The 72,089-nt window shown below is 40.2% G+C and overlaps 1 protein-coding gene across 2 annotated transcripts; it reads left to right on the top strand.

Moving 5' to 3' along the window:
• The first annotated feature begins 26,452 nt into the window (after positions 1-26,452).
• LOC110165847 (golgin subfamily A member 7) lies at positions 26,453-71,379 on the top strand. Of its 2 annotated transcripts, XR_008633216.1 has the most exons (7): positions 26,453-26,527; positions 28,591-28,716; positions 41,945-42,097; positions 42,883-42,984; positions 47,838-47,891; positions 63,783-64,455; positions 64,499-71,379. XR_008633216.1 is itself a non-coding variant. In XM_020931036.2 (6 exons), the coding sequence occupies exons 1-5, from the start codon at positions 26,519-26,521 to the stop codon at positions 47,877-47,879; spliced, it is 432 nt and encodes a 143-aa protein (XP_020786695.2). In that variant the 5' UTR covers positions 26,453-26,518; the 3' UTR covers positions 47,880-47,891; positions 63,783-71,379. The 2 variants fall into 2 exon arrangements, 1 of the variants encoding a protein (XP_020786695.2); XM_020931036.2 differs by having other exon boundaries at positions 63,783-71,379.
• Positions 71,380-72,089: the final 710 nt, after the last annotated feature.

Genomic DNA, 72,089 nt, shown 5'->3' with positions numbered 1-72,089 from the left:
TGATCTCAAATTGGTGCCGATCACGTAACTGCGGACTCGATCCGGTCTCGGACATTATGTGCCAATCAGGCATCGTATAAATAATACAGGTATATAACACACAGGACACAACAGTTTTTCTGAGGTGCAAGATTTGCTCAGGGACGTCCAGTCAGCAGAACTGTCTGTCCCAGCACCTGTTGTACTAGAGGTGCACTTACACTGGGATTTTTGGGCCGTGTCGTGCTCGGGCGCTGTTTCCTGTGTTTCTGTGGCCCTTGTTCACACCTGCGCGGCCGATGGCGTCGTCGCACACGGTGCTGTTTGTTGCAAACTAAACAGAGCTGTTGCGCAGCAGAGCTGGCACTATTGCCAATGAGGGTCCGTCCAGCGGTGGGACTGATGTTGCGGTGAGCGCTCGGCTGTGGGTTTGTGGAGGTGGTGGTGGTGCGGGGAAGGGGGGGCGGTGTGGGGGAGAGAGGCTGTGGAGCTTCTATCATCTTTATCATTTTTATTTGGTAAGATTTTGTATTATTTGGATTTCATAGACGAGCCTAAATGTTTCAAATGTAATGCACATGCAAACATATAATATCAAATATACAAAGTGTAGATTGTGCAGAGTCGAGTCTCAGGTTTGATCTGGTTCTGGTCTGGATCCTGTTTTGTCCAATTCATAAAGTTTTCTAAGTTACACATTCCAAGACCAAACTGTGGAAAGTCAAGATTTTCAACAATGATGATGAATGGTTAGAAAAGTTAATAAACTTAAAGTTTTGTACATTTGATTTTCCACACTTTGAATTGAGGCACAGTAACGGTAACATGTGGCTTCTTTTACAACAGTTTCTGTGATATGAACAGTGTGAATTTAATTATGTCACTTTTTTAATTGTTATAAACATATATTGTTTAAAAAACAAAAAAAAAAGTGGTAATGTTTGCGCATTGATTTAAATCAGTGTATTATAGCAGGGGTGTCAAACATACGGCCCGGGGGCTGGATCCAGCCCTCCAAGACCTTTAATCTGGCCCTCGGCTGATTTTCTACTAAAATATTTTAATTATATTTTCTATTAAAATCTTGTTAATTTTCTGTGGTGTTTATCACAGCAGCGTCTCCAGTGTCTCTGTACGTGGCCCCTCCCACCAGAGCAGCACAAATGAAGACTTGTCTCTTTCCAAACGCTCTTAAAGGACGATCGTTTTGACTGTTGACCGTGACACCCTCATCAGAAAAATGTCCAACATGAAAGCGGCTCCATGAAAAGTGGAGCCGAGTGCAGGATTTTCCAAGAAAAATTGACTTATTCCTATTTGTATACAAGTTCATGTTAAAACTTTGTGCTGAAATTGTATTTTTCTTAAAGTTTCAGGTTGTTCATAATATTATAATATTTTGTAAAAGAAAGAGTTCATCAATTAAAAAAGATTTCTGTAATAGATTTGTGTTTCTCTGCACAAATATTTGAACTTATTGTTATTTTTGGGGTTTATATGTCATGAGTTTTCTGATCCGGCCCCTTTGGGATCAAAGTTGGTTGGATACGGCCCCCGGATCAAAATGAGTTTGACACCTCTGTATTATAGGCTCTATTCACACTTACGAAACCAGGAAGACATTTGGAAACAAGCGATGACAACTTCTGATGGGCTCTGTTCGCGGTAGTAAGTCTGACAAAATCTAAGAAAAATGAGAAAATGTCCCAGTTTTCTTCATCTCCATGTCATTGTGGCATTCCGTTATGTTTGGCTAATCAACAGTTCCAACCGTACCTCAGGGTCTGTTTACACGAGGATGGTTGTGGGTAAAAACGACTAAATATTTTATCGGAAGTAAGTTTCGTTTAGATGGTGATGGCATTTTTGGGGCTTAAAAATGCAAAAATCTGAAACCACCCTCCAGAGTGGAAAAGTTGAATCGCTCCGCCGTAGCGTTTCCGTCTACACCGCCCAAGACGCAAAACTCTGGTCAGATCTGCTTACGTCGTGTACGTGTTTACGTCACATACATCACCACCTGGCATGCATACTCAGTCAAATTCCACACACTTTTCACCGTATGCGCGCAGATTTCCTCCCAAAAACACTTGTCTGAACGCGGAATAAAAAGTGAAGACGCGACGCCACTTTTGCTTTTTCCGTTCAGACCGTCATCGTATAAACGTAGCCTCAGTTTTCATCGTTTATCCACTGACGCACAACTCCGAACGCACTGGGTACCTGCGATTCGAAGAGATGAGGCGCCAAATTCCAGATGATTCCAGACATCACTTAGGTACGCAGTCTTCATTTTACTGCTGATCACATTTACTTCAGTGGGTTTGATCGCAGTTGATCAGCGAGTCCAGTGTCGGGAACTACACCGGAAGTTGCAATCACGTGTTTCTGAACGTCTTCTTGGTTTGGGATGTAGCGTGAATAGAACCTATTGCTGAAAAAAACCAAAAAGAATGTATTTGGTTTCATAACAGTTAGCTTTGTAAATTATTATTCATATTATAGTGCAGTGTTTTATTTACATTCTGCATCATTTCATGCGGTAAACACTCCAACTCTCAACTTGAACCATTTTAAACAGATCTCAGTCTTGGTCATTTTTCTCTGTCATCAGTTTGTTGTTAAAAATGAATTTTCACATTGGCTTCTGTTGTATAAATAAATATAAAAAGAGCCAGTGTTGTGAACAGCTCTTTGAAATAAATGGATCCAAAAAGATTCGGGTCCTGTAAAAGAGCAGAAAGTCCCATCGCTGGTTAGGAGCAGGAGGTAGGAAACAGTGACGAAATGTGATTTGTCATAGGAGCATTAAACAGCCCATAAAAATGTAGAGTCGTGCATGTTCAACTGTTAAATCCTCACCGGGAGATTTCTGCTGTGGATGTAAAAACGCACTTACGGTGAAAACTCATAGGACTCTCTTTGTACGATATTTTCTGGTCATTTTTAGACTTTTTAAGAGGGGGTATTTTGCAAAATCAGCTTTTTTGGAGCTGTTTTCTCATCAAAAACATGGCACAAGAGGTTTTAGATCTCATCCACACATGTTTGACTAATTAACTGTTTGAATATTGTCTGAAACATCAGTACAGGACGGTACAAGACTCCATGCTCCCACACGGCCATTTTTCATAAATTTATAAAAAACAAACATACAAAACAAAACATTACAACTTCACAAACCTGTTGTGATGTGTAGTTTAATACATGCATCATGAATTTCGGACTTCCGGTCATCGCACAATTCATACTGGGAAGGATTTTCCGAAAAAGTGAGCATCAAACTGCCATTTTTGTTTTCCCAGTGGGATGTGTCTATTAGGATTCCAGTCTTTTCTAGTCTTTAGAACCATATTGCTTTTGTTTCTGGTTCTGATGTTGTCATATTTTAGTTTTGGGATTCGGACATCGTAAGTGTGTGGTTGTTGGATATCCCAACAGTGGAAAATGGCTCGAGAAATGGGCTTTGGAAAATTGCAAATTCTATAAATGAAAAAGGGAATCAGATGTGTGTGACTGCAAACCTCTGTTCAAACTGTTTCTCTTCCCAACGGAATTGAAAAATAGTGGAAGGTGAAGGCGATGGGCAGGATTGATCCACAGGAAGGACGGAAAAGGAAACCTTTGACTGCCTAAGTTTGCAGTGAATATTTTGTATGTGGAGCGCTCAACCTTAAAAAGTCAACGCCAAAGCGAAAGGCACCAGCTGTTCACCAAGAAACACCTTCCACTGCAAAGAGACCAAGACTTAATGTTGTTGTAAAATCACAAGAACAAAAAATTGCAGCTCAGTCTGTTTGTCTTCTGCACCTCTCACTTCACAAACAGGATCCGGCTTTGATGTTGCTCCACATACAAAATGTTCACTGAAAACTCGGGATGATTTAGGTAGTCAAAGGTTTCCCTTTTGGTTCTTCCCATGGATCAATCCTGTTCATCGCCTTCACCTTTCACTATTTTTCAATTCCGTTGGGAAGGGAAACAGTTTGAACAGAGGTTTGCAGTCACACACATCTGATTCACTTTTGCATTTATGGAGTTCGCAAACACCCAAAGCCCATTTCTCAAGCCATTTTCCACTGTTAGGATCCAACAAACACAAAATTATGATGTCAGAATCCCAAAACTAAAATATGACAACATCAGAACCAGAAACAAAAGTGATATGGTTCAAAAGACTAGAAAAGATCGACTTTGTCAATAGACACATCCCACTGGGAAAACAAACATGGCGGTTTCTGAAAATTCTTTCAAGTATGCATTGCGCAATGACCAGAAGTCCGAAAATCGTGATGCATGTTTTGTCTTAGCATGCACGCTGATTGGGTTGTGAGTAACAGATAATACTCCCTACAACTGTACAACAACCAGTCAACAGAGCTGCTCCCACGACGTTACTCTCAGTAAATTCTCACGTTTAAACACCAGACTCTTTTATATTGCTACATATTCATTGTTAATTGGATAAATTATGTATCACAAAACAAAAGTTGACAACAAGAGAGACTTACAGATGCTTTGCACACTCACATTAATTAGACTATTCACCATGTCACTTTGGTCGTCACCTTTTCCTTCAAAAGTTCTTCTTGTAAAATTTCCGTCGAATGTAAAGTGTTTTATATTTATCCTCCACTCATCTTCTTCACATGTTTACGCGAGTGTAGTGGTTTTAGAGAACGTATTTTGAAATGGCATCGGAAGTTTATTTTGACACCACGTGCTTATTTCCGGTGTTTCCCCTGGAGACGCTCTGTTGATGCTGCAAAATTTGAATTCTAACCTAATTTGAGTGGCGCGTAACGTAATGACGGTCGTTAGATGCACGTATGACACTGCTGGTCCAAACTGCAGAGATAACCAGCCATATCTGCGGTGCTTGCATTAACTAGACTATTCACCATTTAACTCTGGTCGTCTGCTCCATGCGCCTTTTCCTTCAGAAGTTGTTCTTGTTAAGTTTCTGTCTGATGCCTTAAAGTGTTTTATATTTATTCTTCACAGCTGTAAATTTTCCGTAGTCCATCAGGAGTCATTCCTCGAGCTCCTGATGCGACGCACGGTGTTTACACGACTGTAGTGGTTTTAGAGAACGTATTTTGAAAGGGCATCGGGAGTTTATTTTGATATCACATCCTTATTTCCTGTCTTTCCCCTGACAAAAAGTCTGGAGACGCTCCGTTGATGCTTAAGAAGTAGAACTCCAACCTAATTTGAACTGCTGGATGAGACGAACGTTTAAAATTGAAATGCTATGTGTATTCTGCATGTATTCTGTGTGTATTTTGTGCTGCGGTGTTTACTGCTTTGTTGTAAATTGGGGGTTATGTAACAGATAACTCTATGTCATGTCAATCATCATGTCATCGTTGCATTGTTTTCCTTATGACCTCTTGTATAAAGCTGAGACAGAGCATTTGTATCACTATATTTTTTTTATTTTGACTTGTACTTACACATTTATGGGTCAATGACATAGACTGTGTTCAGACTGCAGCCTGAAGTGACCCAAATCCGATTTTTTGGCCCCTATGTGACCTGTATCTGATCTTTTCAATGACAGTCGGTGTCATGGCTGCTGCTCCCCTCCCTCTTTCCCTGTGTGTGTGTGTGTGTGTGTGCGTGTGCGTGTGCGTGTGCGTGTGCGCGCCGTGTGCGCGTGCGTCAACAGACGTCGCTGCCGCTGTCCCACAAAACACCACGGCCAAAAACCTCGTCCTTCTCTCAATCTCCTCCTTTAAAACAAGTAAGTTGTTCATGTTCTGGCTCCGATACGAGAGGAACTTTAAAATCTCCAGGTGCTCGATGCTGCGTCCATGTTTGGACAACTTCCGTAAACACAGAGACGCTCACTGCGGTTGACGTCATCGTGTCTCCAGTGCACATGCGAGACACTTTTGGGCCGTTAAATGTTCACACTAGAGATCACATACAAGTCATTTAATTGGAAATGTGAACGACCTCGCAAAAACATCGGATTTCACACAAAAAAATCTGAATTGAGCGTTAAGCCCTGCAGTCTGAAGAAGGATTTTAAAAAATAAAAAATATTAGTTTTTACATGGTTGATTCCATGTGTTCTTTGCAAACTGATGAATGATGCACCTTCCTCTCTTTCAGTTGAATTCAAAATTAAAGTTCCAAAGTAGTAATTTCTTCATGGTCGCACCACATGGTATTTGAGAAAATGTTTGTTTGTATATTACAGGAGAAATATATATTCAAGATTTCATGTGGGACTACAAAACACTTCAGAAAATATGCCAACAAAGAAAGAAAATAAATTTAAAAATCAGCAGTTGAGGGCGGACGGTTGCACCACATGATGTTTTAACACTTTAAGTACAAAAAACATGTATAATAACTAATGATTTCTGAAAAAAAATGATTTGGTTCCATGGAGGTCAGAGGTATTACAGATTAGTACTGTCAAGCGATTAAAAAAAAATGAGAGATTAATTAATTACAGATTCTAATTAATCTTTTTTAATCTCACCTAAAAATTGTTGAGAAAAGCTTCAACTTGAGGTGTTTTCATTTTAATTCATTACATTATTTTCATACTATCATTAATGTTTTTATACAAGTATCATTATTATTACTGTTACTAATCTGCATAAATAAACTCAACTTTACGACATATAAACAGAACCACTCTAGAGACACATCAGCCCGTTTGACATTATCATGTGTTTAATGCAGCTTTGTGCAACTCTCACAGAAACAAAACTCAAAACCACATGACTCATTTGCATAAACTAAGAGAAAAAAATAAATAAAAATGCTCTTGTGCGCTGATGTGGTTCAGCTTCTACTAAAAGACACGACTCAGTGGAATATGAGTGTTCTTTCTGTGACAGAGGGATGATGGTGAGTCTGTTCTGTGTGTGTCGCGATGTTTTCAGAGATCAGACATGTGCAGGTTTATTGCAGATGCGGCGAGAACGGGAATGAAAATTACAATTCTTTTGCGGGAGCGAGCGGAGCAGGACTGCACAGTGCGACTGTGTCCTAACAACACATAAAAACAGATTTTATAATAAGGCAACTCGCACACAGAAACAGTAAAGTTAGAGATTAAAAATGAGATTAACGCAATTTTAAAAACATAATGCACTAAATATGACTGTAATTAATTGCAATTAACGTGATAATTTGACACTCCTATTACAGATTGTGCTGAATTATGACATTTAAACTTTTTTAACTGAAGAAATTGCAATTGGACAGAAAATGTAGGCGTCATGTCATTGACCCTTCTATAATTCCTTTGACACTAGTCTCTTCTTATTTCTGCTAGTAATTTAGTATTTATTATTCCCATTCATATTTGTTCTCTTTGTTTTATTTATTGTGATGCCTGAGCTACTGTGTCCAAATAATTTCCTTTGTGGATCAATAGCGTTTATCTAAGTCTAATCCACAGTGGATTGGTCAGAGTGGAATGATTATATCTGAAAGACTCAATGAGCCTAATGGGATTATATGATTTTGTGTTGTTATGGTACCAGTAACAAACACGAGCACGTCAAAACAATACTGGGATTTTAATTCGAACCAGGAGACCGCATTCACCGTCCTCTTTAGGCACGCTTTTCAGTGGGCCAAGCTGTTGACAATCCCTTCTTATTGATTGTAAGCGTAAAAATTAGGCGATGACAAGAGAAGCAACTTTGAAATCTGTGGAATTTAATAAGAAAGACAAGCTTTTTTCGTTTCTTTGTTTTTATTTCAGTTTATTTCAAAGGCGTGCTGTGTAACTTTTATCGCGTGAAACGTATCTATCTCCACGGATGCATTAAAGTGACACCGCCAGGCCAAGTTACATACATGTCAGATCTGCGGAGAGGCGACCCTGCTCCTGTTTTTTTAGGCAATAAAACCACATGGAGTTGAATAAACGCAAGATAGATAAGTTGAATGCTGCAGTAGAACATTTCAGGCAAAAAATAAATAAATAAAAAAAAATCAGATGAGAGACCCTCCACCAAAAAAGTTACACAATGCACCTTTTAAAGCTCAACTGTGTATCCTTTCAGACAATAAACGGACTAAAATAAAAGCATTTAGCAGGTGACAAAACTGACACTAGAAATGTTTCAGACTGGGGCTTTAATATAACTTGGTAAATGGGTTAGTCTTTAAAACTACACTAAACGTTTGGAGAAGGACACACTTTTTAGTTCTTATTTCTTCTTTTATTGTGAATAGTTTATCTTGTAGATTCTCACTGAAGGCATCAGAACTATGAATGGACAAATATGGAATGTATTAAACAAAAATAAACTCAAAGTCAGTACTTGTAACCCTTTGTTTTGATCACTGGTTTACACTATTGGGCAGTACTTATCCAAGTACCATAAACACTTGTTAGTGCTGCAAAAAAGAACAATACGAATAATCAACATTTGTATTGTCTTTACAAACTATATTTTTTGAAAAGATTAAGGCCACCACACTCCAGGATTTTTTGGTCTTTAACAATTTTTTAAACGTGTAACAAAAAGCGAACACAACAGACACAAGGAGAATCTTGAGATTTAAAATCTCTGATCACAAAGACTGCAGCGGGATCTGTCTGCATAAAACAGGACTAAAAGCTGTGAGCACTTCTCCTGTCAGCTGTTACCTGTACACGTGGGTCTGGTCAAGTGGTAACGGAGGGAAACGGGGCAGATTTTTGACATTCAAATGTCTCTTATTCAGAAACTAGAGGGACTATTGAAATAAGTAAAGTATCAGAATGTAGGAAAGAGTTACACTCCAACAGGGTCAAGTTAAACCTGTGATATTCTTTCAAGTTGTTGACAAAAAAAAATTTAAAAACTCATGTGGTAACGGAGGGGGGAATGAAATATGCAGCACTTTTTGGGCAATAAATCCAAACAGTGATAACTCTTGGTTCTCACTTCCATATCCTTAACAAACTGGTTTGAATATTTGCTTCATATAGTTTTCTACCATATGGTACAAGATTAGGTTGAAAAACCTCTTACTTTTTGACTCATGAGATTTTTTATTAAAGGTCATGGTAACGGAGGGAAAAGTAACGGAGGGAAAATTGTACAAACAAGTAGAAGGTGCAGGATTTTACATCATTTGTCAACTTTTTTTCTCTGAATACTTTAATATTACTTCAAAATGAAAGGAAACTATTTCTATAAAACATGTCAGTCCTTCCAAGCAAATTTTTATCATTTTTAAATACTTTTTTTTTTTTTTTTTTTATCTTGTCCTTCATCAACAGTTCAAAGATGGAATAACACAAGATATGATGAAATACATCCATTTATTTGACATGATTTGCAGGTCTTTGAAATTTGGGAAATAATTTTTTGTTCCATGTTTCATACATGGTCTGTTTTTAAAACATATGGAACTTTAGAACCAAAAATGGTACAGAAAAAAGGTCAACAGTTTCATAAACTAGAGTACATATGTATCTGTTCAATACATTTTTATATCAGATGCATTAACTTGAGTTTTTGGCCTTGCTGTTTACTTCTGCTTGACCAGGCCCACAGAAAAAACATTTGTTTTGAGACTCTTAGGTTAATTTTACACTGAAAGGAATCACCAAATCACAGTATCACTGTATCGGAAAAAATTTGCATCCAGACATGTTGTTTCTGTGTTCACAATCAAAGCCTTCCATATCCACACAGTAATGCAAAACTACCTGAAATACTAGTCACATGACTAGGCTGGCATCACATCATCACATGGACAGTAAAAACAAGGGGGAGCAGGATGTCTGAAGTTGCAGCAGCCGATTTCGAGCCGAGGAACATGGCAAGTGTGAAAACAGTCTTTTCGTGGACTGACGACGAGGTTCAGTTGTTACTGAGTGTAACACTGGATTTTAAGACGTTTGTCTCTGGATTATTTAAAGTGAAGAAGGTGCAATAAGTTCAATAAGGATGCAACTGGAGCTCCTGTGTCAGTGTATCAGTGTTTTTCAGGCGTCCACACAGTGCCGGATCAGATCAGTACTCAGATGAATTCGTGAGAGATGGCGGCAGATTGTTCTGTCTCTGGAGCTGTTTTCCATCGGATTAGTGTGTCAAATATGTACTAGTGTGGATGGGGCCTTAAGTGTTCAAAAGATCAAAGCACGGCACTTTTAATTTAGATATAAATCAAAACTGTGTTATTATTGTTTAATTAATGCGCAAAATGTTGGTTATAAAGTCCACAGGAAGTAGAGTCCTGATTGTTAATCTGCAGCTTCACCTCGATCTGTGCTCTGTGTGGATGTAAACAAACACACGTGAGGAACTACTCTCACCTTTTGACTTTTAAAGAACTCCTCAAGGCTTTCTATTTCTATAGATAATATGAATGAAAATAGTGCAGTTTAAATTTACAACTTTACGAGAAGTGAGTAAAAATTATATATCGCTATACTGAGTTTGTATGTTGCTCTGTGTGTCCGTCTGCCCCTGATGCTCGGTTTTATTGGCTATTGCCGGATTCGATATGAAAGAGCCGCTCAGAGCCATACTGACACCACACACAAGGAGAGCAGCGGCTTCAAAATTGCGTCAAATTCAAGTACAGCAGCTTCAAAATCTTCAAAGTTACAGCCAAAATCGGGCAAAGTCTCCTTTAGTGCGTGGCAGCCTTTAGTTGATCTTAAGATTTTATTAGTTATGTGGAGAGTCAAACAAAGAAATTTACCAGAAGCAGTAAAGAATATTTTTACCTTTGTGTCAGTGACCATTGAAGACAAAACTTTATTCTCAAGGACAACATTAAAACAGAAATGTGTCTCTGTATATGGAGTCAAGCTATAGCACTGTCTGCAGAATATACAAGGACAAAAGAAGGATGTGAATAAGGAACATATTTAAGTCAGTGAAATACAAACCACAAGAGGAGAGTGTAAACATGCATGTGACTCCTGTTCCTTTTGTTCAGTAATGACATAATGGTTGGAACATGTGTTTCTCTTAATTGTCAGCTTTTTTGTTGTTCTATTTAAATGGATGGCAACAAAATGAAATGACAAGAGCAGTAAATGAACAAATAATCATTTCTTGGCCCTGACATGGCACAGCTGCAAAGTGAAAAGGAGACTTCTTGATGCAGCTCATTGAAGGCCAAAGGTTTGTCAACAAAGCAAAGGGTTGATAGTCCAGTGAGGTTCATTTGGTCTTCTGATAACATTGTTGGGAAGGTGACTTTTAAAATGTATTCCCCTACAGATTACAGATTACATACCTCAAAAGTGTAGTTTGTAACATAATCCATTAAATTACCTAAAGTGAGTAAAGTAATCTGAATACTTTGGATTACTTTATTGTCATGCTTTTTAATTAAAATTACATGAATGTAGCAACCCCATCCTGAAAATTCTTGTTTGTTCTCTTCAAATTGGCTGTTGAGCCCAAGTCTCCATGAGTAGGTATTTGTTTGCTGTAGAGAAGCAGAGACTAGGAAATCTTAACATAAGATGTTTTATCTGCTAAAAGACAATAAAAAGCCCAGTCTTTCCTTCACCAAACTAGAAAAGCAGTCAGAGAGCGCAGACCTCCGCCATGGACTACCCCATTTTTTATATAAATTGCAATAAAATCAGTCTTCTGGATCAGATCCAGATCAGCCTTTGGAATATGAAAGAGGATCCCATTGTCCATCCCTGAGTCAAATTTCATGGGGTTTGGTCAATAATTAACCGAGATATTGAGAAACAAAATTTTTGGCCCCATTTACCACAATGTTAACTAAAATTTCAAAGTGATCCAGAATCCAGGATTTCTTCCGGATCACCCCCAAAATGAAATCAGTTCTTCCTTTTCACATTTCCAACAAATCCTGAAAATTTCATCAAAATCGGTCCATAACTTTTTGAGTTATGTTGCTAACAGACAAACAAACAAACAAACAGACAAACGCCGGCAAAAACATAACCTCCTTGGCGGAGGTAATAATAAATATTATTGATAGAGAAATACTTACTTTAAGACAGCAATGATCTCATATAGTATGTCCACCTACTGTTAGTGTCATTGTTTAGACCTGGTTTAGTCTCGGTTTAGACGTGGGTTTAGTCCTAGTTTAGTCCTGGTTTTAGTCCTAGTTTAGTCTTGGTTTTAGTCCCGTTTTAGTCCTGGTGTCTTGATGTTAGTTCTGGTTTAGAGGTGCACAGGAGGAAGTGCGGTCTACGCAACGTACGCAAGAAAACACGGTCCACACGCGGCGCACGGGAGGACGGCGGTGTCCGCACAGTACGGAAATAGATGTGGTCCACGCATTCTCAGGTTTATGACGATGATGAAGGTGTGTGTTTGTGTGTGTGTGTGTGTGTGTGTGTGCGTCCCCTCATGTCTCAGGTCACTATAGAACAATAGTGTAGATTTCATGAGCCTGTACAATTAGTTTTCATCAGTGCTAGTAGCTCCAGTTTGACATTTAACAAGTAGATTTTATATTTGTTATTTTTTTATATCTTCCGTCGGGGGAAGTGGGTACCCCCGGCGTACCCCCACACACCACACCCATCACACTCCCGTCCCTCTCTTCTTTATATACAAAGTGATGTCTGAATTTCAAAGACACAAATGTGTTTTTGCCCGTGCACTGTTCTACTGGCTTTTCGACTCGTCCGTTGTGTGACGTGACTGACGCCACATCTTACACAGCTCTTATTGCACGCGTTCTGTTTAGTTCCCAGCAATGAGTGGAGTTACCGCAATTTAAAAAAAAATAAATAAATAAAAAAAGGGGATTTAGCCCAAAATGTGAAAACAGGAAAATACCGCCGTGTAATCCATTTATTTCAACAAAGAACTGTAACCGAATACAGTTACTCATAATTTCTACTCTGATTAACACCGGTACATGTAATCTGTTACTCCGATAATTTATGTTATTAGGTTCTTTTTTCAGACTGAGAGTTTGTTTTTATACCAGACAGTTTCAACAGTTTTGATGTGATGTTGCTGTATAGTCTCATGGGCACGTTCCTGTATTTTAATTGCCTCTTTAATCTATAAACCGGGACGAGGGGGCTAGTTTACTCTCACACACCTGGGATATTGTCCTGAGGAAATCGGACTGCAGGTGGCGCTGTCGTCCTGCCTCCACCGGAAATAAGACGGCACCAAAACCTGTTTAAATCAACTGAGCGACACGTCACAGCAACATCATGTGACTCTGAGGACGTGTCTAAACTGTCAAGTATGAAAACAAAAACTTGGTCTGAAAAAAGAACGTAATAACACAAAGGGTGGATACTTTGAGGATTAGAGTTGAGTTATTTAACTTTTTTCATTTCTACATAATTCCATATTTTTGAGGTCTTCTGTATGTATATAAAATGTGGAAAGTAGTAAACATGAGGTGTGTCCAAACTTTGAACTGGTACTGTATATCCACTTTAAACATGCACTACTAGTATATAACTTCTAAAGGGGTGGGTCTACTACTTGTTTGTCTCCATGGAGATGTTAGTTCTTTGCATGGAATATTCCGTAAAAGGGCATTAAACCCATCTGCCTTGCATTGATTCAATCACAGGTGTTTTATATCTTAATAAACACATGGATTGTTACTATGTGCAGTCTTGATTCTCCACAGATCTGACCATAACTCATCTCCATTGTGATTACCAAGTTTTTTGGGTTATTTGGTTTATTTGTGGCCATACCGGCTTGTCAAAGCCCATCAGATCTCAGAAGCTCAGCAGTGCCAGGCCTGGTTAGTACTTGGATGGGAGACCACTGGAAATTCCAGGTGCCACAGTGGGGCAACAGTCACAATAACTGTCATTGTGTCAGACAAGATACTTCACCCACATTGCCTAGTATGACAGTGGTGTGTGCGTGAGTGATGGTGGTGGTCATAGGGGCTGATGGTGCAGATTGGCAGCCTCGCCCCAGGGCAGCTGTGGCTACAGTAGTAGTTTACCACCAGTGTTGGGAAGGTGACTTTTAAAATGTATTCCCCTTTCAGATTACACACCGCAAAATGTAGTTTGTAACATAATCCATTAAATTACTTAAAATGAGTAACATAATCTGAATACTTTGCTTCTCTACAGCAAATCAAGTAATCCAAAGACGAGGAAATCATAACATCAAATGTTTTGTCTGCTAAAAGAAAATAAAAAGCCCAGACTTTACTGAACCAAATTAAAAATATTATTGATAGAAGAGGAGGAGACACGTCCACACAGCATGATTTAGTCCTGGTTTAGACCTAGTTTTAGTCCTGGTTTAGACCTAGTTTTAGTCCTGGTTTAGATCTAGTTTTAGTCCTGGTTTAGATCTAGTTTTAGTCCTGGTTTAGATCTAGTTTTAGTCCTGGTTTAGATCTAGTTTTAGTCCTGGTTTAGATCTAGTTTTAGTCCTGGTTTAGATCTAGTTTTAGTCCTGGTTTAGATCTAGTTTTAGTCCTGGTTTAGACCTAGTTTTAGACCTGGTTTAGACCTAGTTTTAGACCTGGTTTGGACCTGGTTTAGACATGGTTTAGTGTCTGGCAATGAGTTGAATTACCGGAAGAAAAAAAAAAAGATATAGCCCAAAATGTGAAAACAGGAAAACACCTCTGTGTAATCCATTTATTTCAACAAAGTAACTGTAATCCAATTACCACTCACTGAAACAGTAACTGTAACTGAATACAGTTACTCATAATTTGTACTCTGATTACGTAACTGGTACATGTAATCTGTTACTCCCCAACACTGCTTCCCACCACTGAGTGTTGAGTGAATGAATAATGAACTGTAAAGTGCTTTGGGTATCTTGAAAAGCGCTATAATATAAATGCAATGGTTCATTAATTAATTCAATATTTGTCCATGGAGACAGGCAGGTGGCGGACCCTCCATCAGAAAGGTTACAATATTACTCAATGTTGTAATGTAGTTTCCTCATCACAAACAGACCTGGAGTTGTTTTTAGTTTCATTCACACATGTTTAACTCACAGATCCTGCAGATTTAGGCTAAAATCTTCTCACAAACAGAAAACACTGCTCCACTTTGTGATGTCATGTGGTGATACAGGGAGTGCTTCAGTAGGATCAATTTCAGCCCTGGAATTGCTGATCTTTACTGAAAACTGTAAAAGGAGTTTTTAACTTGAAAACTACTGCTACATGACATCACAGGGTGGAACAGAACATTTGGAGCTTTGGAGCTTTGTAGACAGACTAATAATAAAGTTTTACTCAAATGTGTGAAACAAAACAACTCCAGGCCTGTTTTTGAGGAGGAAACAACATGGCTTAAAGCTTTCTTTTCTTACCATTGCAGGTTTGTGCTGTCTGTTACATTACTTGTATTTGTTGATTCTTACCATTGCCTGTATCCTTAACTTTACCATTGTTAATACTAATAATGGTTATGTTATAGTACCAAGCTATAACAGTGACTCTTTGGCTGCGTTCACACTGCAGCCTGAAGTGACCCAAATCCGATTTTTTGGCTTCTATGTGACCTGTATCCGATCTTTTAATGACAGTCTGAACAGCACAGATCAGAATTTTTCAAATGTGACCCAGGCCACTTGGATATGTGCTCCTGAAACTGATACATATCCGATCTTTTGACATGCGACTTCAGTCTGAACGGCTCACAAGAGTTCATTTTGTGTAATATAAGACCTTTTGAGTATTCTGTTAAATCTGTGGTCTAGTTTACACTTTAAATGACAGTCTGTAGCTTTTCTCTTATAATGATGAGTAACCAAATTCTTGCATGTGCACTTCTTCTTCTTGTCTCAGTTCCCAGCATGCTTTGGTCTTCCCACACCAACAAATTAACACTACACCCACACGGTGACATTTTCTTATGACTAAAACGCAGCACAGCGCATTGCCTCTGCTTTATCCAACCGTTCTATCTCCGAACAGCCCCAGTCCAAATGCAGTCATCAAGTTCAGACCATTTAAATTCCTGTAATTCCTGAGCGCTGCCAAAAGAGGTCACTAAATGTCACAGCTTCTTAATTTCAGACAGCGTGAGTGCTTTAAAGCTTTTTGTCCATCCAGGCTCCTGTCAAAAGGCACGGCACTTGGCTCATTTGGGTTTACAAAGAGAAGAACGGGCTTAATCAAGTCCAGGAGCAACATTAAGGGATTGAGGAGATTAGACTACAGCTTTATGGCGTTGCATTGTGGGTATGGTAGTCTGTTAGTCAGCTGTTGTTGGGAAATGAGTTGTAATTTCCTGAGAAAAGCGATACACAAGTCTTTTTAGAATTACGAAAGGGTAGTTAAATCATAATCTTGATCATAATATTAAAGCTTGGCCTGGGCCTGCTTCACCTTGCCCCTGGTGTCCACTCATTTTGGGCCAATCCATCCATTTTCTTTCGCTTTATCCAGGGCCGGGTCGCTAAAGGCAGCTGTCTAAGCAGGGCCTCCCAGACTTCCCTTTCCACACACACTTCTTCCAGCTCCTCCAGGGGACCCTGAGGTGTTCCCAGGACAGCTGAGAGACATAGTCCCTCCAGCGTTTCCTGGCTCTTCCCCGGGGCCTCCTCACAGTGGGACATGCCCGGAATACCTCCCGAGGGAGACGCCCAGGAGGCATCCAGAACAGATGCCCGAGCCACTTCAACTGGCTCCTCTCGACGTGGAGGAGCAGTGGCTCTACTCCGAGCTCCTCCTGTGTGACTGAGCTCCTCACCCTATCTCTAAGGGAGCGCCCAGAAATCAGAGCTTCTTGCAGCTGATCACTGCAGCGCTCGCGCTGTCATTTTGAGCCTTCGAATGCATCTGCAAGCGGTCTCATGTGATGTGTGTAAAGAGGGCAGGAGCTGGAGCGCAAGAGCACATAAGTCAAAAAATCGAAGAAAGGTCATGGTAACAAGGAGTTCAAGTCTCTCAGGTGAGGATCTCAGTGCAGGTCGATCGCAGTTGGAAGCGATCAATCCATGTTCCTACTCTCACCTATGATCATAAGCTCTGGGTATTGAAAGGACGAGATCGCGGATACAAGCAGCCGAAATGAGTTTCCTCCGCAGGGTGGCTGGGCGCTCCCTTAGAGAGAGGGTGAGGAGCTCAGTCACACAGGAGGAGCTCGGAGTAGAGGAGTAGAGCCCTGCTCCTTCTTCCTCGCCTCGCTTGGGTTGGCTCAGGTATTCCGTCTGGTGGTTGATGTATCGACTCTATTCACACTTATGTCACAATCCAGGAACGACGTTTGGAAACATGGGATTACAACTTCCGGTGACTGTGATTAAACCCACTGAAGTAAATGTGATCAGTGGTACATGCAGACGTATGTGCTATTTGGAATTTAGTCTCATCTCTTCTAATCACATGTACCCAGTGCAGGCGGAGTTGTGTGTCAGTGGGGAAATGATGGAAACTGAGGTCCAGTTCTTGAGCCGTGGTGACCTGGAGAAAGCTGTCCATGCCTTTATTAGTTCCTGCATAGACTACTGTAATGCACTGTATGTGGGGATTAATCAAGCTGGTCTTCACCGTGTGCAGCTTGTGCAAAACGCTGCTGCTCACCTCCTTACTAACAGTCAGAAACATGACCACATCACCCCTGTCCTGTACTCCTTGCACTGGCTCCCTGTCCAGTTCAGAATTCATTTTAAAATGTTTTTTTTTTTTGTTACCAAATGTTGTTTTTTTTAATATAACAAAATCAAACACAACAACAAACCAACACAACAGGTCCAGGACAAATTTTAAATAAATGAAAGATTAGTGTTCATCTAAATCTACCACATCAAACCTAAACAAACCCAAAACAACAATATCACTTAGCCGCTCAATGGTCTAATATAAACCTCATAACAAGGAGGTTTTAAGATCAGATATTGTTTGGTTCCAAAATTGAATAGTTTTTTCTTTTGCATTATGGATACGCGCTGTGGACAATTCTAAGTAACCAATGTCCATAAATGAAAGTACCACTGGCGATGTGATAAAGAGTGAGGGGGTTTCCATCTAACAGCAACCATTCTTTTAGCAGCTGTAAGGCCCACCAGAAAAAAACTTTTCTTGCTCTTTACTCAAGCCGAGCAGAGACATGTCATTCAGAATCAAAACCAAAGGTGAACAGGGAATATTAGTAGATAGTAGAAGAGACAGACTATTACGTATTACCTTCCAAAAGTAAGGCATTCCCATACCTTGTGGAAATAGGAACCTAATGAATCTGTATGGCAAAGAGTACAGTTTGGGTCAGTTCTGCACTTCATGTTGAAAAAGTCTGCGGGGTGTCATACACGTCCTGTGAATAAAGTTCAGGTGTATCTGTTGATGGTCTGGATTCTTAGATGAGCAGAGCACCGAGTCCCATATTGCTTCCCACTTAAAATTCAGAGGTAGATTAGGAATATCATTCCTCTATCCAAGATCCAGTTGCAACGGAACGTAAATATTTTCCAGAATATGACTATACAGTTTAGAAATCATACCCTTTTGAAACGCCAGTACCATCTACACATTTCAGCAGTGGATGAACCTGCAGTGCTGTCTGCCATGGAACTCCATATGTTTTCATGGCTGTTCTTAGTTGGAGGTAAAAAAAGAAAGAAGAGTGTTGCAAATTAAATTGAATGCACAGATCTTCAAATGAAAGAAGCCCTGGATCACCAAACATGTGACCAAGAGAATGTATACCCCTATCATACCAATGTTTACCTTGAGATTGTTTTACAGAGCATTTATTAATGAGAATACCTTCATTGTTAAAAATGGGGGAATACATATCATTTTAAAATGTTGATGTTTGTTTTTAATGCAGTCAATGGTCTTGCACCTTCCTACTTGTGTGAGATTTTGAGCCCTCACCAACCCAGCAGAGCTCTACAATCTGCTGGGCAACACCTGCTGGAGGTCCCCTGGTCCTGGTGCAAACAGTGGACTGATCGTTCTTCTGCAGTGGCCGGTCCAAAACTCTGGAACTCTTTGCCCATTGAGTTATGGTCCATTCTTTAAACTTAAAACCTACTTATTTAGAATGGCTTTTAACACTTATGGCCCTGTGACACTTTCTTTATTTTAATGGTGGAATGTGCTTTGTGGATCTGTTTGTATGATGCTTATTGTTTTTTTTATCTTCTTTTAATGTTGTACAGCACTTTGGTCAGCTTTGGTCGTTGGAAGTTGCTATAGAAATAAAGTTTGATGGATTGATTGATTGAGGTGTGGTTGTAACGTTTTTCAATATAAAACCAAAAATAAAAACGAAAAAACAACAGTTTTCTTCATTATTAGTGTCCAAAACCAAAATGAAAAAACGGATAACTATTTGTTTTTTCAATTTTAGATTTTGTGTTTAAATCAATAATGGAAAAAAACAGATAACGTCCGTTTCCTGTTTCCATGACTTAAACCGCGATGCCGGACTTTTGGTCTCAGTCCTGGTCTTAGTCCTGGTCCTGTTCCCAGTCTCAGTCCTGGTCTCAGTTCTGGTCTGGTCCCAGTCTGGTCGGACCTGTTTTAGTCCTGGTTCAGTCCGTATGCGGCGCAAAAGTCCGGCATCGCAGTGTAAGTCATGGAAACAGCTGTTATGTTTTTTCCATTCTTCATTTAAACACAAATTCAAAAACTGAAAAAATTATTTTCATTTTGGTTTTGGACACTAATAATGAAGAAAACAGTTGTTTCTTCTTTTTCTTATTTTGGTTTTATATTGAAAAACGCATGAACGAATGATACACGGTTTAACGGTACATGTATTCGTGTTGAACCATTTTGGTACAGGATGTTCGGTTCGGGGCTGTGCACGAGTTCGCACAATTTATGTGTGTTTAGATTCGGCCACTACATGTGCAGTTACACGGAAGACTCGGCACTTTAATATTCACAAGGGAACTCGTCTGTGATTGGGGCGGCATGATTGAGGCTTAGCTGAACATAACAGAACACTACAATGACATGGAGATGAAAAAAACTGGGACATTTTCTCATTTTTCCTAGATTTTTTCAGACTTACTACTGTGAACAGAGCCTGCCAGAAGTTGTTATCTCATCTTTCCAAACATCTGGGGCCTCATTTATAAAAAACTGACAGGCACGGGCATTATTCTGTTCTTCATACAGTCAGAGAGCAGCTCTCATGTGCAAGAGTTCCCCATTACACAAAAATGTAGGGAAGATTTTGGTTGGGGTCAGGTTCGGACAGTAGGCTTCGTGTTGTCCGCAGACTCAGGCCACTCTGCTGCTCGGTGCATAAAAACTAAAGTAAAAGTGTTAAAGTTGCTTTCATTAAATCAAAAGTCTGGCTCCTACTGCGTCCGAGTTTTCTCTCAGGTCATTATTTCTTCCTCTGTGTTGGTCACAGACTGTGTTCTATAGGAGTTTATGGTCGTGGTGTGGACTGTGGGAGACTCTGCTCTGCACCGGGAACGTGGCCGCGCTTGTGCGTAAGTTTCAAATGTATTATATTGTGGAGAATAATGAGTGGAATAAACAGTCAAAACAGTGTTTTGGCAAACCAAACACTTAAATGCACAAATCTGAAGGTAATTCTTCTGTATACGTGGATTTTCTGATCAAACACTTCCTCAAACTCTGTTCACTTCTGCTTCTCTCCACGAGTGTCGTTTTTTCCCCGTGTCTCCAGACTTTGCGTAGAGCTTACAGGAGGTCCTGAGTTGGCGTAGAGTTAAGCAAAGAGCCACGCCTTACTCGAGGTTCATAAATACTGCGGTTGGCGTAGAGAGCGCGTACGCAAGGATTTTTGCGTAAGCAAGTTTTATAAATGAGACTCCTGGTTAGTGATGTAAGCATGAATAAAGCCTATAGGCAAGTTTCATTGACAAAAGCGCGCGTTGCATGCTGGGAATTATTTTGAAACACTAATTCAACATGATGGAAGGAGCGAGAAAGCACGTAAAGGGTATTGATCCCGGTTATTTATCCACTCTAACGGCAGAGGAGCCAAGACCATTTGACCAGAAATTGGTCATAAGCATCGATGGACGACAAATCACCCTTTTCAACCCCGACAAAGCCTGGACCAAACCAAATTTCTGGTCAGAATCACCAACTACCTGGACAAATATTCACTTGGGCGATATCCACAATGACTTGGTGGAAACTCCTGGGTCATTCACAGCAGAAAAGATGAAAACCTCCAAGAGTCTGGATGTGTTGTTGAACTTGTTGGAGTCCACGGTTTGTTAGGATCTTCTACGTTTGCTCTGCGGATGTTTGAAAGCCGTTTAATTCACCTTTAGCGGTTCTTTTCATTCAGAATACGAAAAAGACATTTTCCTTCTTCCGTGCTTCTATTTGTGCATCCGATAATGCAGCAGGAATTTACCATTATCGAGGAGAAATACGCGAGGTTACACACTGTGTTTGACCGCTATCATGTTTCTTGCCTCCGACCAAAATATCTCCCAGCATGCAATGCAGGCTTTTAATAACAATGACGTCATCTGAAACTCGCCTACTGGACTCCTGCGTCACCAATCCGCGACTTCCACCTGTTTCGTGTACCTGCCAGTCCGAGCAGCTGGATCACTGAACAGCTCACTTTGTGTTGTAACTGAGACACTAGAGGTCTCTAGTGTCCTACATTTGTTGTAATTGTCATTTGTAATTGGAGTTTGATTTAACCTACTTTTGAGTTCATTGTATACTTTTATTTTTGCTTGTTAATTAAAAGGGTCACCAATTATTTACTATTTAATGTCTGTGTTACTTCCTTTCATCCCTAGGAACAGGTTGTAACAATATTGGAAATGCTGTATTCGCCTAAAAGAAGGTATTCAAAATTCAAAAATTTCATAAGTTTCAGGTTTGTTTTTGATGCTCTGAGTCTCCCGTTCCTGTTGCTCTCCACACTAAGTCACTCCCCCTTCAGAGCGAAGTTGTAGTGTATTGTTTTGTTTAGTGCTTTTGTATATTTATAGAGAACAGTCGTGTCGGGCATGGGTGACTTAGGCTTGTGGGCGGAGCTTTGGACAGGATCGTACAGCTAACCATAAAGCGGGTTCGAATAGAGTCTGAGAAAGATCACTAGATTATGCTAGGGTGACCAAACGTCCATTTTTCCCTGGACATGTCCGTATTTTGCGTCTTGTCCTGGGCGTCCAGTTTTTTTTTTAAAGTGATGGAAATGTCCGGGTTTTCAGTACTGTTCATTGGAGGCATTAAATCGATCGTCTCTTGTAGTTCTCTGTGACTCAGAAGGAGCGAGACACAAACAGTCGGTCAGTCTGCAACATACCGAAGCATAAATGTGCATTTAACAATGACTTGAACAAGAAATTCTCCGTTTTCCGTCCCGGTCGGGACAAGTGTGAGTCCATGTGCACAGGTTGTGAGGTGAGAGTACAGTGTCCCTCGTTTATCGCGGGGGTTCCGTTCTAAAAATAACCTGCGATAGATGAAATCCACGAAGTATCAACTTTATATTTTACAATTATTATATCTGTTTTAAGTCTGTAAAACCTCTCAGCACAAACTTTATACACTTTTCTCACACAGGACAGTTACAACCCTTTTTGCGTCCTTCTTCAAACTTATTGCTGCTGTCGTCCTTTTGTTATTTTCCTCCTTTATGTAACGAACCCAAGATTCATTTATTCCGTAATAGAGCCCTACAGCACAGAGTCCTGCACGGCTCCATTTTTGGAGATCTGCAGTACAACAGCACACCCGGCCGTTAACCCGTGATTATATCAAGCTTTTGCGCTGCCTACGCCATGGACTGAACCAAGACTGAACCAGAACTGAACCAGAACTGAACCAGAACTGAACCAGGACTGAACCAGGACTGAACCAGGACTGAACCAGGACTGAACCAGGACTGAACCAGGGCCGGAGGTGACCGCAGGAGAAGGGACTGATGGAGAGCTCCACACCTCACGGAGGTAAACGCGGCAATTGCCCGATCGCGCTTTGCAGACAAACTGCTCGGCGTTCTCTCTCTTAAGTCCAAGATTAGTCCTGGTTTAGACCTGGTTTAGTCCTGACCCACCCATGTGTTAAAAAAAAAAAAAAAAAACACGCAAAATTGACACAAAATAAATAAATAAATAAAAAATCTGTGAGGCCGCGAAAGGTGAACCGTGATATAGCGAGGGACGACTGTAGCTCAATGTCGGGGCCCCACCTCCCACCCCCGGTAAGGTGTCCGGGTTTTCACAAACAGAAATATGGTCACCCTAGATTATGCAAACATGCATGCAAAACCTCTCCAATCTTTTGATGAGAGAACAACTTTATAACATTGTGGAAAGCTCCAAACAGTCGAATTTGCAGAATACACCGCCTTTAATCGGTGGAGTAACAAGGTTGCCATTGTATTACGTTCAAAACAACAAACTCATTTAACTATTGATGTTTTCCTCACATTTTGTCCATCTTACGAGGGTTGCCAGAGAGATTTGGCAAGTTTTTGCACCAGATGCGCTTTCTGTTGCACCCAGCCACCCAGACTGTGACTTGGCGCAACAATGTGTGTAAAGTGTCTTGCCCAAGAACACATCAATGATACAAACTGGCTCAAGCAGAAATTCACTCACCATCCATTGTCATAAATCAGTACCACAATGGATGTTATTTTTAGTCTGAATTAGATTAGATGCTTTCTGTTTTTTTATGTAGGTGTATTTCTTTCTTGTTCTTGCATTTTTCAGCTGCAATTCTGCAATTTAGAGCCGGTTTACACGAGAACGCTTGCGGGTAAAATGAGAAAATATTTTATCGGAAGCGCCTTGTGTTTAGACAGTGACGCGTTTTGGGGGCTTAAAAACGACACACTTTCGCGTCATCGTATGCACGCAGATTTCCTCCTGAAAACACTTGTCTGACCGCGGGGGAAAAAAAGTGAAGACACAACACCACTTTTGCTTCTTGTGTTCAGACCATCATCATATAAACATAGCTTTAGTTCTGATTATTCAAAAAGTCTTTACTCTGAATCACTGTTAACAATGTCACAGCAGAAAAAAGCCTCAGTCATGAAAAGTCAAGTTAATGGACCTGTTGTCTGTATGTATTTTAGATCAATATTCCATTTTTGCTATAAACTAAATGTAAAACGATCTAGGCTACGTGTTCAGCTACCAAGAAAAAGACATAATTCATACTTTGCAGTAACATCATGCTGTTTTTTTTTTTTTTTTTTTTTTTGTTTCTATGGTAGAATGTTCCGTCACCAAACACTGCCTGATTCATTTTTAGATCTGAAAACTCACAAACAAAAAATACTAAAATTGATTTAAATAACACATTTTCAGGAGCCTATGATCAATACAAATATGTATAGCTGACCTGTTGTAGTTCCAGCTAAATCAGCTCTTTCTGGTCAGATTGTATCAAAATAAAGCTCAGATTTAAGTCTAAATTGACTAACAGAGATTCAGACAGAGCAGTGCCTCCAGTTCTCCTCACACCTCCAGAGAGTGTTGATAATATCAGCTCCAAAGTATCAATATTAGGGTGACCAGACATCTCTATGTACCCGGGATAGTCCCAGGGCCTGTCCACACGACAACGTTTTTTGGTTGAAATAGTGAAGTTTGTATTCGTTTTGACCTTTCATCCACATGGAACCGGTGTCTCAGGTGGGTGAAAATTGTGTTTTTGAGAACGGGTTCCAGAGTGGAGGAGTCTGCGAACACCAGCGCTGTGTTGTTGTTTCAAAAAACAAAGATGGAAAATGATGACGTCATGACCCTGTCATTGCCAGGGTCTTCTGAAGTAGTGAAGGAGCTGCTCCTGTCGCCCAGCAACCGAGACAATGCTAATGCTGACAACGTGCACCATGCACACGGATCAATAACAAAGATTATGCACGAGTAATTAAACTGCTGGATTTTAATTCTCATCTAAATCTTATGGCTAAAAACAAAAACTTATGTTTAACTTTTGCAAAACAAAACGGCTATATTTCTGGGATACATCTAAAATCGGCTAAATGACCTTGAAGTTTAAAAAGCAGTGATGAGATCTGCATTATTAAATATCATTATCATTGTTAACAGCGCCACATACAGGTGTGGCACATGTATTACATCATTTACACTCAGTGCTCAGTTGTCGTCTGGACATGAATATTTATTGATCCAACACGTGTGTGGACGCAAATTTTTTCAGCTCATAAAAAAATCCAGGAGCGTTGTCGTGTGGCTGTAGCCTCAGTTTGGAGCCCTGTGTCCCCTGTCCCAGCAGATTTATACAAAACCACTGATTTGACCCAGTTTTATACAAGAAATGTCCCAGGTGTCACTATTTTTGACCAATTTGATTTAAACCCGAACTAATCTAAGACTAAACCAGGTCTACATCAGGTCTAGAACAGGACTATCATGATTTTTGATTAATCTGATCCCCGCCAACAGTAAAGAGGGGCATAAATTATCATTTGTTTCGTCAAAATACAGAAAACCATGTTTGCAAATAACTATAAAGCAAAACAATGCAGCATCAGAAGTCCCTCAGATTATGACTGTTGCGAGAATACACAATGTTACACGCTTTTTTCACTACTTTATTTACACCAGCCATCCCAATCCCAAACCCAGTTATATTACTACTGTAATGTGTGAGCTACTGTGTCCAAATAATGCCCCTTGTGGATCAATAAAGTTCGTCTAAGTTAATCCAGGCGTGTCCCAGTTTTGAATTCTGAAAATCTGGTCCCCCTATTCCATATGTCTTTTTTAAAGCAAAGGTAAAACAGTAGGTCATTTCTTTTTAATGTAAATTGTTAATATCGTCAACATTTTACAATATCAAATAAAATACTATTCAACTTGACTTTTACAGCTAAACAATGGATTTTTTTTTTATACTGTAACTAACATGAGTCATAGCATAGTGAGTTGCAGTGCTCAGAAAGAATCCCTCCTTCAGTCCCAGCATGTGTTGTGAATATATCTCCAAAACAGTGCTCATTAGTGGAGTTCCCCGTGACCACCTCACAGCAGGACGGCACCACTGCCAAGGCACGCTTCTTATCCGCAGCAACGAGCATTACATCTTTTTACATATATTTTAACTGCCCCCATGGCTTCCTCTGCATTTTAGCCGCCAGTCACAAATTAAAAACAAAACTAATACAGCTTATACAATTATATTTTCAGTATTTCATCTCATTACGTTAGTTTGCAATGCCTGCGTTGTGTGTGTTGGTTTTTTGGAGAGAACATTTTAACTACTATGATTCACTGTTTGTGGAAATCCAACCCTTATTTGATTTATAGTTGTCCGTAGGCTGCGTTTTCAACCAAACATCTGAACGCCATAAAATACACATTGTGTTTGCAAACATTTTACCACAAGAACAAAGCGCCAATGGTTTTCATCAATTTTAAAGACAAGAACTTTCTCATGTTTTACTTTGGCATGTATTGTAATTGCGGCTTATATTATGAAGAATGCAGTAAATATTCGTTACATAATTCTTTCGCTGACGATGGCGTAAAAACAGATGGTTTGATTTAATAAAAGAACAAAACACTTTTTTCTTTTTTCTTTTTTTTAAAATTTGAACTCAATAGCGGAACCTTTGTCACGCAGATCCAGCGTTCCCTACGGACAGATTATCGCGTTGCACATGCTAACAGCTGCTGCTAACACGTAAACAGACAGCGGTTTCGCCATGGCAGAGGTACGTTTTTAAGCTTAAATTATTGTTTTTTTTGCAAGATGATCATGAATATAGATGCCGGAATCGAACTATCACCATGTCACAATCATCGGAGGCTATGTTAGTTTTAAAAATGTATAAAAATAAAAGTACAATAGCCCGGTTTAGCATCGAAGCTAAATCATAAACAGGTTATAACATCTGTGGCTTTACGAAACATTCCGACAGATCTTTGACATACTTGATAAACAAAGTGATCGAATTATTATAAGCCACCCTGAATGTATAGAACTGCATTTTAGATTAATTCATAGCTAATTATAGGTTGGCGTTTTTATTCCTACATTTAAGATAAAGCTACGTTGCCCTATGTGTGAGTGTTTTAGTTCTCTTGGCTAATGTTAAATATAATCTATGAATTATTAATAAGATCAGATAAGAATGTACTTAAGGAAGATTGTTGTTGTATGCTGTTTATTTATAGTCCTGTTATTAAGAACATGTAAAGAGTAGGGCTGGGTATCATTCAGAAGTTCCTGATACAATACATACCTCGATACATACCACAATACATAGGCCATGTTACGGTACATACCTCGATACATAGGCCATGATACGATACATACCTCAATACATAGACCACAATACAATACATACCTTGATACATAGGCCTCGATATGGTACATACCTTGATACGTAGGCCACGATAAAATACATACCTTGATACATAGGCCACGATACGGTACATACCTCGATACGTAGGCCACGATACAATACATACTTTGATACATAGGCCATGATACAGTACATACCTCGATACATAGGCCATGATACGGTACATACCACAATAAATAGGCCACGATACAATACATACCACAATACATAGGCCAAGATACGATACATACTTTGATACATAGGCCACGATACAATACATACCTTGATACATAGGCCACGATACGATACATACGACAATACATAGGCCACTATATAATACATGCCTTAATACATAGGCCACGATACGATACGTACCTCGACACATAGGCCACGATACGATACATACCTCGAAACATAGGCCACGATACAATATATATCTCGATACAGTGAGCTTATGATTCAATACGATATATTTCAAATTGATTCGATACAGTTCAATACAAAATAATGTCTAAATCATGGCTGTGATTCTAAAAGTCTTTGTAAATCACTTCTTGTGCAAAGATCATATGAGACACAAACATTTTAATCCTCAAAAGAGTGAAAATGTCAAATGAGTTGCCTAAACGAATTTCCTTCCTTTAAAGCAACAAAACTGTAGCTTTGTAACAAAATAATTTAGTAAAATATACCAAAAAAATACTCTTGGTGATATATCGATACAGCAGCTCACGATATCGATACTGTATCATCACATTAAACGATACAATATATTGATGTTTTAAAATTTTTGCACATCTCTAATAATCTAGTAGATAAATAAAAAAATTAATGAATAAAAAAAAAAAATATATATATATATATATATATAATATATATATATATATATATATATATATATAAAAATAATAATAATAATAAATACATAATATATACATTCTTGTAAAACTGGTAAAATGTTATTGTCAGAGCATGTTTTGGCTAATTTGTAATTTGTACTGTAATTTCAATAATGGTTATAATTGTACTTGTTTATTTATTTATTTAGATTTAAACAACTTTATAAATCCACAAGGGAAATGATTTGGACACAGTAGCTCACACATACTAATATAATATAATAATAAAGAGTAAAAATTATAAATAGTAATAATAAATTCTAAATTCTAAAGTTGCAAAAAAGAGCAAGAGACAGTGGACAAATAAGACATAATTAAGTAAATGTAAATGTATGTCAAAATAAAATAGAAAAATAAGGAATAAAATATAAAATCTGAGCTTGAGGTCATAGGTAGACAGTGCAACAATGATCTGATGGCTGACAGGACACAGGGTTATCCATCACATAAGGGTCAGTTGTTTATTTATTTCAAACCTCTGCAAAAATATCTTACTACTACTACTACTAACCTTATTGTGTATTGTTCCAGACTCACAGCCTGCAGGACATGAGGCAGCAGGCCGCCATTGCCTCCAAAGTGTTCATCCAGAGAGACTACTCCAGCGGGACCATGTGCCAGTTCCAGACCAAGCTGCCCTCCGAGCTCGAGGCCCGGGTGAGTGCTCCGTCTCTGGGTCACTGTCTGCAGAAGAGTATAGCACAAGGAGAAGGGTGGTGTGATAAATACAAGTGATAAATACGAACTGAAGTCATGCTTCTTTGCATTCGCAATTCTCTGGGATCATGTAGGGTAATTCCTCATTCATTGTTGTGTAAATGATCATGACATACTGCAAAAAAATAATAATAATAAAAATGAAAACCGAACAAACCGACCCCCGAGAGACTGAAATAAACCCCAGTCAAACTATATACAGACCCAATTTTATGCAGAAAATTAACTGTGCATCCCAAAATATTATCACACAGGCTCAAATATTCAGAGAGTTTGTGAACTAGTAACCTTGAAATTTGGTTTATAGTTTGAAATCTTGTTTTATTGTTGGCTATAGTACCCATATTGAATTTATTTACATGTACCGTATTTTCCGGGCTATTAGGTGCTCTGGATTATAAAATGCACTATCATTAAATGGTCTATTTTTGAACTTTTTTCACAAATAAACTGCACTGGACTTTAAAGGAAACCCAACAGTTGGATGGGTGAGTGGGACTTTGTTTGGCGCGTTCACTGTGACTCTGGGCTTTGTTCAGTTGTGGCGTGTAGGGAGGGTGCTGTCTGGGACCACTGGATTGTCGGCGTGTTCGTAGTGACTCAGTTGTGTCTAGAAGTGGCACATTGCACTCGCTTTTTGTGTTCGTTCCTCCGTTCCATTCCTCGTCAGCGTGAAGTGATGAGTGTGGCTGCGGGTGTATGTCGCCACGCGGTCGCTGTCTGCTCCGTGTGTGTTTGTGTGTTCTGTGGGTGGTGCGGCTTTGTAGTTTACTGAAGTCGTGCTGGGACACCCGAGTAGATTAGTGTATAGGGCGCTCTGGATTGCGGGGCGTGCGGTCATTTTTTGATGGGGATAGAGGCTTAAAGGGATAGTTCGGATTTTTTTACATGAATCTGTATGGCATCCCTGTGAGCAGTGTCGTGCATCCACACTGACTTACCCCTGACAGCGTCCGGTGAGCTGAGATACTGGCAGTTTTCGGTGCTGATGAACGTAGTCCGGCAAGTTGGCTGGGGACAGTAAAATAAAGTGTTTTTCTTCTCAAAACAATATGTGTTCAAAAGAGTGATACATTTGCATCACAAAACCATCGTTGAATAAAAAGTCAGACCTCATAATCACTTGGCACTATTTTCTCTCTCTTCGTATCACTGCGCGCTGCCGCCAGGTGACAGCCGCTCCTGGTTCACTATGTTTACTGCTCGGAATGTCAGCGACAACATGTCTGATTACAACACCGACAATAAACACATTGCCTTTACCACAAAGCCAAGGGGAGATCTTGGTGAACCCGAATATACTGATGCCAAAATTCGTCAGATGGAGTTAGAACAGGCAGAGAGAGAAGAGAGACAGAGAAGTGGTACAAGTTGAAGCTGGAGCCGTGAGAGACCGAGTGAGCGACAATCACCATCACGTCATTTATAAACTTGTATACAGCGAACATAGAGCCTCCACTGTGACTGAAGCATGGACGACTAATAGAAACATGAATCATCCACACGTCCACGTAGCTGCTGCCAACAGTGTACGCCACATTTACAATAGTAATAACAGTCGACTTATAAAGTTATGTTTTGTAGAAGCTTCACTGGTGATATGACACTGAGTGATTTACTGCACACAGAGTTACAGCTGATTCTTGAGTCTGTCCTCTTGTAAACATAGCAGCACTTCTTCGTTCTTACCTGGTTTGGTTTCCACGTTGAAGCCAAAGACAAGAAGCCAAAGTTTCCTCAGCGCAAAGTCCATGACAGCCAGATTTTTGTTGTTACAGCCTGAATAATCACAAGTCCGCACCATTTTTTAGATATATTCTTATGTATGTTATACAAGCTTATGTACTTATCGCTCTAGCTCTCATGTTAGCTCTCTCGCGTCGCGGCGGTCTGAGCATGTAAACACTGCCGAACAACAGCAGAAAGTGATGGATTCGTGCGTGACTGTCACCTGGCGACAGCGCACAGTGATACGAACGGAGAGAAAATAGTGCTAAGTGATTATGAGGTCTGATTTTTATTCGACTGTGGTTTTGTGATGCAAATGTATCACTCTTTTAAACACAGATTGTTTTGAGAAGAAAAACACTTGATTTTACTGTCCCCAACCAACTTGCCGGACTACTTTCGTCAGCACCGAAAACGGACAGTATCTCGGCTCACCAGTCGCTTTCCGGGGTAAGTCAGTGTTGACGCACGACACTGCTCACAGGGATGACATACAGATTTATGTAAAAAAATCCAAACTATCCCTTTAAGAGCGCGCCCAATAGCCCGGAAAATACAGTAAATTAAACGTACACAGAGCAATTTAGAATACATATACATTCACTCCCTGTATTTGTGTTGTTAAACTTGCAAGGTGGTTGAAGTGTCTTGCCCAAGGACGCACCATATGCACTGATCAGAGCTGGAATGAAACTACTTAAAACGCATATAGAACACCATAGATTTAATAAGTACTGTACAGCCTGGGCACACTGTTCATAAAATTTGACATGTATTTAAGGGTTGTTGAACTGACCTTACCTTACACCAGTTGAAATACATCTGTGGTGAAGGGGGCTCTGTCTGTGGCTCTAAAGTGACTCTGGCCACATTAAAGTCTGTCTGGAGTCTGCAGCAGTAAAAAAAACACTCCTCTGGTTTCACATGTCTGTCACTTCTCCTCTGGTTAGATCTGTTTTACAGCCAAAATCTGCCTTTCAAGCTCTTTACTAAACAAAGACCATGATTCTGTGTGTAATGTACAGTGTGTGACTGTTATCATTGCATTGCCCTAGACTTGCTGTCCAAGCCTCATCGACTTGCACAGGTCGTACAGATGGCGAAGAGTAAAAATCACACTAATAATAATAATGCTTTAGAGATTACATTAAAATAGCTGTTTTTGAAGATGAGCAAAAATGACAGTTGTCTGTGTAGTCCCATAGTCCCGTGGTTGTCCATTACAATAAAAAAGCTTGCCGTGAACTTTTATTGATATTTTGCAGCCGATGTCATCAACATTTTTTGGGGTGTGATGCTAACTAGAGGCACACTCTGTCTGAGGCATTTTTAGACTTTAATCTGGTCTTAATTTCAACACAGTCTGACCAGAAAGAAGCCATTTAGTTTGAACTAGGGATGGGCATTCGATTATACTTTCTTAATCGATCGTCGGGAGAATTAACGAGTGATTTTTGATTAATCACTAAAGTTTTTATATTAAAACTCTCATCATTATTATTGCTATTATTAATCTGCATAAATAAACTCAACTTTGTAACATATAAACCATAACCACTCTAGAGCCACGTCAGCCCGTTTGACATTATAATGTCTTTAATGCAGCTTTGACACATTTGTTTACGTTTTACAGAAACAAAACTTAAAACCACATGGCTCATTGGCGTAAACTATAAGCACAAAGCTCTCTCCTTGTGTTCAGCTTCTGTTGGACTAATGGATTCGACTCAGTAGAATATGAGTGTTCTTTCTGTGACAGAAGGATGTTGATGATGATGATGGTGAGTGTGTTCTGTGTGTGTGTTGTGTTGGAGATGGTTCATGTTTTCAGAGATCAGACCTGTGTAGGTTTAGTGCAGCTCTTTATTTAACATAATTTCACTTTATTTATGTTGGTCACTTTATTTATTTTGGCTCCTGTTGTGATGAAAAGACTGAAAAGTCTTTGTCTTTTGGACACATGTGCACTCAACTTTATGTTGCAGTAATCAGGATACTGCATTTACATGCACCATGATGAAACCGGGGATCATAAGTGGGACAGCGATGTGCATGTAAACACAATCACTGAGTGGTACAGTGATCTCCAAGGAGGAGCCAGAGCCCAAACGTGGGACTGTGAGGCCACAACTCCAGTGTTTGTGTCAGACGCAGCCTCTTCTCCTTACGCTGCACACACCAACCTACAGTCTGTTTGTCGATTAAAAAAGAATGTGATCAACGAAATTCTTAACGATCATATCGTTAGTCGACTAATCATGCCCATTCATAGTTTGTACTACAACAGGAGATCTGATTTTTACTGTGAAACAAGTCTCTCTCAAATAACATTATAGTCATAAGTTAGCTAGCATTAGCCAACAATTTTTCCGTTAGTTACTCTCACCTTTTTGTTGAAAATCCTGTTGAAAATCCAACATCCAACAAAAATCCAACATAAACAGGATAATGAACACTTGTACTGATCAGTCTCCTGGAAATGTCCTGTTTAAATCCATTGTTTTATTTTTTTTAAATTGAGTTTCAGATGATCTAAAAACTTTTTGACAATGTTTGCTAATGTCTGTTTGTTTTGTGTCTCCATGGTAACTGCCGAACATTCCTCCATATACATGCATGTAGAACAACCCCAGTAGGATGTCTTTAAACTATCAATGACAAATCTTTGTGTATTTCTGATTGATTGCACAAATATTGCATACAATATTCATTTTGAAATTGCTCACCTCTACTTTAATAATTAGCATGCATATAGGTTGGGTCTGCCAAACTTACTTACTCAAAGTTTAATTGATATCAAGATTAGGGACGGGCATGATTAGTCGATTGATCGATAACTGATCATGAAGAATTTCGTTGATTACGTTCGACAAACCGAATGTTGGTTGCTTTTCTTTTAATGAAGTGATGCAAATGTCCGGGTTTTCTTTACCTTTTCACTGGGCCATTAAACTGAGCGTCTCTCGTATCTCTCTGTAACTCAGAAGGAGCGAGCACACACAAACAGTCGGTCAGTCTGTAACATGCCGAAGCGCAAATTCGCTTTTAACGATGACTTGTACAAGAAATTCCCCGCTTTCCATCCTGGTTGAGACAAGTGTGAGGCCATGTGCACAGTGTACAAAGCAGCGCATATGTTTCGGTGTCCAGTGGGAGTGTCAGGGACCTCAAAGCACCAGGACACCGAAAAACATTAAAAAGCTTTGCCAGGTGAGAGTAGCTCAATGTCTATGACGAGGCCTCACCTCCCACCCCCCTACGGTGTCCTGGTTTTGAAAAATGCAGATATGGTCACACTAACCTGTATTCCACTGAGTCGTGTCCTTTAGTCCGACAGAAGTTGAACTGCATCAGTGCACAAGAGCTGTTTTTTTCTTTGCTTAGTTTATGCAAATTAGCCATGCGGTTTTAAATTTAGTTTTTGTGAGAGTTGTGCAAAACTGAATTAAACACATTATTATGTCAAACGGGCTGATGTGGCTCTAGAGTCGTTATGGTTTATATGTCATAAGGTTGAGTTTATTTATGCAGATTAGTGCAGATAGTAAAAATAATGATGATCATTTTAATCTAAAAACGTTACTGATTAATCGATAATCGATCGTTAATTCTCTCGACAATCGAATTAAATAAATTTAATCGAATACCCATCTCTAATCAAGATTTAGTCATTGCTAATTGTCAACTACAAGCCTGGGTCTTTTTAATCAAGAGAACTACAGATAGACAGACAGATTCATAGAGAAATACTTTACTGGCTTCGTTTTTCAGCCAATCCTCTGTCAGAAAAAGCGTGCGGTTTGAAACAGTTTTCAAACTTGGGAGGAAAAAAGGAAAAAATAGTTGTACTGTTTATGTTCAGAAAATGAATATTGAAAAGCATTTGTTTTTAATAAGACAAAACTGCACGAAAAATCTTGATGGATCAATGAGGACAATAAAGGTGATTTGTAACATAATATTGCCTCGGTCTAAATTACGAGCACAATGTGTGTCTTGCCGAAGGACACAGCAGCGGCAGCAGTATGTCATGCTAGTAGCAGGAATCTAACGCCAACCCTTCGCCAAACCATCTACCCACTGCACTTCAGTTCCACTCTGGCTAACAGTCCAGGCAATTCGTTTCGGTACAAGCCCTCTTCCCTCAGGTCCTGTTTTATTGTCTAACCATCTTGTTTTACACCGGTTTTCATGTCAGAACATCTCAGCCCCTCAAACCATTTCTCCAGAGTGCAGATTTATACTTTTTGGTCTTGTTTTCGGCTTTAAATTCTCCCAGTTGTTCCAAGAAACGGCAGAGAAAGCACTGTCTGTTCTGAAAAGGCGTCAGTCTGCCAATGTCTCACAGTGACCCCTCTCTGATACTTATCACTCCATATAAAAGAAATTACACCAGAGCCCTGCCAAGTCAGCACATTATTTTTTATTATTATGACTTTTAATAACAAATAGATTGAAATAAAAAGTTATGTTTGCTTTGACCTGGTAGACCGAAATTGCAAATCTGAGGTGGGTAGACCAGCCAAAATTGTACTCAAGTAAGAACTTATTTTGTGCCAGTATTAAAGCGCCTGTACCTGATTTTAAAGGTGCATTGTGTAACTTTTCTGGTGGAGGATGTGTCAGTTCATGCTTTTCTCCACGCAGATGTTATTGCTTTATCTGGAATGTTTCACAGTATGGCATTAAACCTTTATATGGGTGAAATCCATGGGTATTTTTAAGCAGTAAAACCACCTGTAATTGAATAAATGTAAGGTTGAGCTGTTTAATGTCATACTGTGGAACATTCAAGGCAGAGCAATGATAAGTCCATAGAAATAAGCACCCCACCCAAAAAGTTGCACCTTTGAAGAGGGGGAATTATTGTATTTTTTGGACTGTAAAGCACACCGGATTATAAAGTGCAATGTCAATAATGTTGATTTCTCTCGTCTATTTTCATACATAAGGCGCACCAGATTATAAGGCGCATTAAGCGAAACAAACGGACGACACTTGAGACTGATCCTTAGTCCAGGCGTTCACGATCCATTGGCAGATCGTGGTGTAATTTGCCTGGCGTTGCCTCCCTGTCCTGGTCAATGTGTATTATGAATGTGAATGTGGGTGGATCTTTTCAGTTTAGTTTTTTTTATTTCGTACGAGGACAAATTAAATATACCATATTTTCCGGGTTATTAGGCACTCTGGAGTATAAGGGGCGCTGTTAAAGAATGGTCTATTTTCAAACTTTTTTCACAAATTAACCGCACCGGATTTTAAATGAAACCCAACAGTGTGATGGGTGAGTGGTTTTGTTTGTTTGGTGCGTTCACGGTGACTCTGGGCTTTGTTCAGTTGTGGTGTGTAGGGAGGGTGCTGTCTGGGACCGTTGGATTGTCGGCGTGTTCACAGTGACTCAGTTGTTCAGTTGTGTCTAGAAGTGGCACATTGCACTTGCTTTTTCGGTTCGTTCCTCCGTTCCGTTCCTTGTCGGCGTGGAGTGATGAGTGTGTCTGTGGGTGTGTTTCGCTGTGTGGTCGCTGTCTGCTCCGTGTGTGTTTGTGTGTTCTGTGGGTGGTGCGGCTTTGTAGTTTACAGAAGTTGTGCTGGGACACCCGAGTGGATTCGTGTATAGGGTGCTCTGGATTGCGGGGAGCGCGGTCGTTTTTTGATTTTTGATGGGTTGGAGGCTTAAGAGCATGCCTAATAGCCCAGAAAATATGGTACATTGAGTAGTAATGTGTTTAATGCAGCTTTACGCACATTTGTTTGCTTTTTACAGAAACAAAACTTAAAACCACATGGCTCATTTGCATAAAGTATAAGCTCTGAAAAAACAGCTGGCTTCTTGTGCGCTGAGGCGGTTCAGCTTCTTTTGGACTAAAGGACACAACTCAGTGGAATATGAGTGTTCTCTCTGTGACAGGATGCGCTGCTGATCATGAGCTGGAGATGGTTCATGTGAAACGTTTCAGAGATTAAAAGTCTGCAGGTCATACGCATTGACCATATAGCGGTGCGGCTTTGTAATTTACCAAAGTTGTACTAAAACATTTTGACAGATTTTTGAGCGCTGTGGACCACATAAAATCGGTTCGAGGTCAGTAAACACAACCAGAATTAATACATAAGGCGCACCGGATTATAAAGAGCACTGTCGATTTTTGAGAAGATTAAAGGATTTTAAGTGCGCCTTATAGCCCGAAAAATACGGTATGCCTTTCCAAGTTATAATGTTCCCTCAAAAACATACCTGAAAAGGTTTTATTTGCCATCCATGCATGTTTCATTAATTTAGCGATCTCTTGAACCTTCCTTGCAGTTGACTGTAAAATTCTATACGAGGCTCCACCCACAAGCCACAACAGTCAGTAAAAGCGAGATACTAAACAATACACTACCATTTCTCAAACCTGATGCGATGTGCAGTAGTTTCATGCCTGCTGATTGTGTTGTGATAGCGCTGTGAAGGGGGAGTGACTTAACACGGAGAGCAAAAGAGAGGGGAACTTATACAAACATGTTAATACATTGTTTTTGGCGAATGCAGTGTTCCCAAAACAAGAAAAGGAAACATGGTGATCTAAATATGTTATGTGTTAGCAGTTAATACCCCATAGAAGTAAAACACCCCCTCTTTAAGAAACATGGGAAAGCAACTGCCTGACGTGATCCCAGACACTCGGTTCTCTGCCATGGCGTGTTTTCAAGTTTGACAAAAAAGCAAATAGAAGCAGAGATTGGAGAAGTATAAGTAAACAACTGCATGAGACTATCCCAAACAGTAAGGGCGCGGGGCTAAAAGTTCAAACTAAAACATGTTCCTGACTCATGGTTTGAAATCAAGTACACGCCCTTTAATCAAATCAAGAAAGTACTCAAGTAAGAGTAAAACAGTATGTCCGGAAACTACTAAGAGTAACTGTCTGTCTGAACATAACATGATTTCAAATTTGAAGATGTTAAATAAAGCACTAAAACTGTTATTTTCAAAGGACGGACAACAACAATTTGACAGTCATATCTGAAGGAGCAATGCAAGAAACACAAATGTTGAAAGAATTTACATAAGCACTGAACACGTTAAAACTGCATAATGCGTGTCTTTAAGTACTGAGAGATAGTATTTTGACCCCCATAGTATACTGACCCCGGGGTAAACATACTGCTATAGTAAAGTGACCCCCCCATAAAATTTGGACTCCCCTTATTTTTTTCTTTAGTAGTTACTTATCTGATCATTATTTCTCATTTAATTGACTTTTATTATATATTACTACATGTTCATTTTCTTTTAAGGTATTTTAAGGAATGTTTTGATGTAGAACGACTTGGTATTTTGTGTAAATGTAACGTATTGTTAAAATTGCATATACATAACAATCTTGTCACTTTTTATATTGTATTTTACATTGTTATGATTTTTAGGTCGTTTTCACACCGCTAGTTCGATTATTTGGTCCGCACCAGGCAATAAAATTGTTATTATGTAGCAAATACACTCCAGTGTGGTCCGCGTTCACACCGGCAAACGAACCAAAACTGGTTCGAATCACGTGTCTCTGTTTCCTCGGTAAAACAGCGATACTCCAGTTATCAACACCGATGTTCCTGTTAATACCGTGGGCCGTCCTCATCTCAAATTATCACCATGAACTTATAAAACAGCAACATGTAGAACTTTGTACAAACTCACCGCATCAGCCCAGAGTTTGGGTAACAGCAGCAGCCAACAGTGCTCAAAGTAGCGCGCAGCTCCTCAGGACGGGGCTGGGGTCTGGTCCTTGGTCTTCTGTTACAAGCGCGTTGGTCAGATGGTCCGGAGGCTCTGTCCTCCATGTGCTGGTTCCAAACGGTGGCGAGCAAGACCAGTGCTTGATGGACTGAGTCCGAGCGGGTACGTTCCGTCGTCTGCGCGCTGTTTCCGTGCGGGAAAAGCAAGAATGCGCTGTGGACTACAGGTCCGGGCGCTGCTCCTGTCCTCCGCGCTCAAGAACCGCGGCTGGTTCCGAGGTGGTGCAGCATCCGGACAGAAGCGTGAGTCCAGTTTGGTTTGTTATATGTTGTTCTGAGCGTCCGTCCTCCGCACATTTGGTTCTTCCCGGGGAAAGCGCTTCCTCAGGTCGAGGCTCCCCGCTCCAGCTCCTCTGAGCCCGGACTGAACTGGAGCTGCCCCGCTGGTTCAGGACTCTGGTTTGGATCTAGTCCGACTGTATTTCTCACACTAGGCTAAAAACAGGGACTTTTTTAAGTTGTATCAATTGAATGGGCGATTGCCTATTGCCATGAAATTATTTGGTTAATTAAAGCCTAAAATAACAAATGTTGGTTGCTGCGTGATCACGGGGAACACCGGGACTTCTCTGTGCGTGTAGGTCCCTAACAGGGGTGCGCACCCCCAATTTTGACTCACTCTGGAGCCACACGTTCGCACGTACTTGCTCTGATCTTCGTGTGTTACATTCTCTGTATTGGCCATTGTTGGTAAAATAATTCGAAAATGAATCGCGGCTGCATCTGGACAACAATCTGTTACTGCGCTGGACGCTGGAGTCGTACAGCGTCCATATGTCTATGGTTTGCGGGTCCACCAAAGTTGGTCATTTGGTGCGGATTCAAGCGAACTCTTTTTTGCGTCTCGGTTCGCTTGATTTGGTTCGGGTCCGAGTCCGATTGACGCTTTCACACCAAACCAACTTTTGGTTCGAATGGACCGTTTGGTGCGCACCAAATACTGTCGGTGTGAAAACACCCTTAGTTTGCTATGTTCAGATGATCCTTAATCATAATATCAATTTAGGCAATGGTTTGTAAGGATAATGACCTTGAATTTAGTCATGTTGTGTTATAATAAACATACTGGGGTGTCAGATTGCTATAGTCATAGGATTTTGACCTCCTTTATATATGTAATTGATCATTGTCAATATTCAACTAACATGACTTCTCACGTTACATCATAATAACAATAATAAAGATATTGTGAGGTACTATTGTCATAGATATCCCCTATTTAACTACTCAATTGATCAGCCCTGTCTATTTTACTAAGATTCCAAATAATTATACATCACTCTGATTACCTAACTAATGAATAACTACTTATCTCATTTTCAGTAAAATGTGTTTAAACAACTAAGTCATTTTTAACATTCAAAAGTTATAATCAACATAAAAAATGCATCTGAGTTCTTCAGAAAACACTTTTAAATATGTCAATATGTTTTAATTTGCAGATATTGTATTAATATTCAGAGTTTTTCTATAGAATTCAGGTTCTTTATTAATAAAATTTAGATTTTCAGAGGGGGGTCAATTTTCTATTGGGGGGGTCAACATACCACAATAGGATTCTGACCCCGGGGTCAAAATACTCTTTGGTATGTTAACCCCGGGTCACCTCACCATGGGGTCAAAATCCTATACCACACCAGGCCTGGTTAGTACTTGGATGGGAGACCATTGGGAACATCAGGTGGCCACAGGGGGAGCCAGTCAAAACTGTTGTTGTGTCCTTAGACAAGGCACTTCACCCACATTGCCTAGTATAAAAGTGGTTTGTGCGTGACTGATGGTGGTGGTTAGAGAGACCGATGGTGCAGATTGGCAGCTTCACTTCAGTCAGTCTGCCCCAGGGCAGCTGTGGCTACAATAGTAGTTTACCGTCACCATGTTTGGAATGAATGAATAATGAACTGTAAAGTGTCTTTGTGACAAATGTCTGTGAAAACCACTATATAAATAAAAACGTATTTATTTACTTGTGTATAATACTTGTATTGAACAGTGATTTGCCACTAGTCGGTCTCAAGCCGGGACAGAGGGGGAGGGGCTTATCCAGGTTTTATTACAGATCCATGGTATTAACGCATGGCAGTTTGCCACTGGAATTCACTGACCGTGTTCTGAATTACAATAAACAATATTCAGTGATACATTTGTGTGGGCATTTTGGTCATTGCCCGGAAAACAAAGTCAAATTCCTGGCTCAGTGCAGTTTCTCAATCCAGCTCACGTCCACCAAACATCTGCCCTGATTTCACATAGCTCAGGGTGAGACGGCCAAAAATCTGTTCTCACAATTGGTACAATCAGAGTTCAAAGGCAGTTCAAAGATGACAAATTTCCTCGTCTTTAGGAATGTTTTCAGGAAGAGGAGATGCTCACAAGATGTCCGTCATATGGTGTAGTAAAAGTATTGTTGTACTATGAAAGGGCCTGTTACCATCCAATTCTCATTTACTCTAGATCAGGGAAATATATTTTACTCCAGTATATAAAATACAAATGTAATACTACTACTGTTTTTTTTTTAAATATGTTGCAACCCTAGATGGGACAGACAGGTACAATCATTTCTAAGCTGGTACTTGTTGGTGCATTAATTAAAAATGGTAATTTTACAGAGGGTGTAATAACTTTTTGGACTTTTCTACGATGTTATAGCATGGTTCTCTCATCAAAAACATGCCTGAAGAGGATTTAGATGCCATCCATGCATGTTTGAGTAGGCAAGAAAACAGGATAGCGGTCAAACACAGTGCGTAACCTCGCGTATTTATCCCCGATAATGGTAAATTCCTGCTGCATTATCGGATGCACAAATAGAAGCACGGAAGAAGGAAAATGTCTTTTTCGTATTCTGAGTGAAAAGAACCGCTAACGGTGAATCAAATGGCTTTCAAACATTCGCAGAGCAAACGTAGAAGATCCAAACAAACCATGGACTCCAACAAGTTCAACAACACATCGAGACTCTTGGAGGTTTTCATCTTTTCTGCTGTGAATGGCCCAGGAGTTTCCACCAAGTCATTGTGGATATCGCCGAAGTGAATATTTGTCCAGGTAGTTGGCGAATCTGACCAGAAATTTCTTTTGGTCCACCTTTTGTCGGGGTTGAAAAGGGTGATTTGTCGTCCATCGATGTTTATGACCAATTTCTGGTCAAATCATCTTGGGTCCTCTGCCGTTAGAGTGGAGAAATAACCGGGATCAATACCCTTTATGTGCTTTCTCGCTCCGTCCGTCATGTTGAATTAGTGTTTCTTGCCGCCGACCAAAATAATTCCCAGGATGCCACGTGCGCTTTTGTCAACAATGAAACTCGCCTATACACTGCAGTAGTTTCATTAGCAGGATGCACACTGACTGAGTTGTGATAGCCCTCTGAAGGGGGAGTGACTTAAAGTGACAATAAAACAATAACAATAAGTGACAGTAAAAGGTAACATGGCGATCTAAATATGTCATATGTTAGCAGTTAACACCCCATAGAAGTAAAATACCCCCTCTTTAATCAACCACTGCTCTAGGGCTAGGTTTTCTCACACATTATGTTCAATTGTACACTATGTAAAAGGTCTCAGAGTAGTTTAAAAGCCTCTATCATGCATAAGAAAGTAGTCTAAATAAAGGTTGTGTCTTTAATATCTAATAGGTGTTCTGTGTTGTGCAGATCGATAAGCAGCAGTTTGAGGAGACGGTGAGGACACTGAATAATCTTTACGCTGAAGCAGAGAAGCTCGGGAGCCAGTCGTTTATCGAGGGCTGTTTGGCCTGTCTCACCGCATACACCGTGTTTCTGTGCATGGAGACGCACTACGAAAAGGTGAGTGCATCATAGAGAAAGTAATGCTTTTTAAGGTGCAGTGTGTAAGGCTCCGTCTAATACTTTTCTCCATGGAGATGTTATTGTATTGTCTAGAACAGGCATGTCAAACTCAGGCCCAGGGGCCAAATTTGGCCCACAATATAATTATATTTGGCCCGCGAGATCATTTTAAATATGTATTAGAATTTCCCCGCCGGCTACAGATAGGCTGTAGAGAAATTATTTATTTAAAGTTTTGTTATTATTTTATATTATGCTTTTTCTGGATTCAATATTTAAGCAAAACTATTAATAAACATTTATTTTAGTAAGAAAAGGTTTAATATTACATAACTTGAAAGAAGAGAAAACATGCAGATGTTGTTGAAAATTTTCAATAAATCTTTAGTTTGGCCCACGACTTAGTCCCAGTTTTTAATTTCGGCCTCTGTGAATTTGAGTTTGACTCCCCTGGTCTAGAATGTTTCACAATGTGCTATTAAACCTTTCTATCTTCATGGAAACCAAACCAGACCAAGTTACAAGCTAGATGGAGAGGTGACCCCGCTCACAGTCATCAGTCATAATGCCTGTTTTTCTAGGTATTTTTGAGCTATAAAACCACCTGTAATTTAATAAATGCAAAGTAGAACAGTTTAATGTCACACTGTGGAACATTCCAGGCAGAGCAATGACATCTCCATAGAAAAAAGCATGTGACAGACCCTCAAACAAAAAGTTTCGTAGTGCACCTTTAGTATCATGTGATTCGAATAACTAATGCCTGTTTTTATGTGATTCAGGTTTTAAAGAAGATCGCCAAGTACATCCAGGAGCAGAATGACAAAATCTATGCCCCACGCGGTCTCCTGCTCACCGACCCCATCGAAAGAGGCCTCCGAGTTGTATCCTTATTAAAAATTTGGTAGGTTTGATACATATTTAGATACCGTATTTTTCTGACTGTAAGTCACTTCAGAGTATAAGTCGCACCAGCCAAAAAATGCGTAATGAAGAAAAAAAAACATATATAAGTTGTGCAGGACTATAAGTGGCACTATTTAGGTTATAATAATAACAACAGAACAGAGAACAACAGACTGTTAACGTCACATATGAACAGTTCTTCAGAATAACTATAACATAAACAACAGAACAGAACAAGTTTACCAAACTCTCCATCTCACTCCAAATCACTAAATCCATTGAATTCTTCATCCTTGATGTCACTTCTGAGCAACTCTGTGACCTCCGGAGATAAACAGAGCGCCGCCTCCACTTCTGTGTAGCTGTCGTCAGACTCAGCATCAGTTCCAGTTAGAATTATTCCAACGTTTCGGAATCCTGTCAGGATGGTTTCAGTGTCATTAAAGTTCAGGCTTTGTCCATCCGTCCAGTGACTTCAGGAAAGTTTCATGGTGCATCCTCCTGGTGTCACAAGTTTCTCTCTCACTCCAAATTTTCTTTCTGTTGCTCGATTATATTTCGACTGAACATTTCAGTACTTGCAGCTTGTAATCTGCAAAATCAGATTTTCTTTTTGGGGGCATTTGTGTTCAGTCTTCTCAATTGTCTTTATCAATTTGTTTAAATTTTTAAATTGTTCAGTGGTACAGAAGTAATGGTGCAATCGAGTGACATGATACAGACAGGACAGAGGCTCTTTCTGCAGGAGACATGTGCAGTAGAGTGAAGTGACAGTGGTACAGGAGGAACAGGAGCAGCAGATACTGACACACAAGACTAGAACCTCTCACCGCTTCAGTGTGAACATTTTAATATATAAGTTGCACCGGAGTATAAGTCACAGAAAACACCCAAACCATGAAAAAAGTGTGATTTATAATTCGGAAAATACGATATATATAGTCAAATATTATGTCATTAAAGGTACTGTACCTGATTTCTACTGTCTTAAAAACATGACAAACAGAACTACATAATTTTAAGCTGTTTGCACTGGTCCAAAGTTGTTCCTCATTTACCTTGCATGCATTCAGAGCATCCTAATTATTCACCACATTGAGTTAATAAGCAACTAGCATGCTAACGTGCACCTGATTATTGGACAATTAGATGCAGACATCACACAGCAGACTTATTTTAAATCGTTTAAGCATTGCGTAACTTTTCGGGTGGAGGTTCTGTCAAATACTTTTCTCCGTGCAGGTGTTATTTTTGTCTGGAATGTTTCACAGTATGGCATTAAACCTTTTTTCTATCTTCATGGAGACCAAACCAGGCCAAGTTACAGTTCAGGTCTGTGGAGAGGCGACACCGTTCACAGTTAGAATGCCTGTTTTTGAAGTATTTTTGAGCTGTAAAACCACCTGTAATTGAATAAATGTAAAGTTGAGCTGTTTAATGTTACACTGTGGAACATTCCAGGCAGAGCAATAACGTATCCATAGAAACAAGCAGGTGACAGACCACAAACCAAAAAGATACATCCTTTAAAAGCAGCTTATACAATATATATGGGCCCGGTTAAGCAGAAGTAAACAGCAAGGCCAAAAATTCAAGTTAATGCATCTGATATAAAAATGAACAGATACATATGTACTCTAGTTTATGAAACTTTTTTTCTGTACCGTTTTTGGTTCTAAAGTTCCATACGTTTTAAACAGACCATGTATGAAACATGGAACAAAAATTATTTCCCAAATTTCAAAAACCTGCAAATCATGTAAATAAATGGATGTATTTCATCATATCTTGTGTTATTCCATCTTTGAACTGTTGATGAAGGTACAGGATTTTTATTTTAATGTATTTAAAATGATAAAAATTAGCTTGGAAGGACTGACATATTTTATAGAAATAGTTTCCTTTCATTTTGAAGTATTATTAAAGTATTTGGAAGAAAAAAGTTGACAAATGATGTAAAATCCTGCACCTTCTACTTGTTTGCACCATTTTCCCTCCGTTACTTTTCCCTCCGTTACCATGACCTTTCTTAATAAAAAATCTCATGAGTCAAAAAGTAAGAGGTTTTTCAACCTAATCTTGTACCATATGGTAGAAAACTATATGAAGCAAATATTCAAACCAGTTTGTTAAGGATATGGAAGTGAGAACCAAGAGTTATCACTGTTTGGATTTATTGCCCAAAAAGTGCTGCATATTTCATTCCCTCCGTTACCGACATGAGTTTTTAATTTTTTTGTCAACAACTTGAAAGAATATCACAGGTTTAACTTGACCCTGTTGGAGTGTAACTCTTTCCTACATTCTGATACTTTACTTATTTCAATAGTCCCTCTAGTTTCTCAATAAGAGACATTTGAATGTCAAAAATCTGCCCCGTTTCCCTCCGTTACCACTTGACCGGACCCATATGTATTGGGGGCACATTTTGGAACAGACCTTTTAATTGTTTCTTAAATAATTTCAGACTTTGCCAGTTTGATTTTGAATAGATTTGAAATAATCCCGCAACCCCAGAATTTACAGGAAATCCACTTCTTATTGACGTACGCTGCCTTGTTAAAAAACCCAGATAAAAGTGCCTATGTAATCCATAGCATGTGCATAAAATCGGCAGGACCGCCCCTTCCTGGCTCGCCCCCGTACAGCTCTACTTTTGCGGGCTGACTCAACATCTCAGCTAATCCAACCACACTTCCAGCAGGACATTAGAAACAACCAAATATGACTGAAATTGCTAACAGACCCGCGTTTTTGGTCTCCGCTCACTGGGCTTTGATTTTGACTTTATAGCGATCTGTGAAAGCTCTCCCTCGCCGAAGAATAGTTGAGCTCGGTAGTCAGGACCACAGCGGCTGGCATGTATGGAGAAATGAATAGGCTTAGGAATAAAGCTTCATGTTAAATTTTAATGAGTTTTTCTTTTGGCCAGTAAAAATGTGATGATGAAATTCAGGGCTGTTATAAGGTCAAGATGGAGTTTATTGGGAAATGTTTAGGGAAATGTGTCCTGTGTTTGACCCATATTTGAATGAGGGGGAGGGTTTAACATGGGGGAGTAGTATGGGGAGACAGCGCTATAGAACCAGTGATGACATTAATGATAACATGAATCATAACATTAGGGCTGGGTGTCATTAAGAAGTTGCCGATATGATACATTCTTTGATACATAGGCCATGATACAATATGTTTTTCAATACTTTCTGTTTCCAGGGTGGGCAATTATTTTTTCCATGGGGCCACATGAGAAACAGAAAATATTGCTGAGGCCAAAATGCTTAACTCAACTCTGCATACCATATTTTTTTGGACTATAAGTCGCTCCGGAGTATAAGTCACACCAGCCAAAAAATGAGCAATGAAGAAGAAAAAAAACATATATAAGTCGCACCGGATTATAAGTCACACTTCCATCCATCCATTTTCTTCTGCTTATCCGGGGCCGGATCACGGGGGCAGCAGTTTAAGCAAGGACTCCCAGACTTCCTTCACCCCAGACACTTCTTCCAGCTCCTCCAGGGGGACCCCAAGTCGTTCACAGGCCAGCCAAGAGACATAGTCCCTCCAGCATGTCCTGGGTCTTCCCCGAAGCCTCCTTCCGGTGGGACATGCCCATGAACAGTTCTTCAGATAATTGTAACATAAACAACAGAACATAAGTTTACCAAACTCTCCATCTCATTCCAAATCACTAAATCCATTCAATTCTTCAGCCTCGGTGTCATATCTGAGCATCTCCGAGCAGCTTCGGTTGTCACGGGAGTCCAGGCTTTGTAATCCAGTGACTTCCAGGACGGTGCACCCGCCTGGTCGCCGTGAAGATATGCTCTTCATTCCCACTTTCTGCCAGTCCCTCACAAGTTTCTCGCTCACTCCAGACTTTCTTTCTGCTCCTCGATTACCGTTTTCTGCTGCATATTTTACTACTGGAGGACAGTGGCTTTTTCTGCCAGAGACTTACGCAGAAAACTGATACACAAGCGTAGAGCCTCTCGCGGCTGTCTGTCTGAAAATTTTAATATATAAGTCGTATAGCATAAGAGTATAAGTCGCAGGAAACACCCAAACCATGAAAAAAAGTGCGACTTATGGTCAGAAAAATACAGTAATATGAATTGTATTTGTTTATAAAAAGCAGTAACTGTCATTGTTTTGACGAGATGTTCAGACTGGGAAGAGTTTATGTTTTGACTAAGCAATGAAAAAGTGAAGTTGTCTTACAAAAAATGTCATTTAAAAACACCTCTAAAACAAAAGTAATGCAGCTTTAGTCCATGCATGAGGTAAAATTATAAAATATTTTAATTTTGTATTACCAAATGAGCTTAAACGGGCCGGTCAGAGTCAACCAAAGGGCCGTATGTGACCCGGTAACTGGACAATGCCCAAGTCTGTTCTATTCAGTACACTATGATACAACATATTTAAAAAAATCGATTCAGTTCAGTAAAAAGCTAAGACTAAATCATGCACTAAGTTTGTGCAAAAACATCCATTTTACTCATCAAAACAGTGAAAATGTCAAATGTGTTGAAAATGTTCCATTTATTTATATATTTGGGAGTGAGAAACACAATTTTGATTCTTCATATGTTTCGTATTAAGAATTGACTATAAACTTTTTTGAACTTTGATAATTGCGTAAATTAGTTTCCTTTCTCCAAACAAACAACACAACTGTAGCTCTTTCACAAAATAATGTAGTAACATAGACCCCAAAAATACTCTTAATAAATATTGATACAGTAGCCCACGATATCGATACTGTCTCATCTAATTAAACGAATGGTTTGTTTGTTGTGAATTGGCCTTAACCCAAGTGTTTCAGATTGAAGTCACCATTTTTGAAGACAGGAGCCTGACCAGATAAAAGCTGCCAAAGGTGAGTGCTGCGCTGTTACAAAGAAAGTTTGGAAATTCAACTTTTGGCAAGATGTCCTGCTCGTCGACATGTTTCTGCCCTCGAACGCAAAGACGTCCAACTCAGTAGATTTTGCAGCTGCTGAACATTACATTAGAGTTAAGAGAACAAAAAGATCAAGTTTATTGCTTGGAAATGTTAAAAGTTAAAAGTTTATGCATACACATGGAACACATTTCAGAGTTATTCTAAATAATCGTTTTTCTCAATTATGCCATTTTTGTAATTATTGTGTGTAATAATTACAATTAATCAATTAATGTGAGCAGTGCAGTTGTAGATTTGGATCCAGGGTGCACAGTTGTGTTTGGCACAGACCTCCCTCTGTCCCCGTGACCTCTGACCCTCTCTCTGTCCCCGTGACCTCTGTCCCTCTGTCCCCGTGACCTCTGTGTCACCCCTCTCTCTCTGTCCCTGTCCCCGACCTCTCTCTCTCTCTCTGTCCCTGTGACCTCTGTCCCTGACCTCTCTCTCTCTCTCTGTCCCTGTGACCTCTCTCTCTCTCTCTCTCTCTCTCTCTCTCTCTCTCTCTGTCCCTCCTCTCTCTCTCTCTGTCCCTGTGACCTCTCTCTCTCTCTCTCTCTGTCCCTCTGTGACCTCTCTCTCTCTCTCTCTCTCTCTGTCCCTGTGACCTCTCTCTCTCTCTCTGTCCCTGTGACCTCTCTCTCTCTCTCTCTCTCTCTCTCTCTCTCTCTCTCTGTCCCTGTGACCTCTCTCTCTCTCTCTCTGTCCCTGTGACCTCTCTCTCTCTCTCTGTCCCTGTGACCTCTCTCTCTCTCTCTGTCCCTGTGACCTCTCTCTCTCTCTCTCTCTCTCTCGTCCCTCTGTCCTCTGTGACCTCTCTCTCTACCTCTCTCTCTCTCTCTCTCTCTCTCGTCCCTGTGACCTCTCTCTCTCTCTCTGTCCCTGTGACCTCTCTCTCTCTCTCTCTGTCCCTGTGACCTCTCTCTCTCTCTCTCTGTCCCTGTGAACCTCTCTCTCTCTCTCTCTCTCTACCTCTGTCCCTGTGACCTCTCTCTCTCTCTCTCTCTCTCTCTCTGTCCCTGTGACCTCTCTCTCTCTCTCTCCTCCTCTGTCCCTGTGACCTCTCTCTCTCTCTCTCTGTCCCTGTGACCTCTCTCTCTCTCTCTCTGTCCCTGTGTGACCTCTCTCTCTCTCTCTCTCTCTCTCTCTCTCTGTCCCTGTGACCTCTCTCTCTCTCTCTCCTGTGTGACCTCTCTCTCTCTCTCTGTCCCTGTGACCTCTCTCTCTCGTCCCTGTGACCTCTCTCTCTCTCTCTGTCCTCCTCTCTCTCTCTCGTCCCTGTGACCTCTCTCTCTCTCTCTCTCTCTCTCTCTCTCTGTCCCTGTGACCTCTCTCTCTCTCTCTCTCTGTCCCTGTGACCTCTCTCTCTCTCTCTCTGTCCCTGTGACCTCTCTCTCTCTCTCTCTGTCCCTGTGACCTCTCTCTCTCTCTCTGTGACCTCTCTCTCTCTGTCCCTGTGACCTCTCTCTCTCTCTCTCTCTGTCCCTGTGACCTCTCTCTCTCTCTCTGTCCCTGTGACCTCTCTCTCTCTCTCTGTCCCTGTCTCTGTCCCTGACCTCTCTCTCTCTCTCTCTCTCTCTCTCTCTCTCTCTGTCCCTGTGACCTCTCTCTCTCTCTCTCTGTCCCTGTGACCTCTCTCTCTCTCTCTCTCTGTCCCTGTGACCTGGTCTGAGCGTCAGAGGTGCATCAGGAGCTCAGTGTTTGTTCTGCGCAGGAATGTAAAGTAAAGTCACTTTTATAAAGAGCTGTGGAGAGACGAGCGGCTGGAGCTGTGCCCAGAGAACAGAACACAGGCAGAGCTCTCTCTACAACACGAACGACACGAAACAGGCTTTGACCGGGGGGAGAGTTACACGGGAAGTTCTACATGTGGTCCTAAACACGCAGATCTGACATGTACGCTGACACGCCGCTAGTGTTCCTTCACCTGGAACAGTTGCATAACCAGTGTTGGGAAGGTGACTTTTAAAATGTATTCCCCTACAGATTACAGATTAAGTTTGTAACATAATCCATTAAATTACTTCAAGTGAGTAACGTAATCTGAATACTTTGGATTACTTGATTTGCTGTAGAGAAGCAAAGACCAGGATATCTTCACATGAGATATTTTGTTTGCTAAAAGAAAAGAAAAATCCCAGACTTTATTGAACCAAATTAAAAATATTATTGATAGAAGACGAGGAGACACGTCCACACAGCAGGATTTAGTCCTGTTAAATAGTGTTTTAGACATAGTTTAGACCTGGTTTTCGTCCTGTTTTAGTCCTGTTTTAGTCCTGGTTTAGTCCTAGTTTAGACCTGGTTTAGACCTGGTTTAGTCCTAGTTTAGACCTGGTTTAGACCTGGTTTAGTCCTAGTTTAGACCTGGTTTAGAGACCTGGTTTAGACCTGGTTTAGACCTGGTTTAGACCTGGTTTAGACCTGGTTTAGTGTTCAGCAATGAGTGGAATTACTGAAAAAAAAAAAAAAAAGGGTTAAAGCCCAAAATGTGAAAACAGGAAAATACCTCTGTGTAATCCATTTATTTCAACCAAGTAACTGTAATCTAATTATCACTCACTTAAACAGTAACTGTAACCGAATACAGTTACTCATAATTTGTACTCTGATTACGTAACTCCGGTACATGTAATCTGTTACATTCAATTAAATTATTTCTATAGCACATTTAAAACAACTTCAGCTGACCAAAGTGCTTCATACACAATTCAACAACATAGAAGAAACAGTTACAAATACATATATACAGAAAACATGTGAAAACTACCATAAAAACACCAAGATAACCTGACGAGCTCGTACTAAACGCCAGGGAGAAGAGGTGAGTTTTCAGTCGAGTCTTAAACTGCGTTACAGACTGAGAGGATCTGACAGGAAGAGGAAGGATGTTCCACAATCTGGGCACTGCCACAGAAAAAGCTCTGTCACCTCTCGTCTTGAGCCGAGTTTTGGGTACAACCAACAGGAGCTGGTCATCTGATCTCAGGGCTCTGGGCGGAGTATAGGGCTGCAGTAACTCCCTCAAATAGACTGAAATGAATGAAATCAATATTGTTAATGACTTTTTTAAAAAAACTGTGGCACATTTACACTGCAAAATATATATACACACTTAAATTTACTAGAAAATTACTTAATTACCTGGTCCCTGAAGGGTTGACCAGATTTTGTATTCACCCTATGTGTCTATGTGTCTATGTGTGTCTGTGTGTCTGTCCACCCACAGTAATTCCACCATTTATGGACCGATTGTCACCAAATTTGGTACGTGGGTCAAGCCCCCGTGCCCGATGCCGCAAAAAAAAAAGTTTGGTGGCGATCCGAGGTCATTTGAGGTCACACGGGTCAATTGAAAGGTCACGCCATTATAAAGGGTCAGCAATTTCAGCAATTTCTGAACCATCTGCGGCCTAAAATATTCACCCAATCATCACACAAGTTGGCACACACATAACCGGGGTATGGGCTGGGCTCCTCCTAAGCTGCTTCTGTGGTGATGAACTGCCCCCACTGATGCTTCATGGGGACCAGGTTGTTGTCTCTGATTGCACTTGTTTCATTACTTTAGTCTGTCCGTGCAGCAAGATCATTCTTCTTGACATGTTCTCTTTAAATAATCTACCTCTAGACTAGAATGAATCCAACTGAGAACTAGTAAGTATATAATAAATCTGAAAGTAAGATGAATAACATGTGTTAAGTCTTGCACCTGTGTTAAATTTGCAGTGTAAGTTAAGAGTCTTGACCAACACCAAAACATTAGCAGTACCACCTGGGTAATTAATCATTTGGCAAAGCTTTGAGAGGCTAGTTTAAATGACCACAAGTGTCCACACCCAAAGTCATATTTAAAACGTTATTGATAATCTTTAATTGCACGTGGGTTTAGAGTCTTTTGGCCAGATTTGAAGTGCAAGAAGATGTGCTAAGTATGATGGTGTGTGCTTTTGAGTCTTTAGATTTTTACGTTCCAGGTCGGGCTCCCTTTTTCCCCATGAAAATAAAAGTTTGAGGTGGTCACTTGTGAGGACGTGGCCCTCTGGGGTGTCTAATTTGGCTCGTGAAGGGATGTTGATTCAAGGTCTACAGGATTTTTTGGTCTTAAATGACTTTTAAATTTGCAACAAAAAGCGCACACCACTAGGGCTGGGTATCATTAAGAAGTTGCCGATACGATATATACTTCGATACATAGGCCACGATATGATAAATATCTCGATACAGTGCACTTTCGATTCGATATGATATACAGGGTAGCCGCGAGGTGTTAAAAGTCTTAAAAAGGTCTTAAATTTCATGTTCCTAAATTAAGGCTTTAAAAAGTCTTTAATTATATTGTCTGAGTCTTATTTTATTCACAAACAGTACTTAGTTTGTCTTGTTAAAATGTTATACATGATTTTTTTTGGCCATTTTACAAGCAATGCATACTACTATAAATGTATTTTTTATTTAAAGCAGTGAGTAATGGTCATTATTAGAATTGGATCTGGTGTTTTTCACTCGCATAATGGGTGCAATGTTGATGTTAATTTTCATTTAAGTAGTCTTAAAAAAGTCTTAACAAAGTCTTACATTTTGGGTAGTCAAACCTGGGGATACCCTGATATATTTCAAAACGATTCAATACAATTCAGTAGAAAATAAAAAAGTCTAAATCATAGCTGTGATACTAAAAGTCTTTGTTAAACCACTTCTTGTGCAAAGTTCAAACATTTTACTCATCAAAACAGTGAAAATGTCAAATGTGTCACATAAATGAGTTTCCTTCCTCTAAACACGCAACAAAACTGTAGCTCTGTAACCAAATAATTCAGTAAAATTTTGTAAAATATACCAAAAAATACTGTTGGTGATATATCGATACAGCAGCCCACGATATCAATACTGTATCATCACATTAAATGATACGATATACCGATATTTTCATATTTTTGCACACCGTTACACACCACAGACACAAGGAGAATCTTATGAGACCTAAAATCTCCAGTCGCGAAGACTGCAGGATCTGTCTGCAGACCACAGGGTATAAAGTTATGAGCGTGATCGTGTCAGCTGTTTCCTGTCTCCAGTAAAACCACTCGCTTTGAGACTCTTAAGTGTTCAAAAGATCAGCACTCTGCACTTCTAGTTTAGATACAAGTCAAAAGTGAGTTATTATTTGTGAAATGTGGTGCAATACTTCAAATATGTGATTTTTAAAGCATAAAAGATTGGAGATAAAGTCCACAGGAAGTAGAGTCACTATTGCTCATCTACAGCTTCACCTCGATCTGTGCTCTGTGTGGCTGTAAACCAGGGGTGTCAAACTCATTTTGGTTCCGGGGGCCATATCCAACCTACTTTGATCCCAAAGTGTCCGGATCAGAAAACTCATGACATATAAACCCCAAAAATAACAATAAGTTCAAATAATTGTGCAGAAAAACACAAATCTATTACATAAATCTTTTTTAATTGATGAACTCTTTCTTTTACAAAATATTATATTATTTTAAACAATCTGAAACTTTAAGAAAAATACAATTTCAACACAAAGTTTTACCATTAACTTGTATGTAAATAGCAATAAGTCAATTTTTCTTGGGAAATCCTGCACTCGGCTCCACTTCTCTCACTTTTGACCTTTTACTGATGAGGGTGTCACGGTCAACAGTCAAAACTATATTAAAAAACTATAAGAAGAGAAGAGTAAGAGTGTTTGGAAAGAGACAAGTCTTCATTTGTGCTGCTCTGGTGGAAGGGGCCACGCACAGAGGCGCTGGAGATGCTAATGTGCTAAGCGACGCAGAAAATTACCAATATTTTAATATAAAATATTATTAAAATATTTTAGTTGAAAATCAGCTGAGGGCCAGATTAAAGGTCTTGAAGGGCCAAATCCGACCCCTGGGCCATTTGACACCCCTGATGTAAACAGACACATGTGAGGAACTACTCTCACCTTTTTACTTTCAAAGAACACCTCAAACTGGATTAATATCGTGGTTTTGTGGACTGGATGTCATTATTTGCGGAGGACAGCTTCTATAGATAACGTGGATGAGATGCTGCACTTTAAATTTACCGCTTTACGAGAGGTGAGGAATAAAGTCGCTTCATTATTTTCGTTGTATCCCGAGTTTGTATCTTACGCCTCTGTGCTCGTCACTCCTCTGCCCCCTGACGCTCTGTTTTATTGGTTGTTGCCGTAGTGTTGCTGATGTTTGGTGGTTACGATCTGACAGTGACACTACACACATGAGGAGAACAACGGCTTCAAACTCGCACATGAAGACAAAAAGTTGGGTCACTCCTCCCCGAACTTGGAGAGAAGAAATCACAGTCAAAATTGAGCAAATTCTCCTGTAGTGTGTATCATAAACTTCACTTACACAAGACTATGTATAAATATGTATAAGAAAGGCAGAATTTGTAATACTCAAAATCACACTAAGCCTCTCAGTCTGTTTTTTACATTTGGGAATTTTCCATCAGGATTCTTTATATGCAGGCCTTAAATCATCCTCACTTCATCTTCGAGCAGTATTAATCTTCCTGGATCACTTGGATGCTCCCAGTGGCTCATTCCTCTTGTTTGAGCAAAGCCAGTCCTCGGTCTTGGCCCAGGTCTGGAGTCTGGATCTGGTCTGGTCCAGGTGAAGGCTGCAGGGACTAGACCACACTCACTATGAACCAAACCCAGAGACCGCCCACTCGCAACCAGCCTCATCGTGGAGGATCAGAGTGCACGCCAACATGTCAGGAGAGTTTGGATAGCTGTTAAAGGTGCACTGTGTAACTTTTCTGGTAGAGGGTCCACCTACAATTTTATTCATGACGAAGTATTTGCTTTGCTTGAAATGTTTCACAGTATGTTATTAAACTTCATGAAACTCCGTAATAATTGGTCGGCAGTAGCTCAGTAGGTAGAGCGTTTGTCCACTGATCCAAAAGTTGGCAGTTCCAAATCTCACTCTCGACATAAAACATCCCATCCCACAGATCAATGGTGTTGTTGTGTCCCTGGGCAAGACACTTAACCCACCTCGCCCCTAGTGTCTGCATACACTTGGGTGTGACTGTGTGTGTGAATGGGTGAGTGGTTCCTCATTGTAAAGCGCTTTGAGTGGCTGAAAGATGGAAAAGCGCTGTGTAAAAATGTGACCATTTACATCTGCTCATTTACCACCAGACAAAGATACGGGTCAGGTCTGTGGAGTGGGTGGAGTGGATGGCACACTGTCTGTCGATGTGCATGTTCTTACAGAAACAAGAAGAAAGTAATACAATCTCCATGGAGACAAGCAGGTGATGGACTCTCTACCCGAAAAGTTACACAATGTACACAGCAAAAAGGCTTGGCAAAATCCATCCATTTTCTTCTGCTTGTTCCGGGGCCGGGTCACGGGGGCAGCAGTCTAAGCAGGGACTCCTAGACTTCTTTCACCCCAGACACGTCCTCCAGCTCCTCCGGGGGGACCCCAAGGCGTTCCCAGGCCAGCCCAGAGACATAGTCCCTCCAGCGTGTCCTGGGTCTTCCCCGGGGCCTCTTCCCCGTGGGACATGCCCGGAACACCTCCCGAGGAAGGGACCCAGGAGGCATCCGGAACAGATGCCTGAGCCACATCACCTGGCCCCTCTCAACGTGGAGGAGCAGCGGCTCTACTCCAAACTCCTCCCATGTAACTGAGCTCCTCACCATATCTCTAAGGAAGCACCCATTCACCCTGTGGAGGAAACTCATTTTGGCCGCTTGTATCTGCGATCTCGTCCTTTAAGTCATGACCATAGGTGAGGGGAGGAACGTAGATTGACAGTAAATCTCTTCACCACAATGGTTGGATACAGTGAAAATGGCAAAAAATTAAGATATAAACACTTAAATCTATCACAAAATGAAGTTGTGAAATTATCTGTTCATGCAGCAAGATCATTTTTGACAAATTATCTTAAAATAAACGACCTCTAGACTAGAATGAAGCAGCCTCAGAACGAGACAGTAGATAATAAATCTAAGAAACAAGATGAATAACCTGATATAAGTTTTTAAATCTTGGCCAGATCACAGAAATCTGCCGTGTATTTATAGGAACTTTTAACCATTTCAGAATAGTTTTTCCTTCTCATTTACCCTCACAAAGTTCTATTTAGTGTGATTCATGCATGTTTGAGTCATCTTTATTCTCCTGTATTCAAGACTTTATTGCAGTGATCTACCCTGTTTTCCCCGACCCCCATACACGCCCACACATGCCCACTGTGACGTACTGTACTTCCTCTTGTGATGTTGTATTTTTGGTAAATGGTGATACATGTTGGATTCCATAGAGGTGTGCAGTCATTTTTACTGGAAAAAAATCAACTGATTGCTAACGTGAAGTGTAGCTGTTCATAGGAGTTTTTGTCATCATGGCCCAGAAGAGTGGCACTTTAATATATGCATCACAAATCTCGGACTTCAGGTCATTGCGCAGTCCATACTGGGAAGGATTTTCCGAAAAAGTGAGCATCGAACTGCCATGTTTGTTTTCCCAGTGGGATGTGTCTATTGACAAAACCAGCTTTTCTAGTCTTTTGAACCATATCACTTTTGTTTCTGTTTCTGATATTTTGTTTTTTGGGGGGATTTGGACATCGTAATTCTGTGGTTGTTGGAATTGAAAACGGCTCGGGAAATGGGCTTTGGAAGTTTGCGAACTCCATAAATGCAAAAGGGAATCAGATGTGTGTGACTGCAAACCTCTGTTCAAACTGTTTCCCGTCTCAACGGAATTGAAAAATAGTGAAAGGTGAAGGCGATGGGCAGGGTTGATCCACAGGAAGGACCAAAAATGAAACCTTTGACTGCCTAAATCATGTGGGTAGATCGCCGTGTCTCGTCTCAAATTCACGTTTGGACTCGGTCTTGTCTGTCACTCGAGGTCTGACACTCAACAAGTGTGATCATATTTCATTCCGGCCGCTGCTGTTGGTAATAAACTTGTAGCGGGTGCAGGAGCGTGTGGGGCGTCTCAGTGCAGCCTGTGCGCTCATTTGAAACCCGCGGAGACTCTACGGCGCATCACAAACACACACGCTCCCTATGCACGGCTCGTCTGCAACAGCGTGTGCCCTCGTGTACCAGCGTGCATCACAGGGCAGGTTCAACTTCCTAAACATCCTACCTGTCCATCTGCCTCACGTCAGCACGCCGCCCCTCGCCTTTTCACGCTCTCGCTCCTTCCTGCGTACAGCGAACACAAGCCCCTCCCACAGTGCGGCTGATTAGAAGAGCAAGACCAAACGTGAAGCAAAAACTAGTCTAAATTTGTGTTCCAGTGTTGGCACAAAGCAGGTCTACAGCATAGAGCGGATCTACAGAACAGACCTACTGCCACATTTGGCTGAAGTTTGTCTAACAAAAGTGCACAAATGCATCTGTGTTTGTCACGATGTGCGTTTGGTTTGGTAAACGTGCAGAGGCTTTTAAATATCACTGCAAAACCAGAAAAGAATGCAATTCCAGTTTGGAACTTGCCAAACGTGCCAGAGGAAGTTCTCTTAAAGAAGGGGTTCTCAAAAAAGGGGCACAGAGTGTTTCAGTGCAGTTTGCTTGGCTTTGTATTAGGTAGATCATTTTGACTTGGTCATTATGTAAGTAGCTCACAAGTTGAAAAAGTGTGAACATCCCTGGCCTAAATCATCCAGAGTTTGCAGTGAACATTTTGTATGTGGAGCGTCATCAAAGCACGATTCCGTTTGTTAAGCGAATTCATAACCAAGTTGGAGCGAGGGATTGAGATTTTGCTTTGATGACGCTCCACATACAAAATGGAGATGTTATTGCTTTGTCTGGAATGTTCCATGGTATGACATTAAACACATCTATCTAGCATTTATTCAGTACGGGTGTTTCTATTGCTCAAAAATACAACCATTCTTTACGTGAATAAGATCGACTCTCCACAGATGTGACCTGGAGTGTTGTCTCCCCTGTGATTGATAGGTTTAATCTTTATTATGGAACATTCTAGACAAAGCAATAGCATCTCCATGGAGACAAGCAAGTGACAGATCCTCCACCAGAAAAGTTGTGCAATGTATCTTTAAATCACTATTGTGTTTTAAAATATCTAAAAATATAACACAAGGATCCACAGATGTCTTAAATTAGGGCTGCACGGCATGGAATGTTTTTTTTTCTTCTTTGTATTAATCAATCTTTTTTATGTTCTTATTTTCAAAACAACATTAAAATTGCTCTCAGTAGTGATTTCACAAACATAAACAAGACTTCTAAAGGTCCTATATTGCACAGAATTGACTCGTGTGAGCTTTAAGCCATGTTAGAATATTCTAATCTCCTTAAAATCACACCTGGAGTTGTGTTTTGTTTCATTCACACATGTTTTGTAATCTGGTTATTTGTCTGTCTGCATCTCCAAAGCTCAAAATGCTCTGTTCCACCTTGTGATGTCATGTACTTTCCAAGTTAACAGCTACGTTTTGTTCAGTAGATTCAGACCCCGTTTACACTAAAACAAATCCGCGTATCACCGTATCAGCGTATCAGCGTATCGGAAACAATCTGCATCCAGACACGTTGTTTCTGTATCCGCAATAAAAGCCTTCCCTGTCCACACAGAAACACAAAACTGCCTGAAACACTCGTCACATGACAGGCTGGTGTCACATCGTCGCGACATCCTGACGTCACGTGAGCAGTAAAAACAAGGAAGTCTGAAGTTGCGGCAGCTGATTTTGAGTCGAAGGAGATGGCAAGTGTAAAAACACTTGCCACTTGCCACAAACACTTGCCCTATGACGAGGTTCAGTTGTTACTTAGCCTAACTCTGGATTTTAAGATGAGCATGGCGGCTCAGAGTGAGAACTGACTCGTTTCTGTGTCCGCAAGTCTTCCCTATCTACACAGCTTTGAGCATATGTGTTTACGTTTTACAGAAACGAAACTTAACCGCATGGCTAATTTGCATAATCTAAGCACTCAAAAAACATCTCGCTATTGTGCACTGGTGCGGTTCAGCTTCTGTCGGACTAAATGACACGACTCAGTGGATTATATGTGTTCTTTCTGTGACAGAGGGGTGTTGCTGATGGTGAGTCTGTTCTGTTCTTCTATTGTGTTTGAGATGGTTCATGTAAAACTTTTCAGAGATTATACGTACGATCATACGCATAGACCGTTTATATGAATGGACATATATTCTAGCTTCTTAGCATTTTGGCGCAGTGTATCAGCATTTTCAGGTGTCCACACGGTGCCGGATCAGATCCGTACTCAAATGGATTTGTTGGAGCTGACGGCAGCAGATCGTTCCATCTCTGGAGCTGTTTTCGTTGTGGATGCAGTGTTCATCCAGACTAACCCGAAAACGACTCGAATATGAACTAGTGTGGACGAGGCCTCAGTAGAATTTCAGAGCTGAAATGGCCCAAGTGTTTCTAGTGAAGGTCTATGGAGTTTAAAATACAGCAGAGCACTTCCTGTACTACCACATGACATCACAAGGTGGAACAGAGCATTTGTTTGACAGAAAAACAACAGGATAAATATGCAGGGTTTGTGAATAGGGCTGGGTATCATTAAGAAGTTATTTCAAATTAATTTAATATGGTCCAATAAAAAATAAATGCTAAATCATGGGTATGATACTAAAAGTCTAAAAGTGCAAAGTTCATATGAAACACGCCCGTTTTAATCACAACAGTGAAAATGTCAAATGTGTTGCACAAATGAGTTTCCTTCCTCTGAACAAGCAACAAAACTGTAGCTTTAACAAAATAATTTTGTAAAATATACCAAAAAATATTCTTAGTGATATATATCGATACAGCAGCCCACGATATCGATACTGTATCGTCACATTAAACAATACAATAAATCTATATTTTTGAGTTTTTCCACACCCCTATTTGTGAACATGTGTGAATTAAACACAACTCCAAGTCTGTTTGTGATGAGGAAACAACATTACAACATAGATCAGAAAATAACATACTGTATTTTCCGCACTATTAGTCGCTTTAGATTATAAGGCACACTGTCATTAAATGGTCTATTTTCAAACTTTTTTCACAAATAAACCGCGTGGGACTTCAGTTTGTTCCTCTGTTCCGTTCCTCGTCGGCGTGGAGTGATGAGTGTGTCTGTGTCGCTGTCTGCTCCGTGTGTGTTTGCGTGCACTGCGGGTGGTGCGGCTTTGTACAGTATTTTCCGGGCTATTATACGCACTCTTAAGCCTCTAACCCCATCAAAAAAAACGGCTGCACGCCCCAAAATCCAGAGCGCCCTATACACGAATCCACTCGGGTGTCCCAGCACGACTTCAGTAAACTACAAAGCCGCACCACCCGCAGAACACACAAACACACACGGAGCAGACAACGACCGCGCAGCGAAACACACCCACAGACACACTCATCACTCCACGCCGACGAGGAACGGAAGGGAAGAACAAACCGAAAAAGCGAGTGCAATGTGCCACTTCTAGACACAAACTGAACAACTGAGTCACTGTGAACACGCCGACAATCTGTTGGTCCCAGACAGCACCCCTCCCTACACGCCACAACTGAACAAAGCCCAGAGTCACCGTGAACGAACAAACAAACAAAACCACTCACCCATCACACTGTTGGGTTTCCTTTAAAGTCCGGTGCGGTTTATTTGTGAAAAAAGTTTGAAAATAAACCATTTAATGACAGTGCTCCTTATAATCCAGAGCAACTAACAGCCCGGAAAATACGGTAGTTTATTGAAGTGGTGCTGGGACACCTGAGTGGATTCATGTATAGGGGCTCTGGATTGTGGGACGTGCAGTTGTTTTTTGATGGGGTTGGAGGCTTAAGAGCGCGACTAATAGCCCGGAAAATATGGTAATATGGCCCTTTTTAAAACATAGACATGACTGAATCTGTGCAAAAATTTGATTATAACTAGGGCTACGTTTATATGGTGACAGTCTACACAGAAGACGCAAAAGTGGCATCGCGTTTTCAACCTGCGTGCATACGGTGATGCAGAAGTTTGTGGAATTGGATTGTGTATGGTGATGACACTAGGTGGTGATGTATGTGACGTAAATGTGTACGCGATTTGAGCAGATCTGACCAGGGGTTTGCGTCTTGGGCAGTGTAGACAGAAATTCTACAGCAGAGCATATTTAATTTTTCCACTCTGGAGGGTGCTTTCAGATTTTTGCGTTTTTAAGCCCCAAAAACGCCGTCACCATCTAAACGAAAGACACTTACGATAAAATATTTTGCATTCTCGTATAAACAGGCCCTATATAACAGACGGATCTCTTTAAACAATGTAAATGTTTTTTGTTTTTTTGTTTTTTTTTATTGGAAAGCTCACAGACATTGCGTTCCGTAGGGTTCCACGTGGACTTGAGGCAGTTCCACATAGTTTCAAATGTCTTAGTAATGGCTTTGTGATGAGCTGTCATTGGCTGTGGTGTTTTTTTTTTTGTTTTTTAAGCTTTTTTTTTTTTTTTTCATAATTTTCAGAAAAACAAAAAAATTATAAAACAAATAAGATAAGATAAGATAATCCTTTATTGTCTCCCATGGGAGAAATTTGTCTTGGGACAGGGGGTAACATGCTTTATCAAAAAACAGGACAACACAACACAAAGCAGCACATAAACAAACACCAGAGAACAGAATAAATATGAGACCAAGTCTGACCACGAGTGATGCACCAACAGGACCTTTAAATTATTCTTAACAGGCGAGCCCTTTGCATTCTTGTAATCTATTAATAATTGCACATTCCCTAAGCCTATGTGCAGTTTTAATTATTGCACATTCCTCTTGAGTCTATGTGCAGTTTTAATTGCAAATAAACAAAGTAATACTGTTTTTTTTTTGTTTTTTTTAAAGCAGTGTTGTGGTGACCAGTCTAGACTCTCGGGAGGATCCTTAGTCAAACTTTCAAATGAACAGAATAAATGTGGATCTGCTTTGTGTCTGATTTATCAACTCTGCCAAAAGCAAACTGCTCTGTCCAAACCAAGACATTTTCACTGCCCGCACATTTTTGACCTAACACTGCTTTACGATCCGAATGAAAATAACTCTTCTCAAAATAATACGACATTTTGGGGGTTTTATAGCCTTCGGATTTGTAAGTGCTTTCTTGAAGTTTAAAAGTGCATTGTGTAACTTTTCTGGTGGAGGGGCCGTCAAATGCTTTTCTCCATTGCGTTGTCTGGAATGTTTCACAGTGTGGCATTAAAACTTTCTATCTTCATGGAGACCAAACCAGACCAAGCGTATTTGAGTGTCTAAAAAAGCGCACTATACCAGTCTGATGTTTTTTTATTATTATTATTTAGATCAAGTTACAGGTCGGATCTGTGGAGAGACAACCCCAACATGCTCGCCTCTCCACTGATCTGACTAGATACTCCTGATATTACTCCTGTTTTACTTTATCTAGTCAAATATGAAAGAATTGGTTGTTGTAAATGAAGTAAAGTCAGACGGTAAAACAATTTAGTATGGATAAAAAAATATATGAGTTTAAATTAGACTCTAAACCGGGGGCGTCAAACTCAAATTCACAGAGGCCGAAATAAAAAACTGGGACTAAGTCGTGGGCCAAACTAAATATTTACTGAAAAATTTCAACAACATCTGCATATTTTCTTTTCTTTCAAGATATGTAATGTTAAACCTTTTCTTATTCAAATAATTCAAATATTTAATAATAGTTTTGCTTAAACATTGAATCCTGAACAAGTAGAATATAAAATAATAACAACATTTTAAATAAATAATGTCTCTATAGTCTGTCTGTAGCTGGTGGGCAGCTCTAATACAGATTTGATATGATCTCTTGGGCCAAATATAATTATATCGCGGGCCAAATTTGGCCCCCAGGCCCGAGTTTGACATGTCTGCACTACTATTACTCTACTAATATTATCCTATATTCTAAATGGGCATATCCCTCTCTCTCTTTTCATCTTCGTGACCTCATTATTATTAGTTTGTACGACCATAAACTGAAAAAATTTATAATAATTCTTACATTTTTTCATTCTCATTGTGGCTTATTTTGTATGATCATGAACAATAAACTTATGTGCCTTCGTTAACATTACTATTGGTTTGTACAATCATAGTATGTAATTTATTTCACGTTATGTAAATATTTGTAAAGTTCCGTGATCAATGTACATAAGAAACCACATCATTTTTGAAACTGTCATGAACAGAGGTGGGTTAATATCAGTTTATTCTTCTTCCTGCTCCTTTTGAGAAATGTGCTTTTCTCTTGTTTACACTGTAAATGTACTAAATGTATAATTACTATTTCTGTCTTGGCACAAACTCTAAACCAGGACTGAACCAGGACTAAACCAGGACTAAACCAGGACTGAACCAGGACTGAACCAGGACTGAACCAGGACTAAACCAGGACTAAACCAAGACTGAACCAGGTCTAAACCAGGACTGAACTAGGGCTGAACCAGGTCTAAACCAGGACTGAACCAGGAAAAAACCAGGACAAAACCAGGACTGAACCAGGTTTAAACTAAGACTGCCAGAATGGAACCAGGACTTAAACCAGAACGATTATTGTTTCTGTTTTGGCACAAACACCAAAAAAATAAAAATAAATAAAACAAAAAAAAAAATGAATCAGTTTAATCAATCAATCTAATCTCGGCTCAAACTGTTTAATTTGATCCGTGGTGATGCTCTTGCTTTGTCTGGAATGTTCCACAGTATGACATTAAACAACTCCACCTTACATTTATGACATTTCAAGTGGTTTTATGTGTTTTTGGAGATGTTTTTTTAATTGAATGTGTTTTTGTTTCACAGTCACTGGAGTCCACCCGCGTTGAGTCCGACCATCGAAGACCAGAGACCGCCACCTGCTGGGCAATCTGCGTATCTACAATCTCCTCTCCGTAACTCTAACACTATACTACCTTCTGCATGACCCATAGTAGTGACATTATACCCGTAGTCCAAGTCTTTGTTTTTACCAATTTAATCATACGGAGGCAAAGACCAGATCAGTAACTTTTAATCGACTTCTTTTTAAGCATTTACTTTGTTTTGCTATGACATTTTTTAGGTTCAAAGTTGAGATTATTTTTATTATTTATTTTTATTTTGCCAGTATAAAGCCAATATGATAAAGTTTTATTGATTTTGTTTGAGATATGTACCGACCAATCAGACGTCGTGTTTGTTACGACCACCGGGCCTCAAGCACACAGACAAACGACTGCAGAGCAACAACACGGCACAAGAGCTGCAGATGACCAGGACTAGACCAGGACCGAACCAGGACTGAACCAGGACTGAACCAGGACTAAACCAGGACTAAACCAGGACCGAACCAGGACTAAATCAGGTCTAAACTAGGACTGAACCAGGACTAAACCAGGACTAAACCAGGACTGAACCAGGACTAAACCAGGTCTATACTAGGACTGAACCAGGACTGAACCAGGACTAAACCAGGACTGAACCAGGACTAAACCAGGTCTATACTAGACTGAACCAGGACTGAACCAGGACTAAACCAGGACTAAACCACAAATAAGCTAAGAATAACTGGAACTAAACCATAATTAAACCAGGAGTAAAGTAGGACTAAACCAGGACTAAACCAGGACTGAACCAGGACAAAACTAGAACTAAACCAGAACTAAACCAGGTCTAAACCAGGACTGAACTGGGACTAAACCAGGAGTGAACCATAAATAAACTAGGACTAAACCAGGACTAAATCAGGACTAAACCAGGACTTAAACCAGGACTAAACCACAAATAAATTAGGACTAAACCAGGGCTAAAGCATAAATAAACCAGAACTAAACCAGGATTAAATCAGAACTAAACTCGAACTAAACCAGAACTTAAACCAGAACTTAAACCAGGACTTAAATTAGAACTAAAACTAGGACGAATACTATCAGGACTAAACCAGGACAAAACCAGGACAAAACCAGGACAAAACCAGGACAAAACCAGGAAAAACCAGGACAAAACCAGGACTAAACCAGGACTAAACCAGGACTTAAACCAGGACTAAACCAGGACTTAAACCAGGACTAAACCAGGACTAAACCAGGACTAAACCAGGACTAAACCAGGACTTAAAGCACCTTGTTTCCCTCTCGTGCCTGTGGTGGTAATCTTACGTGTGATTGGTGAACACCTGGACACTCCTTTACACCAACAAACACACTCGAACCTCCTCCTTGAACCTCATCCATCAAACTCCACACTGGAAATAACATGAGTCTTACTTTTCTTCCACACTTACATTACTTTGCCATAGAACTTTATATAAAACACACTTATTACGGTGTTTGGGGTGAAAATGTCCGCCGTTTGGGAAAATTGTACTCTACTGTGTGTTGAGAACATTCCAGTTAGACCAGAACACAAAACAAAACCTGTGAACTACAAGAAAAAGAATCGTTTATGAATCCAACTTGCTTTAAAACGTTCTGTGATTTGTAATGATTAGCCATATTAGACTGAAAATTATAGTCCAGTATTTTGACGGATCTATATTTTAAACTAATGTGAGCTTAAATAGTGTTGGATGTTTTTGATTTGATTTATTTTTGGAGTGAAAATGTTCAATATCTCATTCAAAAATCATAGCAATTCATTGGACAGTAGGGTTTGCACTGTCACGAACTGAAACTTTGCAGCTGATGCCGTCACCGTTCCCTGGGGTTTTGACGTTAACTGAAAGCACTGCTCTGTCTAAAGCTCTGTTACTCAAGTTAAACTTTAATCTGAGTTTTATTTTTACACAATCTGACCTGAAAGAGCTTTTTTGGTCAGAAGTACAACAGCTGAGATGATTTAAACAAGTCTCTCAGATGTAAAATTATTGTCAGAAACTCGCTGTCACTCTCAGCTTTTTCGTTGAAAATCATTCTTCTAGTTAGTTTTTTTTCTTGAGTTTTCAGACTATATTTTAACATTTTTTGCAATTTTTGTGTATGCGTGCATTGTGTCACCATGGTAACTGTAAGCACACAGAGTCAAAACTGCAGACCAGCAACACTGCACAAGAGCTGCAGATAACCTGGACTAAACCGGGACTAAACCAGGAGTAAACCAGGACTAAACCAGGTCTAAACCAGGTGTAAACCAGGACTTAACCAGGACAAAATCACGACTAAACTGGGACTAACCCAGGACTAAACCAGGAGGTAAACCAGGACTAAATCAGGACTAAACTGGGACTAAACTGGGACTAACCCAGGACTAAACCAGGAGGTAAATCTGGACTAAACTGGGACTAAACCAGGACTAAATCAGACTAAATCAGGACTTGACCGGGACTTGACTGGGACTGGGACTTTATCGGGACTTAATCAGGACTTAGTCAGAACTTAAATCAGGACTATAACTAGGACTAAATCACAAATAAACTAGGACTAAACCAGGTCTAAACTAGGACTAAACCAGGACTGAACTAGGACCGAACCAGAACTAAACTAGAACTAAACTAGAACTAAACCAGGACTAAACTAGGACTAAACCAGGACTAAACCAGGACTAAACCAGGACTAAACCAGGTCTAAACCAGGTCTAAACCAGGTCTAAACCAGGTCTAAACCAGAACTAATCCACAACAGCTGAGATGATTTAAAGTCTCTCAGATGTAAAATTCCTGTCAGAAACTCACAGTCACTCTCACTTTTTTTGTTGAAAATCGTACTTCTATTTTGTATTTTTTCTTGAGTTTTCAGACTATTTTTGCAGTTTTTGTGCACGTGTGCATTGCGTCACCATGGTAACTGTTGAACATTCTGCCAATAGAGATCCATTTCAAACACCCCCAGCGCGATGTCACTGCAAAGTACCAATAAGAGACTCAAGGAAGGCTCATTCTGATTGGATAATTGTCTGTTTGGACAATTATCCAATCAGAAAACAGAATGTAAACCTCTTGCCCTTCATGTCCAATGTTTTTGTGATAACAGTTGTAATGCTGATTTCTTTTTTATCAGTAAAAACTATTCTCCTAGTTATTTGATTTGACCAGGCACAGATAGGTCAGGTTTTTGAGATTTTAAATACAAATCTTTCATCTTAGATCTTAACTTTAACCAAAACCCCATTAAAATCCATATACCGTCCTCTACTGCATCTTATTGTAGCGTTTGGGATTGTGCCATGACATGTAGGGATTTTTCAGTTTGCATCATGTTTAATGGAGACGTTAAGATGCTAAATAATAAACTTCACATTCATTAACAGGTATTCTATTGACAGTAAACTACAGTAAATGTACAATATTATGAGCTTCTCCATGACCCGCCTCAAAATCCAGGACTATTTTTAAAGAACACATATTATGCATTATTTGAGTATTTGAGTACCTTTGCCTCTGCATCTTAGGTTTTACAACATGGCTGTCTTCTGACAACTTGTTTCTGTAGGATTTCTAGAAAACTGGGAACTTGAGTTAGTCCACCATCTACTGGCAGCAGCGAGAATTGTATCTGGTGTCTCGGGTCTTAGTCCTGCACCAGGTCGGGTACCTGTGGACTAAAGAGAGAGAGAACCCCGAGCACAAGCACGCGGAGCAGGTGTCCGCAAAGCACTTTCGGACGACGGCCGTACTTAACTCCCTACGGCACGGAGCTCTGCGCTGGTCCTTTCGCCTGCGGTTACCAGACGGTCTACGCGGCGCACCTTAGTCCTGGGTTAGTTCTGGGTTAGTCCTGGGTTAGTCCTGGGTTAGTCCTGGGTTAGTCCTGGGTTAGTCCTGGGTTAGTCCTGGGTTAGTCCTGGGTTAGTCCGGGGTTAGTCCGGGTTAGTCCGGGTTAGTCCAGGGTTAGTCCTGGGTTATCACGGGCACGGGCGGTAATGGGTGGAATGTTTACGGGCCCGGGTGCATCCTCCCGGTTGCCGTGGAGCTGTGTTCTCCATCCCCGCTTTCCACCAGTCCCTCACAAGTTTCTCATTCAATCCAAACTTTCTTTCTGCTGCTCGATTACTGTTTTCGGCTGCAGATTTCACGACTTGCAGCAGGACAGTGGCTTTTTCTGCAGGAGACATTAGCAGAAAACTGACACACGGGAGTAGAGCGCCCTCTTATTGCCGTCAGTGTGAACATTTATATATATAATTCACTGTGGAGTATAAGTCACAGGAAACACCAAAACCATGAAAAAAAGTACCACTTATAGTCCGAAAAATACGGTTTGTTTTTGACGAGTATAAATAGTATAAAAAGTAAATTTAGCTTAATATGTGTTCTTTAAAATCCCAAACCAGTGCTTGTTCCTTTCTGTGCTTGTCCTCTCCTCCTGTACTAGTAGTGGTAGTAGTAGTATTAGTACTTGAGCTCCAGTGCGTCCACGCCTCCGTCTCGTCCACACTGTGTAGTAGTGGTGGTTCTGCCTTGGAGCGCAGTATTCAAAGTGCTCTTGTTTTCATAATGGTGCCTGTTGTGGCTGTTGGAATGTTTTAACTGTAAGAATTCCATTAAGGGTCACCTATTCTGCCTGGAAGGACAAACATTATACTTACACCTTTAAACCTACTTGACAACGGTTTAAAATGACTTCTCGTCTTTTTTTTTTTTATGGTACCGTTGCCGTAGGAAGTTGCATTGTGTAACCTTTTTGGTGGAGGCTCTGTCAAATGCTTTTCTTCATGGAGATGTTATTGCTTTGTCTGGAATGCTTCACAATATGGCATTAAACCTTTCTATCTTCACAGAGACCAAACCAGACCATGTTACATGTCAGATCTGTGGAGAGGCAACCCCATTCACAGTCAGAATGTCTGTTTTTCAAGGTATAAAAGCTTTAAAACCACCTGCAATTGAATTACACCTGGTCTAAACAGAGTCTAAACCAGAACAAAAGCAGGACTAGACCAGAATTAAACTGAGAGCAACCTGTGTCTAACCCAGAACCAAAGTAGGACTAAACCTGGTCTAAACTGGGACTAAACGAGGACTAGACCAGAACTACACCAGAACTAGACCAAATCTAGACCAGAACTAGACTAGAACTAGACCCAAACTAGACCAGAACTAAACTAGGAATAAACCGCATCGAAACCAGAACTAAACTAGAATGCGGTTTAAACGGGGACTAAACTGGGACTAAACCAGGACTAACCTTACATTAAAACTAAACGACAGTATAACATAGATCAGAAAATAGTGTAATACGGCCCTTTAAAAGCAAACCAGACCAAGTTACAGGTCAGATCTGTGGAGAAGCGACCCCACTCACAGTCAGAATGTCTGTTTTTCTAGGTATGTTTGAGCTATAAAACCACCTGGAATTGAACTAAAGTAAGGCAGGGCTGTTTAAAGTCATACTGTGGAACATTTCAGGCAGAGCAATGACATCTCCATAGAAAAACAAGCAGGTGACGGACCCCAACCAAAAAGTTACACAGTGCACCTTTTTAAAACTAAATATTGAATTATGAGTAAGATGGAGTCCGTGGTGTTTTCGAACTTTTTTGCTTATTGGCAGCTCTAACTACATTTATTTAGTTTTTTTCACTAATCTAATAATCATAATTTACCAAGAGTTTATTGTAAGGATACAGATCATGTTAAATATATTCAGTGAATGTTATTAGGTTCTTTTTACAGACCAAGAGTTTGTTTTCATACCTGACAGTTTGGACTGCTCACTAGCGTCTTCCTCAGAGTGTTCACATGATGTCGCTGTGACGTGTCGGTCAGATGATTTAAACAGGTTTTGGTGCTGTCTTCCTATCGTTGGAGGCAGGACGACAGCGCCACCTGCAGTCCCACTTCCTCAAGACAGTATCCCAGGTGTGTGAGAGTAAAAAAGCCCCTCGTCCCCGTTTATCGTCCTGTGGGCACGTTTCTGTATTTCGACTGCCTTTTTAATCCAACGACGATGTTTGTTTTCCTCTGTCCCAATGATGTTTGCTCCATCCCAGCACACGAACAAAGGAGCACAGAACAGAATGCGAGAAGGAAACAGCGAAGGCGTGCACACGAGCAACAAAACACAAAGCAGAACAGAACAACTCAAATCGACCATCTCTGACCACTGCAAAAGAGAGAAGCACATTCTGGACTGGGACGGAGCAAACATAAACCGGGACTATGAACCGGGACGAGGGTCGTTTTTACTCACACACCTGGGATACTGTCCACCGGTAGAAATCAGCAGAGCGACACGTCACAGCAACATCACATGACCACTCTGAAGAAGAGCGCTAGTGAGCAGTCGAAAAACAAACTCTTGGTCTGTAAAAAGAACCTAATAACTAGTGATGGACGAATGGAGCCTCGTGAAGCATTGACACCTCAGTCGCAATATTGTCTCAGATAGTTCGACGTGTCTGACACCTTGGAGAAACACTGACCTCCAGAGGACAAATTTAACAATAAGACAGTACCTAACAATAACAATAATAATGATGATTTAAAACAATATGTAAAGAGCAACATAAATAACATGATGTAAATAAGAAAAGAGGTGTTTCCTTGTTAGGTGGAATTAGATCAAATTGATCCCAAACCATGGATCACTTTTTTCCACTTGTAGATGCCATCGAAAATTAAACAAATGCCAAAAGTCGCCAAAATCACCACTAACGTCACACAATACTCCTCACTACCCAACATTTTTAAGAAATATTGGTGCATCTTTTATACTGTAGCAGTTCAGCGCTTGTCAAACCACGGAAGTGCACTGAACACACTGAACCAATCACAGAGCAGAACATTTACTGAGCAAATGAAACGCTTCGATACACTGAAGCGATCGACACGCAGAGTGAAGCAGTAGGGGGAGGGACCGACACTTCCACACTTTGGTCACGTGAGCGGCTGCTGCGAGACGAGCTCCGAGGCAGAGCTTCAGAGTGATTTGTTTCAGAAAGAACGAGACGTGCTCCAGAGCTCCCACTCATTTGCCCGTCACTAGTAATAACATAAAATATCAGAAGACCAAATGAACCTCACTGGACTATATTCAGTGACATAAGTTAAAGTTCTTACTGATTCTCAGACAATTAAACTCTTTGTAATTATAATTCGACAGTAACCAGAGGACTTACTTTAACCTCAAGGTCCTTCTATAATGTATCTGTACTGGGACAAGACCCATTTTGCTCAAATACCTGGAAAAAATCTGGTTCGGGACCTTTAAATCCTCGCAGAATACGTGCCCCTTCAGGACCTGGTTTATTGATTTCTGTATTTCTGACGTATGTTGTCTACTTTAGCATTGTGCTAATGGTAAAACTGTATAAACTACTTTGAAGAATGTCACTGTTGTGTTCATGTTTTATTTCAAAACTGTAAATAACTTTTTTTTTATAATATAATAATTTCTGATTGTGTCTCTATATTTATCTCGAGTCTCCTAATGTTTTTGTAATCAGACTTATGCTAATGAATAAACTGCTGTCTACGCCTACCCTGTCCATGTTGCTTTATTTTATTTATTTATATTTATATTTAATTGCTATTTTTTATAACAACTTTACTCATTTTTGGAGCTAGTTTTATCCAAATGGAAAAAAAAAAGTCTGCTATTTTCATGTTTTGATATCATGTTGACCAAGACCAAGAAAATTTAAGTCAGTTTACAGATGCAGGTAAAGTAAAAATATTGTGTTTTCTTGTGTTTTACATTTTCTTTTTAACTGTCTGTTTTGCTCGGAAAGAAACTGACAAAAACACTTTATTGTTGGCCTCTAGTTTCCATCCGACTTCCCTAAAAAGAAATCTGCCCATAAGTCAGTTTTATCGATTAAGAAGAATTTGCCATTCCACTGAGGACTTTATTCAACAAGCCACTGACATGAAAGTGAGATTCCAACAATGAGAGTATCCTGTGTCTTGGGTTGATGATGCTTATGGGCAGGCTCTTCATAAGTCACGCACAGACTTATTAAAAAAGAGCACCAAAAAGCAAAAACATTATTCCGTAACCTGCATCACCCAATATTGGACCCATACACCTGCAATTAAATCCATTTTCCTGAAATACTGTTGTATTTTGAAATCAGACCTGGAAATTTCAACCATCTTAAAAGATCCTCTACTCTTTGTGAACAAACGAGGCAAAAATCTTAGAGACTTTTTGGTACGGGCCAATTCCACAAACACTGTTGGGAAGGTGACTTTTA

Source organism: Boleophthalmus pectinirostris, unplaced genomic scaffold, assembly GCF_026225935.1.
Source record: "Boleophthalmus pectinirostris isolate CB_2022bp ecotype Guang Dong unplaced genomic scaffold, ASM2622593v1 HiC_scaffold_4, whole genome shotgun sequence".
In the NCBI taxonomy this organism is placed as follows: Eukaryota; Metazoa; Chordata; class Actinopteri; order Gobiiformes; family Gobiidae; genus Boleophthalmus; species Boleophthalmus pectinirostris.
Note: the sequence above shows the minus strand (reverse complement) of the source record. Positions and strands in the feature narration are given on the sequence as shown.

What these genes read in the sequence shown, in the direction of transcription:
- LOC110165847 (XM_020931036.2), top strand. An exon ending in CCTCCGAGCTCGAGGCCCGG is followed by an intron (nt 28,717 to 41,944) that starts GTGAGTGCTCCG and finishes TGTGTTGTGCAG; the next exon opens with ATCGATAAGCAGCAGTTTGA. An exon ending in TCGAAAGAGGCCTCCGAGTT is followed by an intron (nt 42,985 to 47,837) that starts GTATCCTTATTA and finishes CAAGTGTTTCAG; the next exon opens with ATTGAAGTCACCATTTTTGA.